Source organism: Lepisma saccharinum, chromosome 1 (genome assembly GCF_977018435.1).
Source record: "Lepisma saccharinum chromosome 1, izLepSacc3.1, whole genome shotgun sequence".
Taxonomy (NCBI): Eukaryota; Metazoa; Arthropoda; class Insecta; order Zygentoma; family Lepismatidae; genus Lepisma; species Lepisma saccharinum.
Window position 1 is genome coordinate 65,409,190 of NC_139229.1, and position 52,383 is coordinate 65,461,572.

General features: G+C 38.2%; 2 protein-coding genes across 3 annotated transcripts; one reads left to right on the forward strand and one right to left on the reverse strand.

The window, feature by feature from the left end:
• Positions 1-4,634: 4,634 nt before the first annotated feature.
• Pka-R2 (cAMP-dependent protein kinase type II regulatory subunit) lies at positions 4,635-43,614 on the forward strand. 2 transcript variants are annotated; one of them, XM_083132164.1, is made up of 8 exons: positions 4,635-4,828; positions 22,776-22,867; positions 28,829-28,912; positions 29,846-29,952; positions 33,934-34,195; positions 37,209-37,367; positions 38,151-38,253; positions 41,463-43,614. In XM_083132164.1, the coding sequence occupies exons 1-8, from the start codon at positions 4,681-4,683 to the stop codon at positions 41,591-41,593; spliced, it is 1,086 nt and encodes a 361-aa protein (XP_082988290.1). In that variant the 5' UTR covers positions 4,635-4,680; the 3' UTR covers positions 41,594-43,614. The 2 variants fall into 2 exon arrangements, with proteins under 2 accessions (XP_082988290.1, XP_082988282.1); XM_083132156.1 differs by lacking the exon at positions 4,635-4,828 and adding an exon at positions 19,418-19,964 and having other exon boundaries at positions 41,463-43,612.
• Positions 43,615-46,408: 2,794 nt separating this feature from the next.
• Positions 46,409-47,047, reverse strand: LOC145983647 (protein GVQW3-like). The gene has a single exon (XM_083116709.1). The coding sequence runs from the start codon at positions 47,045-47,047 to the stop codon at positions 46,409-46,411; it is 639 nt and encodes a 212-aa protein (XP_082972835.1).
• Between the last annotated feature and the right edge of the window lie 5,336 nt (positions 47,048-52,383).

The following is a 52,383-nucleotide window of genomic DNA, read 5'->3' on the forward strand; positions in this document are numbered from 1 at the left end:
ATTCTGCTTCTCAAACCCCTCGTACCTGATCAAATGATGAAAATCATAATTGGATGCTCCGTGGCAAAATATGGGGATAAATTTTGGTCTCTTGATCTTAATATTACAGCTACTACACAGGGCCATTAAGAATTTACCATCTGTATGAGAATGGTGTTTAACCTTGATATTTGTATCTGAAAATTCACAATCACATACCGGGCATTTTTCCGCTTTGTTGAAATCTTCAATCTGTTCCCCTGTTAAAGGCAACATAGGTTTTGATATTAATAAGATGTTAGATGCTATGTCACGGCACACATTTTCTATTCTATGTTTAAATATTTTGATGGCATTTGGTCCCTTGTATGAATATTCTTTAATAACAACACCATCCCGTATAACCATAAAACAAAAGCTGGAAGGTTCATGTAGCTGGTATGGTGTAATTGATGATTCTTCTGGATCTGGGCTACAGAATGCAAGAGATTTGAGATTCGATTCGAAATCACAGACAATATATGCTGGGTGTTCCAACAAGGCTTCATACTTTTTGAATTCTGCTTTTTCACTTGGATTGGGCATCACCATATGAACAGGTTTATGGTTGCCACAGTATTTCAGATGCTCAATTAACTTGTTTTTAGCAATTTCTGCATTCTCTTCCCGAACCCCCTTCACCATTTTTTGACCATCAAATACAGTTAAACATCTTCTGCACAACTTAAATATTGTATGAGTTTTGTCTAGTTGTGTTCTCACTAAAGCTTCAAGATTATGTATCAGAGTGTAATGGTATGTATCATCCCCTTCAATTAAGAGCAGATCAATCGGAATAGCAGATTCATCATCAATTGTACTGATTCTGAGAGGTGCTATCGGACAATTGCCAGTGGAACAAATAAATACATTAATAGATAATTGTTTGCCATTGATGTGCTTGGCTCTTTTTTCAAATTTATCAATATTCTGAACTGACATTGGATATTCCAAACCCTCCATTACATCGTCAAAAAGATGTTCATGTTGTTTGTAATAAGTTATTCTCTGAGGATCCTTTGAAACTGGATACAAAGCAGCTAATATACACCACAAAAAGCATTTCTGGTCGGCATTTTTTATATTGACCACGGCTCTTTTGTTTTTGATATTGGCAGGCAATGGTACATAAGTAGATCCTTGTAAAGGAGTGAATTCAGAAATATTAACATATAACTTGTGTGATGAACCGCATAGGCTCCATCCGGACTCTTTTGCTGCAAATTCAGAGTGTTTGATGTTCAGTTGATTTATCAAGCTGCTTATTATTGTGTCTGAATTTGCATTTGAATATACAGGTACAGTTTCTGTTATGTGGGGCTGTGTAAATTTTGTGCCATTTGGTTTCTTATATTGTACAAACAATTTGAGGGATAGCTTATAAGAGCCATTTTGTGCATTAAGAATTGCCTGCAGATCAGAATTTATACTGTTCAAGAAATTCTTAATGCCGCATCTTGGCTCTGATACAAACTGGTAATCCCTAAGTTGGGCATTAAAACTGCTATGTATGGGTGGTTCATAGCGTGGCTGCTTTGCAGGTCCAGCATTAACAGGTGTTTCATGCTTCCTTTTCAGACCAGATGTGGATGGTTGTGGGGGCAATGTTGATGACTGTACATAAGAATTACACTTATGCCATTTGTAATATGCCTTGCTTAATATTTTATGGCATCTTGGACATATTTTCATGGCCTTTCTGCATTTCTTAGAGTTACAAATACGGCAATGTCTAGCCCAATGAGAACTAGATATATTTTTATTACACCGATTGCAATATTTTTGTTTTGGCATTTTTTCTTGTAGTTTATTATATAAGATTTTCTGGGATTCAATTCCAAACTTTATACTTAATAAAAATATCAGTTGGGTTCAGCAGTTAATGGCTGAGCTGGTGCTTTTATACCCAAACAACAGCAGTAACTAGGTTTTGGTGATAGTTTTGCTGTTATACAACACACAAACCTCAACTGTTTATCAGCTAGCAGTGAATATCTTATGTGTGGGCAGTTGCATATATTTCAATCTTATATCAGGACTCGAACCCAAAGCCTCTGATTACAATGCCACAATATTAATACGTCTCCAAATAGAATATGCCCATATTTTACTGGGTTCTGAGACCCTTATGCAGACAAAATTGGATTTTGAACTGCCATAATATTTTCTAAGTCTTTGCCTAGGCTCATATTATCTGAACAGAATTGCTTTTAGCATGAGGGGGGTACAGTTCATTGCCACTGTGTGAAAATATGTATCTTTATCTCAATAATCTTTGTTACACTTTTACATGTTGTCTTGCATGACTAGGAATTTGTTACACTTTTTCCCCTGTCGTGCTGAAAGATTAATGACCCCTTCAGTGAATCATACAGAAAAATCATTAATGCCCCCTTCTAGCGTGTCTCTTGCGTGCCGGCAAAGCACGCAAACAATTAACTATGCTTACTCGCTCTTCTCCTATTGTATTGAGGAGGTGGTTATAAAACATGAAAAAATAAGAAAATTCAGTTTTTTGTACAATATATTATTGTAAAACACTTTTTACCAGGTTTTCAGATCTGGGAGTTGTATATCAACTATTCTCAAAATCCCACTTGTGGACATATTATTTTGCCACATGTTTTCAATCTTAAATATTATATGAGGACTCGAACCCGGAGCCCCTTGTTTACAAGACAACAATATTAACATTTTGCCATCAGGAGAGGCTTTACATTTTATCAGGACTCAAACCCGAGCCTTTTGCTTACAAAGCAACAATATTAACATTTTGCCATCAGGAGAGGCTTCACATTTTATCAGGACTCAAACCCAGAGGCCTCCTGATTGCAAGGCAATAAAAACCATGGGGCTATGCACCACACTCCACTGGGCCTCAGAACCCAGTAACTATAAGCTTTATATTAATATACATGGCAGAATCAATCTGAGCTACACTAAAATTCAATTCCTGGGATTTTGACAGAAAAAACACACTATAAGCAATAAGATCATATGGGAACTTGGCATAATTTTAAGTATAAGCAAATCTGTCTGAGAGGCTTTCACCCTTTCTACACTAGAATTCAAAATTCTTAAAATTAAGAGCATATCACACTGGAAGAATTGGGGTATAGGCCCCTCTTGGCATTGTCTTAAGTATGGGTAAATCTATCTGTTGAGCCCTCGCCTTTTCTACACTAGAAACTCAGAATTTCTTAAAAATCAGAGCATATCACACCTGAAGAATTGGGGTATAGGCCTCTCTTGGCTTTGTTTTAAGTGTAAGCAAATCTGATTGTTCAATCAAATAGCCTCGCCTTTTCTACACTTAAAAGTTGCGCTGTCCGTACCGTAAACCCCACTACTAGAGAAACATGTTGATTGCTGTAACATAATATAACAATGCATCAGTTGAGAAGATAAGACACGACCATTTCAAGAAAACCAGTTGATGCATCAAAACTGCATTTTTGATTGTATTTTTAAAATATAATGGGGATCTATTATTGAAAATTACTGTTATATTGTTTTAAAGGAGAAAGGGGTAAAAATTAACCCTGGCAGGGATGAGAATTTACCTTTGTTGCTTCGGTCTACTGTGGATTGATGTGTCCCTTGACATCCTCCCCCTTAATTGACATCGTGCTGAAACTTACAGAACAATAGCTTTTAATTTCGTTACCTATAAAAAGGTGACAGTTTACAGTTACCGTCACGCGAAGAAAATAACAATTAGACGTTACACGTTTAAAATCAAATCATCTTTTAATTTCAGAGTTAAATAACCATGAACCGTAACTTTTATAACACATAGCATTAACAACTTTTGATTTTTTTTAAAGCATAACAAATCAAAAGGTAGAGGATGATTCTGTAACAAATCGATCGTTTTGGTTGTGTATTCACAAACTCATCGGTACGAACCACTGCAGGGCAACTTTCGATAATAGATACTCACTTCTCAGTCTCGTAACCTTCCAATGTTTCCTTTTATTTTTTAGATTTTGAAGATGGGTAATAGCCTACTGCGAACCTCAGATTACGGCAGAATCAGCTCATGTGAAGCTTGCGACATTTTCTTAAAAATTGGTAAGAATTTTAAATATGAAGCATGTTAGGCATGTGCATGATTATGATTGTATGATTTAGTACTATTTTTTTAGTAGCATCTTCGTAATTGTTTTGACGATTTAGTGAGAATTTAAATATATTTATTATGTACTGATAGATGTTATTTTATTTCACATAGCAATGCCAAAGTTAACCGTTCCGAGAAAGTTGGACACAGACACACACACGCACTCACATAGACTACATACGCACATACTGAGATGAATTTAATGAACGGAATTACGAAGAATGGCCCGTATTTTCGCTAAATGTATCTTAACTTATCCAAGTAGATAAAGGAGAAACTGAAAACTTTGTTCTAACCTGCAAAAACGCTACTTTTTCTGTAACAATTTCATTTTGGAGCAGTAAAATTTTGCAAAATTTCTATAGGGGCTGGTTTCCGGCAAGCTCATGCTTGGCTACGCCAACAGAGTAAGTAGCAGTACGGCTAAACAAAGGCGCCCGTACATTATTTCCATTTGCACCAACTGTTGCCTAACAACAATGCTTCCTGATGCCGTTACCTGAACCCATACAAGTCCACTTGTGGATCGTTTTTTAGACATGACAGGAGTACAGAAAGGAAACCCAACTCGAGGTAGGGTAAAGAACCCACCTGTTGGACAGACTAGGAAGTCCTCTGCGTCATCTGATAGCCGTACGTCAAGCGAGTCCACTCGTCCACCATCAAAATCGCCCTCGCGTAGAAAAGGTAATCTGTAATTAAAGAATTAAGAAATTATATTATGATGGCATTACAAATGATAATTTTACATAATTTTGTGTGGGCGCTCGTTCCAATTAATTATAAAAACATGTGAACAAATGTAAAGGATGAACATGGAAAAGTTTTGAGGAATAAGGGCTTAAATTCACGGTATGAATTAACCGGGGGGGGGGGTAAATAATTAATAGTGACATTTGTAACAAATATTTCCATTAGATTTTAAAACGTAAGCTTCTTCTTGAAGCGAGTATTGCTTTGTTCTTTCAAATGCCTGCACCAACCTATTTGTTATCGTCGGTTAAAAAAAAAAGAGATTTATTAATAACTTTTATGCAAAATGTTTACAAGACAAGAAATACTATTATTGTAAAGCTTCTCAATTCGAAAATTCGAAATTATAACATTATATTCTTACACATAAACACGGAATTGGAGAACTGTTCTCAGCAATTCGCATATGTAAAGGTGCATCAACTGTAATTTAAATGTTTGTTCTATAAAAAACAGTTGGAAAGTTTCAGATGGGACAAGACGTGTAACTCTACTAATAACATCGTGTGGTCAATACTGAGTGGCATAGAATGTGTACACAAGTTTAGAAGTTAGTGGCCACTTGGCGGCCATTACGAAAGTTCGTCTTCTTAGAGTCCACTTCGATTTTCTTGAACGGAAAGGTCCAGCTAGGCTATCTGTAACTTTTGAAACACAGGGACTAAAATTAGGTTGACCAGACGTACTGATTTTCGCAGGACAGTCCTTTTCTTTCAGGGTTATGTCCTGCAGTCTGCGATGCTACTCCAAAAAAACAAATAAGTCCTACTTTTCAACAGCGTCCTGCAAAATGTTCTGCAAAATATCCAGACAAATTGTTTACCTCTGTGAAACTGTTAGTGCCTTTTAAATAAATAGAATTGTTAGTTTGCAAAGAAATACTTGTAGATCTAAAAACATTTACGATCGTTTTGCTCGCGAATTTAGTCTTACTGTAAGGCTTATATTTATGGCTTACAAGCAGATATTCCATGAAGTCTGTTCATAATATGTAAGGTGCCGAGTGGTGACTAAAAGTATATGCAGGGGCGTTTTGAAAATTGAAAATAGACCAATTCTGGGGATTTGCGTGTTTGATGCGTTGATGAGATGATTACTATAGCTGCGGCAAGAGACAAATATATTCTCAGTATTGATTAATATTTTAATATTATTTCACAGTGTATATGGATGTTTTATGGTAAGAAAGTAAGGAAACAGAAAAAAAACAGTAAGAACTAGAGAGATAGGAAGGTTAATCTGTAAAATCAAAAAGATAAACAAAAGGAGGAACGAAAAGAGAGAAATGCAAAAGGAAATACAAAGGGAACACCTCCGTGGCGGAGTGGTTGAACGCTAGGACGGCAGGTTTCCTAGAATCGAATCCCAGCCCAGGCATGGATGTTCCTTGTGAGTGTCCATTCATGAATTTAATCATATCATCACTCACATTCATTGTTACAATTAGCCAAAAGTGACAGAAAAGCGAAGTTAAATAACAAAAAAAACAATCAAATCAAGAAGAAAACAGATGAAAGAGTCAAAGAGAATTGTGTAATATATCAGGAGACATGTAAGCAGCATGATCTTTCCTTTGCCAAAGAAGGGGGCGGGGTTTACTTGACACTGTGCTCTTTTAGTCATAGTTGCACCCCCCCCCCCTCGTACGCATCCATGGATGTCCTGCTTTTCTGTTCAGAAAATCTGGTCATCCTACTAAAATACATAAGAAAAACCAATTAAAAATTGTGAATAAAATTGTTGATTTCAATAAGAATGTGATAGTAATTCTGGAGTTAGCAATTTAATTGCTTAGGGGTTTGCAACCTGGCTGCCTTTGGCATGGCAACGTGGCTTCCTTGAAGACGCCAAGACGAAGCAAACTCGGCATGTCTAATCACTTATACACAAGGACCTAGTATTCTCCCTTCGTCCGTAACCTAGGACCATGTGTCATAGTGAGTTCGTCCAGGTCTTGGACCTAGCATATCCCTACTGGCAAAGGTGATCATGGAACATATAAAAAGAACTAGAATTTCACGAGGAAATGATTGATCGAATCAGCGAATTTTACGTCACTTTTCTGCCTCTTTGGGCAAATCGCGACGATGAGGATGATTGCCACGGAGGTCGGCACGAGGGAATAACTTTCACGACTTGAAGAGTTCGGATGCTCATACATACATGGAAATCGAATAAATCCCATACAGAATACACGAGAGAGTTTTATTTACGTAACGTATAATGTGTCCTCCTCCGTAGTCGAGCGGGTTAAGGCGTTCACTCGTCTTGAGATCGTTCGCTGCGGGACGGCGTAGGTTCGAATCCGGCTCTGGTCGGAATTTATTCGGCCTACGTATAGGACCGGTGGCAACCCACCATCGTGAGGAAATTGGGAAGCTCCGAGTGAGTGAGCGTAACCCGATCGAGAAGACCTGCAACGGCTGGGGGCTCGTCGGGCTGATCCCCCGACACTCCAATACTGGTCTAAGATCTCCACGCTATAACAGGTGACGTGTGGGAGGGAGACCAGCAGTCGGTAGGTAAGCCAAGGACCTCATCGGGCTGTAGAGCTATGGGTTATTATTATTATAACGTATAATGTAACGTAACCAGTGACGGCGATTAGGTGCCCCCACTTTTCTCCACTTTTGCCCCAGCACTATGATAAATCTTACCTACAAATAGAAATAAACTGTATACCCCCCCCCCCCAGTTTTGGAACCAAATCGCCGCCACTGAACATAACTTAGACATTGCGTGCTGTCTGCAAAATGCAAGGTACTGAAACATTTCATAAAAGCACTCACTCTTTGTACAATGAGAACTCCAGACTAGTAAGTTTTTTCAAAATGTAAGTACTGCTGGATGAAAAATACCTATAATTCAGAAAAACAAGCAGTGGGTCAGTGAATGCTGGGAAAAAATAAAAGTAAAGTGCTCCCCTGTGCATTGCACCACGCCACGAGGACGTATAGCGGGTGAGGAGTTATGGTCCCACACTTCCTTGATCACGGCCGATGGTGGGGGTCAATGTGATCAGCACAGCGCCCCTGGCCGCTTTCCCCACAGAGTTTACTCCAGGTACCCACTTTATACGACTCTGGGCGAGAGGTGGGGGGTCGGAGCCGCTTGATGGTAACACTACTACTACAGATGAAAAAAATACCGATTTTCCGCCGCCAGGGATCGAACCCGGGTCTCTCGCATTGTAGTCAGACGCCCTAACGACTGAGCTCCCGCTGGGAAAATATAATGTGAGAAATTGAATGATCTTAATATTTGAATGAAAAATCTTAATATTTTCCTCTAGTTATCGTTTCTATCACTACTACGTCTTTGAATAACCTAACTCTCTAGTCTTCTTAAAACCGAAGGTTCATGGCTGCAGCAACACAGGCCTTCCATCTGTCTCTATCCTGAGCAAGATCTATATATTCTTTTCCATCCCTCCCGATTTCCTTTAGGTCCATATCAACGTTATCCCTCCATCTTCGTCTTGGTCTTCCTACTGGTCTCTTACCATCAGGTTTCCCAACAACAATCCTGTGAACTCTTGTTTCCTTTCCCATTCGTGCCACATGGCCTGCCCACCTAAGTCTTCTTAATTTAATTATTCTAATAATATCTGGACATGAATACAAATTATGTAGTTCTAAATTATGGAACCTTATCCACTCACCTGTCTCCTCGTCCCTTTTAGGTCCAAATATTTTCCTAACGATCTTATTTTCAAATACTCTCAATTTATGTTTCTCTTTCAATGTGAGGGACCAAGTTTCGCATCCATATAAGACTACAGGCAAAATTACTGTTTTGTATATTTTAACTTTTAGTTTCTTAGGTGACAATAGTTTGTGAAGAGAAAAGTAACATGCATTTCCTGAATTAAGCCTGCTTTTTATTTTCTCTTTAATATCATTTTCATTTGTTAGTAGTACTCCTAAGTACTTGAATTTGGAAACTGGTTCAAACGAGTTGTTATCAATAATTAGATTTTGATTATTACCTAACACTTGGTTTCGACCTATAAGCATATATTTAGTTTTCTCTTTGCTTTCTTCCAAACCTATCTCTTTAGTTGCTTTGAAAAATATTTTAGCATTATTTTTAAATAATGATAATAATAATGTACATTCATCTGCCACCAAAAGAGAGCTGGTTTCCTCCCCCCCCCCTCAAAGCAAAAAATTTAATTCGCACACTGATCATACACTCAAAAAAACAACTTTCGTTCCTAACTGTACGACAAATGCACCTATTCTGAGGTACAAACATGTTCAATTCAATTTTGTCAGTTCTCTGCCCGGTCTGGCGTAGGACCTCAAGCGAGAATTCTGGGAAGCGATTGTAAATAAACATGAGACGAGGCCACGGAGGAGCTCTCGGGTGGAAAAGGAAGGAGATGAGTTCTTGCGAGGATATTAACGGGAAAAGTTTTTGCAGTGAACAGAAAGATACAACATTGAAAAGGTTCCTGGAAAATGATGGGAGAAAGGAAAGATGGAAGGTTGATTGAATATGTGCCTTGCAGGCTCGGATCTCAAGGTCACCGAGAGAAAATCATCTCAAAGACCAAGAACACCTGAAAACTGGATAATAAAGTAAAGTGTAAGAGAATGGAGGTTTCGAAATAGGTTGAGAAAGAGATGAAAGAATGAGAATAGGTGAAAAGTCTCTATTCGTTTTACAGCCGGCTCGATGGCTGGGAGCGTTAAGTGATCGATTTGGTTTATTTTCTTCGATTTTCTACCACTTTTGGCTAATCGAAAAGATGAGGATGAGTGATGATATGATGAAGGGACGCTCACAAAGAACACCGATGCCGAGCCCGGGATTCGAATCCGGGACACCAGCCGTCGTAGCCACTGTGCTAACCACTTCGGTCGGCTGAACCGATCGACCACTGATACAACACGCAAATGTCCAAAAGACATCCATTGGATACATCTTGGATATGCATGTCGGAGCTTCTGGATATCCATGAATATCCAATAGGCATCCATAGGATGACCCTTGGATATTAATTTATCCGCATACATGATATCCAGGGGATATCCAGAAAATGATATGTTATGCACGTTTCTGGCTAATTTTTGGACATTAATGCATATTTCGAATGCAAGTGTGACATTATCTGGACGTTATGCTTTAATTTAGACTTTTTATACGCACCTACCTACTTCTGATATTGTATGCTTAAAAAAACACATTTTATAACCACATTTGCATCTTATCTGCACAACTGAAATAACTTTTTGTTAGTTTGTAATATTTTTCTAATGTTATTGGGATGTAAAAAGGATGTTTCCTGGGTGTTCTGTGCATGTGAAAAGAATGTTTTCTTGACTAGATTGGAACTTATTCTGGATATTCTAGCATAATACGGATATAACATGCAAGTTTTTTGATTACATAAAAACATTATCAGGGCACTTTAGACGTGGATTGAATGGTTTGTACTTTTTGATGTTTTCTAGACTATATTGTTATTTCCTAATGATATTTTTAGACATAAAACTGTATATTTTGTGTAAATTCTTGTAACATGCACTCCTCTCTCTCTGTATCTCACTCACTCACACACACACACACACACACACACACACACACACAAAACATTAGGCGAAACTGCAAGGACCTGTTGTTAGACAAGGCTTATAACGCAGGGACAAAGAGTGGAGAAAGTGGGGTTTGGACAACAGTCTTCTTAATCGCCGCCACTGCACCACGGTATTAGTGTAACATAGAATTGAGAATTTTCCAATTTCAATACGCAAGTCTCTTCCTCGATGTTTTACCGAAATACCAGTATTTATAAAACTCACCCTCAACGAAATTTTCTTCCCATTAAATTTGTTGTGTTACAACAACAATCAACATTTTACAACAAGAAACCAGTCTATTTTTAGCAGTGAAGTGCAAAGGGTAAACAAGGGAAGAAGGTTTATTATTGTTCTCCTTGCAGTAAAGAGGTGGTCATCGGCAAAGTGAACATTAAAAAGACATTAAAAATGGAGAAAGGAAAGTGTTACTCTATTTAAACCTAAAATTATTTTGTATGCTGAGGAATTTTGAAACTGTGAAACTGGTTCACCTCTTCCCTACATCATATATTCCTAGTGATGGCGAAAGTACCGGTAATGACATTCAAAAAGCGACTGCTTAAAATTGCATGTGCTGTTATTGTTCAATAGTAAATGCTAATGGCAATTTGTTAACGGTAAATGTAACGCCAATGTAAATGCAATACTACGGCCAGGCATGGAGGCAGGGAAAGGGTTCGTGGGGTTGAAGCCCGCCAGAAATCCTACAAATATCCAATTTAAATTGTGTTTAGTAGTAATTAATTTTACTTCATTGGCAGGATTAAACATCTTGTATATTAAGCTGCAATATACTGAAAAAAATCATCTTCAGGGTTTCTACTCCCCATTTTTTTCGCCTTTAGATGACGACTGCTGATAAAGGATGAGCCCCTTCCTGAAATAAATTTCTGGCTACGTGCCCGATTACGGCAGTGTTCTAATAAAATAAAGGTATTATGTACTACACTTGCGCTTTTAAATTCGATGGCGTCATCGATTTTAAGAAATACGGTATTGTAATTGCAAAGAATCAACGTGTATTGTAATCATCATTGCCAGTGTTTTAAATACATTTTAGAAAGTAGCTAATATCCACGATGATGGTATGATGGAGGGACATTCACAATGAACACCAATGCCCAGGGCGGATTCGAACGTGGGACCTCTAGCGTCGTAGTCAGGGCCGGATATACCTCTATGCCGCCCCTAGGCCAAACAAGCTCTGCCGCCCCCATACCGTTTATCAAGAATGAAAAAATCATTATTTTCTGTATTACTATTTTTACTATTAACGGCATGCAGTATTAATTAAATGATAGTTACATACAAAAAATGTAACAAAGCGATATGACATAAATTATATAAATTACATTTTAACATTTACCTTGTTTTTCAGAGAAGACTCTTATTTTTACTTTATTGGAACGAAGACAAGCCGATGTTGTCTTTCAAAAGCAAGTGGCAGGCTCCACGTTCTTGCCGCAATTGCCGACCCGGCTCAGCACAAATACTGTACATTCGAAACAACAACGTCGGTAATTAAAACAACAAATTAGTAAACTAGTTCCGAGCCCTGCTAACCTATCTCTCTTAAGAAATATTCTTCGATAACTTATATTTACAATACAACTACATTGTCATTCCATTCGTATGTCCGGAGAAAAAAAGAGGCAATCTGAGAATTAGATATTCCTTATAAATTTAAAACAATCGTGCCGTCCCTACCAAAGTGCCGCTCTAGACCCAGGCCTATGAGGCCTATTGGGAAATCCGGGCCTGGTCATAGTGTGTACTAACCACTCCGTCACGACTCTGGCTGAATTAGGTGGCGAAACTTGCAACAAGTATTTCAGTAAAAGTTAAGTCAATGGGCCCAGGTTAATGGTTACATGAAAATTCTCCAAATGCTTTTCACATGGTTAAATATTTGTTCAAAAGAAAAGCTCAGAACACAGACAATTTTTGCAGTGTGTGGGAGACATGAAGAATGAACAATATTTCGTAGTGACGGTTGGCTCACCGAGGCATCGTTTCGATGGTACCAATTTTAAAAAATGACTACTTTTAAAGCAACAAAACGGAACATTAAAATTTTTCCGAAGGTTAAACGGGACAAGATGGGATGGCAAAATGTACACATTTTAATAATAATGACCGTTATAAAAACGATTTCGTCATAAATACTTAAGCTTGAAAACTAATTAAATAAATAAAAAATATTATTTCATATGGAACAATGTAAATTCGCTGCAGCATCAAAATTCAATGAAAAGTAAACAAAAGATAATTATGATGGGGAATGCTTTTGGATATGATAAAAAATTGCTAATTTGGCAGATAAAATAATAGTTTTGTAATTAAATATAATGGACGTCCCACCAGTGGCACATCGGAAATGAACGAAACAATTATCTAGAAACTATTATTATCCACCCTAGTTCTTGTTTTATCCCATCAACATTTCTCCTTATTGCTCTTAGGCAGTGGCGGCGATTAGAGGACGAGGGGCAGTTGCTCCTCACTATATGTGATCTTAATGCTAAGCCTTTTGTTTACCAAGAGGAAGCAAACTGTCCTTGTCCCCTTCCCCAAGTTTTGGCATCCAAATAGAAATAGGAGAAACAAAACAAGGTAAAATCGCCGCCACTGTTCTTACGTAATAACCAGAGCTAGGAATTTTAGGTGCAAAAAAGGTGCCATTTTTTGTACAAAAAAGGTGCTAAAATAGGTGCAAATTTTCAGATTTGTGAGCAGTGCATACATATATGATTCAACTTGTCTGGATAAACACAGAATATTCTCTGGTTTTAAATCGTTTATATAACTAAGCAAAGAAAATTCTCTGATACATTAAAAAGCGACATAAAGGAAAACATGCTTCTTCTTACTTGCTTAGAATTAGTCATCTAGAAAACTGTTAAAATAGACAACATTCAAAATTTCTATGTTCTTCTGAGTGAGGCTACATCTGCAGTCACTAAGCAGATACTTGTAAGTTGAAAAAGAACGTTCAACGTCAACAGACACAAGTGGTGCGTATTTTGTTTTCAACCAGTAATCCACATCCTTGTTGGTTGCGACTTCTTGAACATCAGAGTTTTTGGCTAAACTTTGTTCTAACTTCTCTTTCCCGACCCCTTGCAGCTCTCGTTGCACATCCATCAAAACAGCCCATTGTGCTTCCTTTTCAGGACACTGCTCCTCCAGTTTTGTGATTGCAGTAGTAAGGAAAGAGAAGCCATGTACAATATAGAGTTCATCTTGCAATTCCTGTTTAAGTTCAAGTTTTTTGGCTTTTTCTACAGCTGAGGAATCACCAGGCAAAGCATCTAAAAATTTCGATATTGTATGGAAATTATTGCAAATAAACACTGCAGCTTTTAACCATGTACCCCATCTAGTGAGGATGGGAGAGGGTGGTAGTGGAAGTTCCGTAATTTCTACGTACTTCTGTATTCTAGAAGGAGCCTTTTTCAGTATTTTCTTAATGCTAGAAACAAATTCGTTCACATATGTATATTCATCTTTAAGAGCTTCACAAACTCGATGCAAAGCATGAACAATGCAAGTCACATGTTTTAAGTTAGGATACATATTCTTCAGATTAGAAAATGCAGTTAACATGTAAGATGCTTGATTTGTAAGAACTAACCACACTCTATCATATTTTATGCCCTCCGGCCACAATACAAAACATGCATCATTGAAACTTTGCATTACACTTGCATTATCTGTTTTGCCGAGAAAATAAGTTTTTAAAAGCATGGGTTTCACTCGATGTCCATTGAGAGGTGATACTAAAATGTTCAAAACGTACCTGTTTTGCCTATCTGTGGTTTCATCTAGTATGAAATACACTGGATGGTCAGCTACTACTTGCCTGATCTGCGAGATTTTAGCTTTATAAAGAGGTTGAAGGTAAGATTTCCTTAAGGTGCTCTCATCTGGAACTGACTTCCCAGTATATTTTTGGAAATATGATTTCATGACAGGATTGTTAAGTTTCGAAAGAGGTATTCCACACGCTATAAATGTTCTTGCTGTCTCACTGAAAAATTCATTTGTATTTCTGGAACTCTTAAGATGCAAGCACCTCACCAATGAATTGCTGTCGCTTCCCACCTTAACCATCTCGTAGTTCTTTATTCCTGACGTGCTTTCCACTTTGTAGATGCTGCACAACCCGACTGCGTTGGTGTTTGTCATCAACAGCAATAGAAATATCACACACATCACACCTCAGAACAGATCCATCACTATGAATGTCATCACCGCTTAACTGTTTAACAATGTCCTGCAGTTTTCCAACATTTACTTTATGTTTTGGCATGGTGAACAAGCAAATCCGATGCATCGATCAGTCGATCACAGACTGCAGTTACCTTGCTCGCTGAGACGGGAGAAGGGAATGAAAACAAAACAGCTTTCTACAACAATTCGTAAACAATACAGCATAGGACAAAAAGAGCACAACTTCTAGCAATTGTAACGCGTCATTGTTGGCACTGTTTAAAGTCCGCGCGCTTATACTACATTAACGTCCAAGAACTGAAGAAAGCCGATTCATTGTTTTGCGGTAAACAAGAATCACGTGCCAAGAAGCAGTGCCTTGAATGTGGGTGGGGTTAAATAGCGTGCAAGTTGTATTTAAAAAAATGATAAAGATGCAAAAAGGGCGAAAAGGTGCAAAAGGTTCTGAGATTGTGAAAAAGGTGCAAAAAGGTGCAACCGAAACACCATACGTGCTTATTTTGGGGATGAGTCACTTTTTTGCCCATTTTCACACAAAAAAATTTAAGGTGCAGCACCTAAAATTCCTAGCTCTGGTAATAACTAATAATACGATCGATTGATTTATTTGGTTTACTTTACTTCGCTTTTCTACCACTTTTGGCTAATCGTGAAGATGAGGATGAGTGATGATATGATGAAGAGACACTCACAAAGAATAACCATGCCCAGGCCGGGATTCGAACCCGGAAGGACAATAATACGATACAATAATTGTTGAATAGCTATAAACATGTTGAAATCGTAATTGTACAGAACACCAGCCTACTTCAGACTACGGAACAAAAATCTCTGAACTTTTCAGATCTCTGAAAAACTTGGGTTATGTGCGCCGAGTATATTGTAAGCGCCACGACTCGCTCCCATCTACAGTCAGCCCTGCATTTGCGAACATATTAAATTATGAAATGTGACTGTCTCTATCAATGAAATATTCCTGCATGTGACTGTAACATGGAAATATTCCCGCCCTCTCACTAATTTCTCTAGAATTGTTACTGGTGCACATACAACAAATATCAAATTATCCACAAATATTATCATGGCAGCTTCCTGTCGTGCCTCTAATAGTAGTGTTTCATTATTTTCCTTTGACCACGGATAATATTTGTTATATAAATTACGATAGTGTTGTTCGACAAGTATATGTAACCCATTCAACAGTACAGTGGCAACTTATTCGGCGACGAAAATGCTTTGCTTACCAGACGCAGAACAAACGCTTTTCCAGAAAATCAGATTTTTCCCCCTATGAAAACACCAATCAATTCTTTTAATTGTAAATGGTGGGTTACTTTTCTACTAAATAATTAAATGAAGATGCATGGAAGCAGGAGTGCGCATTCCCCCAAATCATATCATTCGCGCCCTCAAACCATATCGTAATTCCCACACAGTATTAAATTACATCATGTCTACCGAAAGTAACTTTTTTCTTAGCTTTACTGAACACTATACTTGATCTGCCCCTCCTCCCTAAACAGGGTACCCATCACTCAAAACCACCCCATAAATCGTTGATCATAATCGAGAATATCGCTTGTCTTGTAATGCATCTATAGTGTAAAAACTTCACATTCACCTAATTAAAGCGCCAAACACGCATCCTATACGGCATACGCTTTTAGAAGGAACATGAGTTCAGCCAATACGCAGCCAGTGCTGTCGCGCTGTTGCCAAACCAACTGCTAGCGGAAGGAAAACACAGATAATTCGCTGTGTCCAATATTCAGCTTTTTATGGGTATAATGCATGCACGTGATATTTGAGTACAATGAAATATATAGTGAAGAATTCTACACAGCATATAAGAGAAACTCATACCTGAAAGAAGTTCGAAGGTATTTATTATAGAGGAACTGCAAGGTTATCATCATCGCTCTCGTTTCTGTTTTCTGGCACAGGAGATTTGAATAGGGGTTCGCCGATTTCTGTGGTAGATACTTTACCCTGTTTTATAATGCGCAACACAGTATGCACACATACACCACACGCTTTAGCCGTAAGTTCTCGACTCTGAGAAGACACTGTTTTAGCACACACGTCTTGCGAACGCCAATTCCTTGAAGTAAGAATAAGCTTTAAAACTAAGATTTCTGTCTTGTGAACGTAATACGAGTATTTACCCTTGGTGCCTGTACTACTGGTACGTACTAGGTTTCGAGAGCGACATTATTAATTTGATTTGATTTGCTTTATTTTACTTTGCTTTTCTGTCACTTTTGGCAAATTGCGAACATGGGAATGAGTGATGATATAATGAAATGGATGAAGGGACGTTCATAAACAACCATGTTCAGGCCAGGATTCGAACCCGGGACTCCTGGCGTCGTAGAGCGATATGCTAACCACTCCACAATGGCTCTGGCGCAACATTATAAAATAACACTCACGCAACACACACACTATTGCACAACTATCGAGCATAAGGTCTGTATTGCACATCGCGCTACTACGCCAGGGGTCCCGGGTTCGAATCCAGACCCGGGCATGGATATTTGTGAGTGTCCATTCATCAATTTCATCATATCATCACTCATCCCTATCTTCGTAAATTAGCCAAAAGTGTCAGAAAAAGCGAAGTAAAATAAATCAATCAATAAGGGCTGTATTGAATCCTCTCACAACTGTTCTTCATGCCTTACGAGTAAAATTATCTTACACCGCCCTTGTTATGAAAACGCTGAACTCAAAACTTACCCAGACTCGCAATGTTTGTGAACACACAAGACAATGAAAGGTCATTGTGCATATTCAGCCGAATTTGACACCCATAGCTTTACCAAGACACAACAACTCATAGAGGTCAACACTGTGGCAACGAAAAAACAACAGACGGAACACGGAAGGAAAACGAAACAGTCATTGTGTGTGTGTTTGTGTAGAGACGTGTTGTTTCCCGTGTTTCTTCGACGGAAATTCATGGAACTTGGACAGTCAGGTTCAAAATGTCGTGCCCATCTTATGATGAACCTTAAAGTGGCGAGTTTTATGAAAACTTGCGCGTAAGAAAAATACAGAACACGGCGTATAACTCGCGCGCCGCAGTTTCCTAACTGTACAACGTTGCACTCCTACCATTGGCTGGTCGCCACACACACCCTCTGCGTGGCTCCGCCCGATATCGCTTCTAAAACCGTGCGTCGTATAGCAACATATGATTGCGAGCGAAACGAGCAAGAAATTTTTTACATGCATTTCTTTGCAGGCTTTCAAGAATATTAATTTAACAGGATGTCAATACTTTCTTAGTCTTTTCCAGCTTCTCCTTTGGCACGTTCGGGGTCGAAAACGTGTGGATACCATATCGCTAAATACAGTCTCCAAAATTTAATGTTCGAACTCTCTCCACTACAGAAATCCCTTGTCAATCTAAGATTTAGCACTTTATCAAGAGCTTTCTATCTCCCCCTTTAAATTTAAAACTCAATCAATTTTAGACTTACTGTTGATATTGAAGTGTGGATATTGCCTCCTCCAAAAAAATTAATTCTCAGTCTCGACACCAGAATTTCCGCAACAGTCTAAGACAATACCAATACACAAGAATTGGATATCCCGTCAATTTAATGCTCAATCCCACTCTAACTAAAATACCCGCCATAATCTAAGACCTAGAGTTGGATACTGTCCCCCAAAAAATTTAATTCAGAATTCCCCCCAGAGCCCACATGTCAATTAAGGCCTAATATGTAAAAGTTGGATATCTCCCCCTCTTCCCACCACCACCTCCGATAATACCCTTAAACACTTTATTTTCTTACACCTTAAAAACATCCTTATATTTTTGGAAGAAGATATGTATAAATGTTGAATTTTATAAAATTTCAAGGGAAAAAATCCCCCCAAAAAAGTCTCCATGGCGCAGCGCCATAATCCCCCCCCCCCTGTGGGCACCCCTGCATGGAAGACTAGTCCTATTAACCAACGGCGTTTAACTGAAATAGTGCTTTTGCCACTTTGTGCTTGTTATAACATTTAAGTGACTGTTACATTTCTATTTCTTGAGTAAAGTCCGTGCTTTAATACATGATTGCGGGTATCAGACAGTTGCCTGTAAACCACTCAGGCATTTTAGACCTAAAAAATGAAATTATTATAATTTAAAAATCAACTTATCGAACTTGACGTGATATGTCTAAAAAAATCTTTATTTTGTTGGGGAACATTTGAACCTTTTAAATGCGAGTTCAAAACGCCACAGGGAGACCAGCTGCTTATTGATCAGGACATGTTAAGTTGCACTGTCTATTCGCAGTTTTGAATCTCCTGCTTGATCAGTTCTAACTATTGAGTTTTAGCATAATCTACGTTTTTCTCATTTTACCTTCTGTATTCTCATGGGAGGGTATACACTGTTAAATTACATTGGCCAGGACAAATCCTATCCATTTCGTCTGCCACATGCAGACCGCTGTGTTCACTTCTCAGGCCCAACAGGTGCGACCAATCATTGAACCATTGAACCGCTTCCTTGAACCCAATGATGCGAATAATTAAAAGCTAAATGTTAATTATATGTCACAAAATAAAGATAGTTGGGCAATTTTCTGTAATTAAGGAGTTCAACTTTGATTCAGAAACAGCAAGGAAGCACGAGGAGCAAGAAATTAAACTGCAAGCTGGGAACTATATTGTGTCGTGGTTGCTTTTTGTGATTAGGACGAGCTCCGACGCCATCTTTACAAGCAGACGGTTTTCGCCTAGAGTATTTGGTATGCTGGTGAATGGCGTTGGAGTGAAGTTGAAGTGCACGGTGTTTGAGTGAGTGATGTGAAGTGCTGCAAATCGAAATATTAATTGTGCGAAAGTGATTGTAATGTTATTGGAACAAATATTGCAGTATTGCATGTAAATTGGAATATTTTGCTTGCTTCTGCCCAGTACAGAACAAAATACTTTGCGAGTTCGGCTTCGAGTGTCGGACTTCATGCATAAGTGAATGTTCAGTGGTTTGAAGATATATTCTGCCGAAGGTGCAGTGAATGCACATTAAAATATGAGTCAAAGTAATTTGTCACGATATACGGTTCCTGATGAGTTACGGGATATGCTGTTGGAATTTACCATAAGTTATTTACTAGAACAGCCACCTGATGTAGTAGACTATGCTGTTGAATTTTTCACGAAGCTACGTGAAAATAGACAAGCCATAAAATATAATAGTACAACTGCAGTGTCACCTACCGAATCTGTAATCTCTGTAGAAGAAGGTGAGATTGATGTAATTTTTGTGAAAGTGCTGTTGGCCCTTTTCCCCCTGCTACTTTCAGGGTAGTGTATTTTGGTTTTGCATGACTCGATTGTTCTGGTTCACACTCATCACAGGTAAAAATAAATAGCGTTTTATATGTATTTTCATGTACCGGATTGAAGGTATTGAATAAGTAGGAGCCTAAGTGGTTCCCATAAAGTAAGTACGATAACTACCCTGTGCAGGCGGCCTTTTAAGCATTTTACCGTCAGAACTATCGTGTTCTGCATTATTCTGAATGTTCACAATGAAGTACCTTGAGCGGGTTTTCTTCCCAGTATGTTGTATTGTGCTCACCCCCTCCCCCATATAACTAGGCCCAACATGCTGGTTAGGTGAGAGATTACTGTCACACATATTTAAGCAGGGAAAGGGGGTCTCAGACCCTCCACCTATATTAGAACCAAGCACTGCTTTAATCCTAACTGAACATTTCCCTGTTAATGACACTTAGATGGGGTTGAAAGGTCTGGTTGTAAAGTTATAAGGTGAGAATTGGCAATATAGAGAAAGTCTGTAATTTTGTTAATTTTCGGTATACTAACTAATTTTGGCCTCCTAATCACGAATCTGTTGTAAAAAACCGGGGGTCACGTCTGGAAATTGTACATTTTGATGAAACATTGTTCGTTAGCCTCAAAAACCATCCACGGGTAGCCCCACAAATCATTGACGTTAGCCCCAAAAACCATCCACGGGTAGCCCCATGAACCATTCACACGAGGTTAGGTTAGGTTCCATTAGCATTCATTTCACCCCTAAATTGATCGAAAAAATTGGGTTCATACTAAAATTGAATATCATAAATCATTTTCTTGTAAAACAAAGGCGGTGTTGGAAACCATGACCAGAGATTACATATATATATATATAAATTCAATCGGCTTTTATTCAAATTTCCAGACGTGACCCCCGGTTATTTACAACAGATACATGATTAGGAGGCCAAAATTAGTTAGTATACTGAAAATTAACAAAATTGGAGACTCCAGTTATAATTTTGTTTATGCTGTGCTTATTTTATCTACTTCAGGGTAAATTAAGTAGATACATTATGTCCGGTATGACTTAAGATGACTGGACCCCTCTCCAATTTTTTTCATATTTGACATACATACTAATTGAGTCCTGCTAATGACTAATCTGAAGTTAAAATTTGTCTGAAACGTCTAGAAATTGCAAAATAATGGCGAACCATTGATGATAGCCCCACAAACCATTGACATGTGGTTAGGGTAATTTCGGTTAGTTTAGGCAAACATAGTTAAAATTTGGTGTCATGGTAGTATCAGGAATATATCTATTTCCTTGTGAAACAAAAAAGGCCCAAGTTCCTTTTGTTTTATTGTGATTTCATCATGCAACGAATGCAATTTTTACATGGTTAGGCAGGTTAGGTTTGGTTCCCTTAGCATTAAAATAAAGTCCCTAAATGCATTCTACTAAGGGTCCGATTTACTTCTACATTCATTCCCATGCTTCTACGATATTTACTGTCTGTTGTAGACTGAGAATATCTTGTCCATGAGAAGTGCGTAAGGTAATTTTCAAGTTGTTTTTTTTTTTCAACGTAAATTACTTTTTTCGAGTCCAAACAGCGCTCATTACTTTAGGAAAGGTTCAAGTTTCGTGTGACAGTGATTTTCAAAATTTTACGATAATTAGTCTTTGTGTTAGGAGAAATCATAAAACAATCGGAACCGTTACCGATTAATGCAAAATTGAATAAGCTAAAATGTAATGTAACTTGTTTCTTTGTAAGTACTGGTTAATTTTTAATTGCAGTCTTAAACTCGAGTATCTATAATTTTTAATCTGATAGTACTCCGGCAGTTTGTTTCTTTATACAGCATATTTGCAGAATTTACAATTAAACCTACAAGTGTATCAATATATGCTGTATAAAACACACCTTATTCCTAACTTCGTTGTCCATACATGTTTCAGGATATCTGAACTAATGTTTAAAAAAAATCCTGAATCGGCCATTTTTTTGCTCATGTGGCAATTTACGTAAATTTTAATATTTGAAGAAAAAAAACAACATTAGAGGCGCCTAAGACGTTGATGATCCAGAGATGGATGTGAAACCTCTGGTTTAAAATTTTTAATTTTGTTCATGGGGTGCTTTTTGTTATACCTTTTTAAGTGAGAGTTTTTTAAAATTGACATTTTTAAAGTTTGTACATTTTATAAATAGCAAAATTTATTTTTGTTCTTAACATGTATATATATATTAAATATAAATAAGCATTTAAATGTTCTTGGGCAATGCATGCAATGATGAATGGAAGCCAGAAAGTATTAAATTAAGGAGGAAAAAAATACTACTTTTGATATAAGTTCACTTGCCTGTGTTTTTCAATTTCAGCTGTACATTTAATACAGACAGAAGCATTACTTTTTTTAGATGGTAATTAGTGCTACAAGGGATGTGACAAGGTGGTATCTCCCAGTTAGGAAAATTTATCCAAAGTATGCCACCCCACTCCCACATTGCAGTTTTCACATCAAGAATGTCCCTTGAAGTATTTAATTTAATAGGGAATTACAGACAAGATTTAAGGTGGTTGATATATAATGTTTAGTTTTTAATCTGTCATGAGCACTTCTCATAACATAGCTTTTTAGAGCTTGATATTACAGGTCATGGACCCAATCCTAAAAATTGTTGTAAAAGTCATGTCATTCTGTTTTAACTTTGAATGTTTTTGACGTATCCATCTACATCCGCACTGTGTTTAATTTTTGTTCCCATTTTTCATCCTAGAACCACCAGTTGCTCGGTTTTCGAGTAGGAGAAAGTCTGTTTTTGCAGAAACTTATGATCCAGAGGAAGATGAAGAAGAGGAAGGGACAAAGGTAGGCTAGTATTGTGGTAGAAATATATCTAGGGTAGATGAGCAAATGGTGTGAAGTCAAAATCATAAAAATTTGGGCTGTTCTTACGGCAAGAAAAAAGATTGTCATATTGTGTTTCTGGACAGTGTTGTGGCATTGTGCAAGGAGGTTTAAGTCAGAGAACTGATTTTGATGTACTCTGACTTAACACACTTTGTGTACCCACCCGTGATATTATAATCACTAATTTAACAAAAACATTTCTAACATTTTTTCATAGTATGTAATGCATTGAACTGCAGATCAAAATCTGAAGATATTTAAGTAAAATTATGGATATTGCTGAATCTTTTAAGTCATTGTGGAATTCCATTCAGGTCTCTCGTCTTTAAGGCAAGATAGATTTATTTTACTCGTTGATTCTGGAGGATTGACAATATGACATCCTTTTTTTTTCTGAGCTGAGAGCTCATCTCAATCTGTGGGTTCCGGGGTTTCAATGGAGAAACCTGTTACCAGTTGAATCTGATGAAGATACTGAACAAGATAGATTTGCTTTAGGTACACTTTCCGAACAGAAAAATGAATTTAATTTGCATAGGCCTACTTTCTTTAGAATTTCCGAAGGATGCGTTTCTTTTTTCACTTTACGTTTATAAATGTCACTTGCACTATGCATTTCGCCACACAACACTAATACCGTGCACAGACCAAAGGAAAAGAGACTGGCACTACCCTACAGCAGTGATCTACAAAACCGGGATTTTGATTTCAACTTTCAGTTGTGGGCATTCAAAATGTTTACATCCCATTTCTTCGAGGAACAATTGTTCATATCCGAGCACTGTTATGTGACCTCATGCAACTTCCATAGCAGTCTGCCATACAGACTTGCACTCTGGTTACAATACTGTAGTGAACAGTTTGTGCCAACTATTCAAAATCATTGGGTGGGCTCAAACACTGGAAATATAAGTCCACAAAAATCTCACAAATCCTCCCTTCCATGTATTATGATATTAATGTCCACCAACAGTGGCAGTGATTTGGGGGGCAGTTGACCCTGCACTATGCTAAACCTTATCTACAAAGGGAAATCTACCATCTTTGTCTCCCCAGTTTCGGCACCTTGCCCCCTTGGAATTGCGATTTTCTTCTTTTATATTATTGTTAACATACATACTGCACCGTAAAGACGCTTTCCCCATAAAGGGGGGGGGGGGGGTTGCTGGGAAAATGGCGGCTTCCTTTGAAACTGAATCAGTGGCGCATAGACATGTCTTTTGGGGGTTACAAGTTGTGTTCTATTACTCGTATGATAATAATACAATTATTTTCTTGTTCCAAATATGCCTGCGATCATTTCCATGTATATTTTGACAATGTCATGTGCTTTGTTGTCCAGGGGCAGAGGGGAGAGGAGCATTTTTCTTCAGAAATATTTGAATTTTCCGGTTCCTCCCCTCCCCCTGCATCCATGTGTACACTCAATGTGCATAAATTGTATGTAGTCCGAATTATAGTGCTGCATAGTCTGCCTTTTACCTACCCACTGCCCGCTTGCTCGCGAGGACAGGTATACCTGCTCGCCTGCCCACGGCAACGAGTTGACTTGCATCTTTACCCGGGTTCTTGGTCTTCAAGGTGCTCTGCGCTTACAAGGTAACTGGGCATTTAACAAGACCCGGGCACCTGCAAAACCTGCTGGAAGGAAACAGCCCTCCGGCAGCGTGTCGCTCCAGGTGTTTCACCACCACGTGGACGGCTGCAGCCAGTGTTGCCTACTTACGTAGCTCCTAAATCCTACGAAGTCCTAGGTGGAGCTCTCTGCTTTAAGGTGAATTTACAGTATATACTTAGTGATTTCAGTTCATTGTAAGCAGTTTTTATCTTATTGCCAGGAAATGCACGCAATATTACAGCTTCATTTATCTAAATGAATGATCGAGCAAACAAACCAGGCACGCAGTGGCGCAACCAGAGGGGGGCAGGGGACATTGCTCACAACCTTGGACGGAAATTAAGTCTAGCGGAGGGGTCAGGGTGGGGGTCAAACAAGCAGAATTTAAGAGTAGCAGGGCTAAAGGGTACTCAAGATGGAATTAATTTTCATATTTTTCTTGCATTTTCATTCCAGACGGCCAAGGGCACCTGCAGAGGGGGAATGGAGGGGTAATTGCAACCCCTTGATTTCAAATTTTATGAAAGTAGAAATATATTATAAAATATTATACAGTCTCATCAAGTTCAATGCCGTAGCAAAGGGGTAGCGGGAGATGTTCCTGAGCGCCGAATGATCTAAGTGAGAAAAGTTTTAAAACAGAGAATGCTATGGCGGCCCGTGATATTATTTGTTGGTTTGTTACGAGTTGGATGAATTGATTATGTAATGCGTCGCTCCATGTGAAAAGAAAATATTGTAGATGGAAATTTTACATGCCATATGTATGTACATTCGGAATGCATTTATCATGCACTTTCTTTCTTTCAAAAACAGTTTGTGTGCTTGTTTTCCATTATTAACTAATGTGAAATTGACGTGTTGAAAAAAATATTTCCAATCCTCTGTTTCAACACAAATGCGTGAGAACCGACTTCTACCCCCTTTTTGCATGATTTATGAGGATAATAATGCCTTTCATGCTACTTTATTACTATTATTGTGATTGTTGTTGTTGGCCATTTATCCAAGTACTTGCCCCCCCCACCCCAAACGAGGGTAACGGCAATGCCCCTGGCTGGCTACGGCCCTGGTGTTCGCAGTAGAACAGTGTGTTGTTCGACTCGCGACCTCAGCGTCGAACGTGACATGTTTCAGTCCTGCCCTATATCACTATATACAGGGTGTTTCTAAAGGTCGTTTACAACGCTTGGGAGGTGATTCCTCACACGAAAACAAGCAAAAAGTCTAAGTTCCATTTTTACGACTGAGGCTTCGTTTCCGAGATAGGAGCCTCGCAAAAGGTGACAAAATGATCGTCACACCTAACTGGGACGAATAATATAACAGATAGAGAGGCGGTTCCAAGGGAATCATAAAGGAATCGTATGTGCTCAGTCCGGAAGTCACTATGAAAAGTTCACTGCACGCATGCGCAATGGAGTTCTCAAAGGAATTGGGGATTTCCAGCAAGAACACTGCATGGAAAAGGTATGTAACGCAGCAAGAAGGACCGTGACAATCAGAAATGCGTTAAGACAACACATCCCAACCTCAAACATCAAAATATGAGCACGGAACACAAAATCCGAAAAGTTGAGCACGGTTGGATACCCCAGTTACACGCAAGGAATGAACGAATCATGTCATGTGGCATACGAGAGACACATTACTCCACCAGGAGGAGGGAAAGAAAAACACAATATCAGATGATTGCGACAATGTGTATTTTTACACGCGACAACTACGTAATTCCCCCCCCCCCACACACAACAAACAACAAATGCTACAATGTCTTACGCACAGACCGTGCGTGTCACTGTACACCAACTGAAGATGTCACTTTCACCATACAAAGGGGGTGGGGAGCAATACCAAGAGTGTTCGCAAGCGATCACTGTGACGTAAAAGAGACCAGTTTTGAAAGCGTTGCGCAGGCAAGTCTGGCTCTCGTAGTCTACATTTGACCTTCATGACTGCTGTTCCCGCGAGAGGAGCTCGAAGGGTTGGTTCTCTCCGGCAGTCGTCCCAGTCGTGTTGCAGGTGCTGGGATATGATCAGCAGTTCGCTCTAGGTTGCCATATGCATTGAAGAGTACTAGTATGTTGTATTGGAAGAAGTTGACGTGATGGAGTGGGCAAGTCAAATATCGCAACAATTGGTCTGTGGTGTTCGTACGGTGATACGGTCAATTTGTGCAGTGTGCCAGAGTTAAACAAAAACGATACTTTGCAGTTCTAGCTCCCTATTACACAGATGGCTGCGTATACGACCCAGCAGCTAGCAGACATGCATCTCATGTATGGGGAGACACATGGCAATAGCCATGAGGCAAGGTGTCTTTATGGAGAACTCTTTCCACATAGACGTTTACCGTCTTACGCCTTCTTTCAGGTAGTGGACAGTCGACTGCGTGAAACAGGGTCAGTGTTTCCACCGTGGCAAGAAGTTGGAAGACCCCGAAGTGTACAGTGACATCTTCAATTGTTGTACAGTGACACACACTGTCTGTGCGTAAGACATTGTAGCATTTGTTGTTTGTTGTGTGTTTGTGTGGGGGGTATTATGTAGTTGTCGCGTGTAAAAATACATGTTGTCGTAATCATCTGATATTGTGTTTTTCTTTCCCTCCTCCTGGTGTAGTAATGTGTCTCTTGTATGCCACATGACATGATTCGTTCATTCCTCGCGTGTAACTGGGGTATGCAACCGTGCTCACCTTTTCGGATTTTGTGTTGCGTGCTCATGTTTTGATGTTTGAGTTCGGGGTGTGTTGTCTTTAACGCATTTCTGATTGTCACGGTCCTTCTTGCTGCGTTACATACCTTTTCCATGCATTGTTCTTGCTGGAAATCCCCAATTCCTTTGAGGACTCCATTGCGCATGCGTGCAGTGAACTTTTCATAGTGACTTCCGGACTGAGCACATACGATTCCTTTATGATTCCCTTGGAACCGCCTCTCTATCTGTTATAGTATTCGTCCCAGTCAGGTGTGACGTTCACTTTGTCACCTTTTGCGAGGCTCCTATCTCGGAAACGAAGCCTCAGTCATAAAAATGGAACTTAGACTTTTTGCTTGTTTTCGTGTGAGGAATCACCTCCCAAGCGTTGTAAACGACCTTTAGAAACACCCTGTATACGTATATTGGTTGTTTAGGACATATACTTATGGATCCTGTGCCACGGAAAACCTATTTCAATGTGTGTGTGTGGGGGGGGGGGGGTAGCAACAGTCGTAAATCTAATTTCATTGGTGATGTCGCTTACGAAGCTTTGAGTTCCCTTTTTTAAGTAGTGAAAATCTATTGCAGTTGGCAACACTGCAGAACGGTGTGGGCCAGGTGCAGTTTCTACTCGAAGCAACTATGTCATGCAGAGGGAGGGGTCTGCAGTTGATGGAAAGAACGAACTGAGACCTACTAGGTATCGTAAGACTTCGGGTACCCGGCGGGTCTACAATGCCTGCCAGGAACGATCTGAGCAGGTGGGCATACAAGCTGCTCAAGCGAGGGTGTTGCGCAGGTTGCATGGTATTTTAGGAGCGATGTCTCGCGAACGGGTCTGCTCCAGGTCTTGTGCAGGCCTCTGGTCCGAATCTATGGTTCATTCCGCATATAACGGTACTTGATTCATCCGTCTAGGGTAATTAGCCTCCAATATACAGGCGTTTCAAGGTAACTCTGCAACCTGATGCTTGAGTCAGTGGCGCACAGACATGTCGTTGGGGGCGGGGGGGGGGGGGAGGGCTACAAGTCGTGTTCTATTGCTCATATGATAATAGTGCAATTTTTTCTTGTTCCAAACATGCCTGCGATCATTTCCATGTGTATTTTGACAATGTCCTGTACTTTGTTGTCCAGGGGCAGAGGGGAAGGGGCAATTTCTTCAGAAATTTTGGAATTTCCTGGTTCCTCCCCTCCCCCACATCCATATATAGACTCAATGTGCATACATTTTATATAGTCCGATTTTATGGTTTATTTCGCATATAATGGTACTTGATTCGTCCGTCTAGGGCAATTAGCTTCGGACCTACAGTCGTTTCAAGGTAACTGCGCATTTTGCTGAATGGCTCAGTGACGTACAGACATATCGTTTTGGGGGTACAGGTATATATATATATATATATATATATATATATATATATAATTATTTTCAGCAACTTTTGAGCCTGTAATCAAGATTCTCTAAAATGAGAAACATTGAACCTCTATTAAAAATAGGCCTATACACATTTTTAGAAACTGAGATAGCTTTAATTTCTTGATCCTCTTAAAAAAGTTTATATTGACATGTTCTTGCCCATTTCCTTATTTTAAAGGTTTGCTTCCCCAAGACTGATGAGCAAAGAAAGAGGCTAGCTGAAAGTGTGAAGAATATTCTGCTGTTCAGGGCATTGGATCCAGTAAGTAATTCAGAATATAACATTAATAAAGTAACTTTTTGGTAGCATGTGCAAAATTAAAATTATGTTTTAAAAAGTAATTTTATTTAATTATTTCTCTTGTAGTCTACGGTTATTACAAGCATAAAACACAGATTTTTTATATATATGAACACAGCTATATTAGTATAACAATATAACATTGACAACATCCATTGTATAACTGGTTCTTTTTTGTTTAAAAAAATTAACCATTGTTATGACTGTATATTTAATCAAACTAAAAATAAATTTTTGATGAAGGGAGTGTGTGTTCTCCTGAAACATCACAACGAAAAACTCTGTTTTTATGCTTGTAATAGCAGGGCCCCTGTGGCAGAGTGGTTAGCACATCGTGCTACGATGCCAGGGGTCCCGGGTTCAAATCCTGGCCTGGCTATGGATATTTGCGAGTATCAATTTCATCATATCATCACTCATCCTCATCTTCGCAAATTAGCCAAAAGTGGCACAAGAAGTGAAGTAAAATAAAGCAATTCAATTATGCTTGTAATAATCGTAGACCACAAGAGAAATAATTCTACAATGCAAGTAATGTGTTCATACAAAAAAAAAAGATGTATTTAAGTTTCAAATTTGGTATACTGTGTATATATATATATTTCTATTTCTTGTCACCAGTATAATTTTTTTTTTGGAGGGGCCATAGTGGTTGCCATGACATTGTAATCAAGGGTTTCCAGGTTTGATAGTTGTTCAGATCCCACTTTAAACTGTTGGTCCAGTTTCGATTAACCTATCTGTTCATAAAGTGGACTTGAAAACAAACTTCAATATGAATTCTTGAACTACCTTCAGTTCTGTTTTGTCAACTTTCAGGAATGTTTTGGACAGGCATCTGAAAGTGTTGTGTTATGCGAGAAATTTTAATTTCATTAATTCTCTCTTTTACAGGAACAAATGCAAGATGTTCTTGATGCCATGTTTGAGAGAAAAGTTTCAGCAGGAGACTATGTTATCAAACAGGGTGATGATGGAGACAATTTTTATGTTGTCGAGAGGTGAGTCTGTCCCTAGAGTTATAGCAGTGATCAGAAAGCTACATTTTAAAAGTAGCTTCGCTACAGCTACTCTTCCAAAATGTAGCTTCGCTACAGCTACAACTACATTTACCAAAAAGTAGCTCACTACGCTACTCGCTACTTTTTGCGCTACTTCTGCATAAAAAAAACAACTTAAAAACAACCATGTGGATATTAAAAAAATTCCCTACTACTAGTAAATAGATTCTGTTATTTATTCTCATGATTCCAGTCATTCGATAATTTTGATAGCAGTGTTACTTCAGTTACTTATTTTTACTATAGTTCTTGAGAATAACATACCTATGCAAGTGGCAATTCAATTCAAATTTGATATATAAATATTGCAATTAGGGTGTTACCCAAATTAATGATTACAACTATACACAAATGAAATTTGGTAGGATTACATATTTATCTTCACATCAACATATTTTTCTTGAGAATAAATTTCATTTTTAATAGACTGATGTGAAGGCAGCATTTTGAATGAAAAGTACCTGGGGCCCTTTGTTTACAAAAGGGTTCCAGGTTACCCAGCGGAGGCACATAGTGGCTCGGATCCAGTCTCGATCAGCTTATCTATGCATAAAATGGACTCAAAACAAAAACTAGGGAAGATGCCAAGTTAGGAGGATTGGATCCTCCTCCATTCTCCACACTGCTCATCATTCTTCCTCGTTCTCACTATTAGCCGAAAGTAGCAGAAAGCGACTATAGATAAGAGAATAATTAAATAAACCATTCATTCTCATTGTCATGATTGTGAAAAGTTGAAAAATATATGAGGAGGTAAATAGAAAAGGACAAATGGGTGGTATACTATATATAAGCGTTCAAAGATTAATATGGAACAGGGATGTACCTATGAAATGCAAGAAGGTAATATATAACACGTACTATGTGCTAATAATTACGTGACATAGAGAGACAAAAAAAAAAAAAAAGGATGCAGGCAGTGGAGATGAAATTTTTAAGGAGTCTATGGGAGAAGACTAGAAGGGATAAAATAAGGAATGAGGAGATCCGACAGACAGTGGGTGTGTTGAAGCTGCAGGACACGATAGATCAGGCACAGAGGAGATGGTTCGGGCACATGAAGAGGATGGATGCAGAAAGACTACCAGTAAGATATTATAATGCACAAGGAGTGGGAATAAGGTCAAGGGGGAGACTAAGATGTCGGAGGAAAGAGCAGATAGTGGAGAGTGTTAGAAAAAGAGGACAAGATTGGAACACCGTGGAAGGAGAGGAGTGGTGGAAGACCAGGAAATAATGGAGAGGCTTGCCTTCTATGCCGACCCAGTCAGAGGCAGGAAATGGCGAAGGATAATGATGATGATGTCATGATTAGCAAAAGTTACAGAAAAGTGACACAAAAGTAGGAAAATACATAAATTTCAAAACTATGTATATTAACTAAAGAAAATTGTCATTTCTGCAGGAAAGTCAATAACTCGTACATACTTTTTACAATATGATACAATATATTGAGGAAACTGCCGTGTACCCGAGTGTTCTAAACGTATTGTAATTTTAAAATTTGTGAACAAATATTATCGCGAAAATAATTGTAATTCCAGAAACTATATCATTCTTGTAACAATAATTTCTTGCTGGTGAGATCTTATATACTGACAATGATCAATGCTGTTAACGTACTGAGCCATTTATTGCTGGCACTATTCCTTTGTCAGTGCAGTGGAAAATCCATCGCTCGTTTTTGCACTGCAAGTTGTGTTTTACACAGCAATTAATGACATTTTGGTGTGTCTTACACCATGGATATCCACAGGATTTGTTCCGGGGGTGATGCAATTGAGGCACTTTTTTCCAGCGGTGCAGCAAACGAGGCATGTTTCTCCCCAAAATAGCGATGCAGCTAAAAAAAACCTAGCTGTTAGCTGGAATATATTCATATATCAGTTAGTTATCTGGATATCTGAATTATTCAGATACTAATTAAATAACATGCAAATATCTATAATCTACAATCTTTGATAATCTGTATTTCCATGTTATAGACTTTGTCTTATGAACCTCCTGCAAAATTAAGGGTTATTGTCGATTTTTTCTGACGCTGTTGCCACATTCAAAATTCACCTCAAAATGCTGAGGAAAAAATGTAGCTGTAGCGAAATTTTCGCTACAACTACAGGCATTGTGTAGCTTCGCTACTACTACAGCTACAATTTTCAAAATGTAGCGTCGCTACAGCTACAGCTACAAATTTTTTAGCCAGCTACTGTAGCAACGCTACTTCTGACCACTGAGTTATAGTAAGGTGTAATTACATGTTCATGGTGGCTTTCATGGCAGAGTGGTTGGCATAACATGCTACAAAGCTAAAGGTCCCAGTCCTGGGTAAGGCATAGGTGTATTAATGTGATTGTCTTATCATTCATCGTCACAGTTAACCCAAGAGGTAGCAAAGTGATGTCAAAGTTACTGAAATATAATCAAAAGATGGTGATTACACATTAGTGTGTTGGTGGCAAGTGTGATCCTAGTATGTTTTGATCTTTCAAGAATTTCATCCTTGCAATGAATTTGAAACTAAAATGGGAGGACATTAAGGGCTATCAAATTAAATTATGTTTTACTGCATGTAGGAGTTGTTCCATCATAGAATAGAGCAAACATTTCAAGCTTCATCATAACCTTACGCTGAGTCTCTGGCATACCATACCATTGTTGAGTCACTAAGCTACTGAGCCAACTTCATTGTATTCTTCCATTATTACCTGTGTGTAGACAAATGTCTTAACTGACAATTAACATTTCACTGTAGCTGCACAGGCCTTCCATCTGTTCTTATCCTCCACAGGATCAATCCAGTCTTGACTGTCCTTGTGAATTTCCTTCATCTTAACATTGCCCTCCCAACCTCCCATAAGTCTGTTTGTCTGTTTACAATCTGATTTCCCAACGAGAGCTGTATAAATATAGTTTATTTTCATAAGTATTATCATTTCATAAGTATGAACAATTTCCGAAGACAGAGTTCGTGCCAGCAGGAGACCCCAAGATTTGTTTTGGAGAGATGCATCCATAGATCTTGTAGATGTGTCCAACACTTTCTCTTTGGGATAGTTTTTCTTTCTTTCTTCCTTTCTTCAGTTTGTTGTAACTAGGCATAAGATTTTTTTTCTCTTGTACCATTTTGAGCTTAAACTCTGCAGTAAGGATTGACAGATATGGAAGTTTCGCAGATGCAAATAAAGTACAAGTATGAACTCTATGTATCTGGTATCAAATTGCTAAATGTTCCAAGAAAGAACCTTAACTATTCGTTAACCACATTAATTATTGTATGTAACCAGGCTATTGGAATGAGTTTTGCTTTTGAAAATGACCACATATTTAGATATTTACCTTATAGTATTGATTTCAATAAAAATAGCAACAAAATGTCAGTTTTGTTCTAAATTACAGGCAGTTTATAGATAAATTGCCTTCCTAAAATTATCTGTAATTTTACCAATAAGCTGCTATGCATATCTATGGTGTTTGGAAAATGGCACCTAAGTCACAAAGTGCAATTTTCTGGTGCTTTCATGCAAGTCATGCTGAATCAGTTAAATAATTTTATATTGGGCATGCGTAAAGATTCTAAACAGTGATAATCCAACATGTACATCATGCCTGTAATGTTTGCTATTAAAGGAATAAACATAAATAAATGTCTGATATATAATTTCATTTATATATACACACACACACACACACACACACACTTAAGTGCTTTACGGCCTAGATATATTGGCCGATACGACAGTGTACCAATTAATATGTTCCACCTCTAATCTGTAATAAGAAAGTTTGTTTAGAGTAATACATTTCGTCCATTGATTGTATGAGCAAAATTCTTATCATGCATTTAGATCAGCTTGACAGTGTTGTATGCAAAATTTGTGTAGCTGGATGTCACTCGACATAATTATTATTTTATCTTTGCAGTGGTATATATCACACTTTCGTAACAACAGAGCCTGGTGCACCACCGAAACAGGTGCACAAGTATGAGAACAGTGGCAGCTTTGGAGAACTGGCTTTGATGTACAACATGCCTCGTGCTGCTACAATTCAAGCTGTTTCAGATGGCTCACTGTGGGCTATGGATAGGCAGACATTCCGCCGTATCCTGTTGAAAAGTGCTTTTAGGAAGAGGAAGATGTATGAGACATTAATAGAAAGTGTGCCAATGTTAAAGACTTTAGAGGTAAGTTTTATTTTTTTTTAGCTGCTGTTGTGTTTTGTAATTGAACACTGGATGACTATATACGCTATTTAATTTACACTAACACTGGATACATTGGAATAGAGTCGACCACTCTGTAGCAATTTCTCTTGCTGTTCTCTCGTCCAGTACGGGTATTTCCCGATACGTACCATGCCCTGAACAGTCTCCGAAGAAGAGAGTCTGCACGATCCTGCCACCTGGTGGTGACAAGTTAAAAGAACACTTGAAATATACAAATTTCCACTCATTCATAACACAATGATAATTCATACACTAATCAATCCCAAACGGCTGCTTTATTCTGTTTTGAGGTATTGGTGGTAACTCATTGCACACTACCATCTTAGTGATAGGACAGTGAGTTTTTCAACTGTTTATGAAATTTAAAATGAGATATTATGAACGATGATTAGTTTTTACAATTAATTCATTGATTTATTGTTTTCTTTGCAACCTCCAGCCATTTTGCTCCTTATGCTTCATGTCAGCATAGGATCCACTTACTTTTGTATTATCTATCACTATCAGCTATCGAACTAGCCAGTTTCTTTTCGTTCACTTCACTGCTCCTTTCAATACCATTTTATTTCTTATTTTTATCCTTTCATGTTCTCCACTCTTCACTATAGTGTGAAACCACATCCCTAAAGCTTGTAGCTGGTTTTCCTCACTACTACATAGTTCTCATCATACATCATACAATGCTACACTGGACAAAACATTCAAATTACTGTTTTCATTGTCATTTTCTCTTTATTTTGATGCCAGTTTTATTATTTCTTTCATTATATTACTGATAAAATAGGTTGCCAAATTTTTTGAACTCATTTACTTCATGTGCTAATGTTGAGTGTCGGCTACATATTGAAGAAACTGAGTAATGTAAAATTATGTATTATTCCCTTAGAGCTAGTTTATTCTAAAATGGTGGAAATGATTGCTTATGCTTGCAATTTTATTATTTAACAAGGGTGAGTAAAATGAAAGCCTTAATAAGTTAAAAATATATCTAGAAAAGTAAAGCACTCCCGTGTGCATTGCACTGTGCCATGTTCACACACATTGTAGGGTGTCTATTTTCTTTCAAATAATTATTGCTGAAAAATATTCATATATGTGAGAAAATGTATATAAAATAAAAGATCTAATACAGAGGTTTCCAAACTCACCGAGCCATTGAGCTACTTCCCACATTTGCAAATACATGACGACCTACCAAGTGTAGATTGATTTGTTTACAATCCTTTTTGGTTTATAAAAACTTTGACATGTAATCATGTTTTACAACACTAAGATGCCAGGAGCCTTGGGTTTGAATTCCTGCACGAGCATGTGTTTCCATTTTGAGTGTCCCTTCATCAATTTCATCACTCATCCTCATTGTCGCCATTAGCCAAAAGTGGCAGAAAAGCGACATTAAATAACAAAAGTCAAATCAAATCACATCAAATTATTATTTTTGATTTGATTTGATTTTAAAATTTTGGGTGCGTCAGTACTTAGGCTATTTTGCACCCGTCACATTATACGGGGTCCAGCCCCTTATCTTTACAAAGAACAACTCTAACGTTGCATAAGTAAAATCTTAAAAGCTTAAAATGTTCTGACTTTCGTTAAAAGCTGAGGCTGTAAAGGGGCACTCAGCACACACAAGGACAAAAAACAGTAAAACACACACAAAATTATACTGGCCAGAGTGCCAGTCGCCAGAGCCTCGTTCGTCTGCAAAACGAAGTCCAGGGTGTACTAACGTGGAAGTGAGGTTGACAGTTGGGTGTACTACATGGAAAATCACCCCTTACACCCCTATTTTTAATTTCTATGCAACATTCAGAAGTTGTCATTTCTTAAAGAAAGTTCAAAATATGTAATATTTTACTTACAAACAGTAAAATTTAAAAAAAGGTTGCCCCTAATCATTCTAGTCTTGCTTTTTACCATGTTTATAAGGATGACACTCATTTTCATGCACAATATATGTTAGGTTGGGTGAACAGGTTGTCACAGAGGTGTCCGTCCATCTGTCCGCAAAAGCAGATCTTTCTGCCGCTCTTATCTAGTCTATTCTAGCCAAACCCCCCACGAGCTACCGGTAGCTCGTGATCAAATGTTTGGCGATCTCTGATCTAATATATGTATATATATATATGTATGTGGTAAGGGACATCTTGTAGATTTCAGAAAGGTTTGATAAGTAATAATAAACCTAGAAACATATTTTAAACAGCAAAAATCCCCAGTCTTTGTGGAAAACCATGACATTTGCATGTTGGTCCACCCAGTATTAAAAAAATAAAAATAAAGTAATGCTTCCTTATCCCATGTAAAATTCCAGCTTCTGCTTGACTCCAGACTTTATAGCCTCTACTTCAGCTTCTTGTGCTGGGTGAAGTAAACTGTACTTCTCACACTTGAATGAAGAGTCACATGGGAGACCTAAGTTTGATTTTTAGGGTGTGTGATTGGAAGAAAGAACTTTTCCATTGATTGCTGTGGGACTCACTAGTTGATGGTGGTATGTGTGGTTCGAATATATGAGATTGAGCATGTTGGGAGTTCTATGACTCACTTTATGTATCTTCAAGGAAAGGTTCAAATCATCATGTGAGGACCAGAGAGATGTAACTGGAATTTAACAAGTTAACACGAGAGAGGAAATAATGTATTCTTAGGAATATGTCTGACTTAAAAAAGTCAGTAAATTTGAGATACACGATTCCACCTTACTGTACTGCTAAGGCTTCGTAGTAGAGATAAGTCAATCTGACTCCAAATAAATCTCTTCAGATGAGTTTATTTAAACAGAACTAAAATCTGCATTTGTGGTTCTCAATATACCACATGTAGATAATATGTGCTTAAGACTAGGTGTATGAGTATATAACTCCATCATATTGATACTAAATAAAAGTTGAGCATTAAACAAGATTATGTGAAGACTAAATTTGTACTTTTATTCCATCACTTTAAAATATTTTCTCTTTTTTCACAGCCATATGAGAGAATGAACTTAGCAGATGCTTTAGTACCTAAAACTTTCGATGCTGGTGAACTAATAATTAAACAGGGAGATGCTGCTGACGGCATGTATTTTATGGAACAAGGAACTGTTCTTATCACGATTACAGATGAAGATGGCAAAGAAGTTGAAGTAAGTTGATGCATTTATAAGTGATTCTAATTTTAACATCTCCCTTTTTTTCCTTCGTGAATGTTTGTAGCAAAAATATACTGTTTTTAAAATTCCCACTTCAGTGGTTGAGTGGAAAGTACTACTCTCACCGAAGGTTAAGGGTTCAAATCCTGGCATGGGCAAGGATGATTCTGTTTTGAATTTGTTTTTAAGTCCACTTTATGCATAGAAAGGCTAATAAGGACTGGATCTACAGTTTAAAGTGGAATCCGAACTACTATGTGCATCCACCGGGTGTCGAACCTGGGTCCTTTTGATTACAAGGTGATGGTGTTACCATTATGCCATCAGGGAGGCATGGGTATTTTTTCTTTTAGTGTTTGTTCCTTCGGCCTGGTCCTGTCATCATCCATCTTCATGACAGTTATTGACATAAAGGGATAAAAAATGAAGGTAAAGCAATCACAATAACAAATAAAAAGACAACTTGTAGGTCATGATTATTATTTTTCATTCCTATTTCAGTTGTGTAGAAGACTTGAAGCCACTTGGTAAGGGAAAGGAACTGAATAAATCTTAATGATAGATGATTGTCATCCACATCATGGTATGTGTGGGTGTGTATTTTGCTAGTATAAGCTTAAAAGCATGGGGTCAGGAAGAAATGTTGCCACAAGAATAAAATAACATATCCATTAATGTTTTAAGATATAGGGTAGTACATTATGTAATTCTCAGAATTTATTTGCCATCTTTATGCAATTTAGGTGTGTAACACTTTATTTTTCCTTGGATTTTTAGATCAGTCGTATCACTAAAGGAGGGTATTTTGGAGAGCTTGCTCTTGTCACTCACAGGCCTAGGGCAGCATCTGCATATGCTGTGGACTTGGTCAAACTAGCATGTAAGTATGCATTGTTATAAAGTTAGTAGGTATGTTGTATGGTTCTCTGTCCATAGTGTTTTTTTTTCCTTCAGTATTTCATTGTGCTACATATTTCCATTCCTTAGTATATTGAAGGAATAAAGCCCATTGGAAGTACATAATTATCTATCATGGGGGTAAGTGACCAATACTTATTTTAAGCTTATTTTTATTTATTTGACAGATTCACAAATTACCAGATATTTAGGCCAGTGTGTGTCCAATTCCTTATACAGAGGTTGATCGAGTTATATCTGACCGATATGTAAAGTGTACTTACCCTATGAAAAGTCATGGGGCCACCACCGGTTATGTTCTATGGGACCACCAGCATTATGGACTATTGCCCGACATCGCAATTTCCATTGCAACAAACTATGTTGGAGCACATGCATAGGAATTCCATCCCATTCCTCCTTACAGGCTTTCCATAGGCCAGTGAGGGTGCAGGGGCGGCGGTGTTGTAGATGTCGTTTTAACAGTCCAAATGCGCAGAAATCCATTGGACTGGCATCAGGGCTTTTGACAGGAATGTCAGTAAAGGGAATAACATGGATTCCTGTTTCCTGCTCCATGTCCTGATAAAACCGGAGGGATGACCTAGTGGCGTGGCTGGATGCTTTGTCCATGTGGATCCGCACCTGGTTCTTGTTGGCTCTGTCCGATAGATTGGGACCATAATGGATTCCTGGAAGTAGGCAACATTCACCTCACCCTATGTATCTCCAACTTCCCCTTGTAACCGTATCCGGCGACAATCATGATTACCAACGGGAAACTTTCTCTGCTCTGGCAGTAATACTCTGTACATCCCTTGCCAGAGGTGTCACGGTACGTAATTGACCTAATGTTAGCAATACTTGTGAGATAAATGTAGGCCTCATCCAATGTGACAACTGTCTTCCATTTTGACCCTGCCAAGTGTCTTTCGTACAGTTTGCGGCAGTTGGTCTTGCATTGTGCAATGTGGTGCTGGAGGAGGTCGTGAACCAAGCCCTTACATACACACCGCAGGCCAAGACTGCGATGAATGAAATCGCTGACAGTGGACTGTACCACACTGAACCTCTGGGCCATGTCACGTTGGGGTAGTGGATTCTCCTGGACTGCAATATGCCGAATTCCACAAAGCACCTCGGGTGACACTTTCACGGGCAACCTCGAACCGGCCCCTTTTGTTGGTGAATATTTCTGCATGAACACCATTTGTGTTTGCCTGGCCACAATATCTTTAGCTGCGGTCACTCTGATGGTTAAGCCATTTTCGGTTGTATGAGAAATGTGCTTGGAAATGAGCCATCATTGTACTCTTCCCAATATCGGTTAATTTTTGGTGGCATTTCACCATTTTTTAAAAATGAAATATAAATGATGTATGCACGTACACAAATAACAAAAAGGCACGTGGAAATTCTAATAGTATTAAACCTACAATGTAAAATTTCTATATCATTAAATCTAACCAACGTACCTGAAAGTAAACCCATACTGAAGAAAAGTACACACGGATACCTTGAAAATGTGCATTTCCAGCTAGGTAGTTTTACATGGCGAAAATTATATTCATGAAAACATCAGTATTTGTGTGACCAGCTTTTATCTAATTAATCGTGTCCAGGGGCAGCTTAAAGTGTTTAAGCAAAATATCATTATGTGGACATTATCCCCTCCAAAAAAAAAGAAAAACACATTGAAATTCTAACAGCTCTAAAATTACTATCAGGATTTACAACATGATGCAGCTAGTTTTACCACATAATAAGATTCATTTATTCACTCTAACATACTTCCATGAGTTAAAAATAATCTTCACAAAAATCCATTCTCATGGGTGTACAGAAAGTCACCATACAATTGTTAGTGTATTTTCCTATGAATGTACACTGACTCATGAACTTTGTTTTATGCATCTCGAAGTGTACAACACGAATAAACATGCCAGGCAAAAGGTTCTTTAAATGTCAACTACCATCATGAAGATATTATATAAATTGTTCTTAATTTGCTTTCATTTCAGTTTTATGTTTACACACTACATTTTTTCTATGTATTGTATCCAGGTGAAGTAATTAGACATTAATAAAGATAAGTAAGTTGAATTGAAATTTTGTTTCTATTGTTTCACAAACTTCTTGTTTGTAAGAGATTGAAGGAATCGTATAAAAGGTGAACCAGCCATCTTAAATTAACAGGAGATAGGAATTTTGAAGAAAGTAGAATTGTTGCCAGGCTATTCATTTTTGAATGTTGTAATTTTTAGATGAAAACATAAAGAGTAGTGATGTGAGTCTGTTGGTAGACAATATAGAACATGTGATTTATGTAAACAACATGGTAGCAGGTATTGTAGAAGTAAAATATAGCATCACAGTTTTTCACCGAGGAAGGAATGCAATATGAAAGAGAGAGATTTTTTTGTGTAAATAGGATTCTTTTCATCTTGATACAAGCCTACATAATCGAAAAATATCACAGCCTTCAAAAAAAGTGTTGAAAATTAATTTTTAGTGTAGTAGCTTGTAATTCAATGTTATCTATGCATAGATTACATGTAAATGTACATTTATACTCCATAGCACATCACTGGCTGTGAGTACCCATGAGTAATATAGATTTCCAAATGTATTTCTTTTTTAGTTTGTATTATGTGCATTCTGTTTATCTAATGTTACTGGTTTCGAAGGAATGAATCTGATCCTCTGAATGCTTGTAACAATGGTTCTATATTAGCATGCAATTTTTATTATTTTTCTAGTGCTTTTAACTATATTTATTCTAAAGCTGTGTGTGTAGAGAGTAATTCTTCTCTCGTCTCATGAAAAACAAATTTATTTTTACTGGTGTTGGGAGTAGCTGTGTAGTAAAATCAGACGTCTGTTGTAGATATGATACCCACCACTGGTAAAAGATTTGTTCAACAGTATATGTGAGAAGAGGTGCTCTCTTGAAATGCAGTGTTAAAATACATATAGTTAAAAGCACTAAAGAATAGTCAGTAAAAAAACATTCCATAATTATGAATTTCATAGGATTCCACTAGCCCTGTATTGTTAACAAGAAATTTGGAAACTTTGTTTCTATGCTGGGTATGTAATGCTTATATGCATGTAAGTAGGTCATTTACATCATATGATGTAGTACATTTTCAATAAAGTTGAGTGATGTTAATACGTAGTTCTTTCTTTCAGTTTTGGATGTAGAAGCATTTGAAAGACTGCTTGGCCCATGCATGGAAGTTATGAAGAGGAACATAGATGATTATGAAAATCAGTTAGTGCAGATTTTCGGTTCCAAAACCAACATAACAGACATTCGATGAAAGCCTAGGTCAAGTTATAGTTTGCAATGTATCTAAATGTATCTATTTTCATACCATGTAAAACATTCTTGATAATTTATTGTTCCATACAATTGATTACTTTTGCCAAATTTGAAATGTTTGGCCTTTGTCGCAGCATGATTAAGTAGCTACAAAATTTGTTTCAAATGAATTTCCAGATCTTGAATTAAAGCAAAGGTAGGCAAAGGAAAGCAATATTGTCCAAGTCTACATTCCAGTCTGCACTTCTGCTTTGAAATCAGTGTTGCACCATGCAATAGCAGTATTAAAACCCACTTAATCTTGACAATCAGTGGTTTTTGTTTGAAATTTTAGATGTAATTGCAAGATGGAGGGGGTGGGGTTTGGCAGATGCATTTCTTATGAAAAAGTTACTTCATAATCTGTATAGAGAAATGTGGCGATGGAAATTTAAAGTAGCATTATAATAGATTGAGATTCCTTTGAAGCTATGTAATTTATCTGAAGAAAATTGTCTATGCATCTTGCAGAGAAGCATTCATTATAAAAATAACCTAAATATGATATTTTGTTTAAAAAGTGATAATTAGTGGAAACAAATTCTAATAAAAACATAATACTCAATTTTTCTATACTCTCTCTTGAAAAATGCATATATACTCCCAACTAAAATAAAATGCTCTCTGACGACTCAACCCCCAAAATATACTTTTTTCAATACAAACAAAAGACAAGAATTCTTTATTTATTTATTTGTCTTCCATTGTGTTGAGCCAGATTGTAAAGAAGGCAAAATGTGCAATGCTCTCAACCTATGTAGTCAATCGTAACATAAAAATAATCAAAATGCAACTGTGCTACACAGGTCAGTGCGAGAAATCTGCTTCTTGATATACAAGTGTGTTACGTCAGATGTTATTTTTGTGACCTAGCATGTTCTACTTTAGAAGTAGAACTTTTGGTGGTAATGATTAAGTATTGGGGTGTCGTGTATGTTGTGTAGTACGATGATGTCCAGTGGATCTGCAGAGAAAAATATAGTTGTTGCTTTTGCCACACTTTTAGTTTTATGTACGACCTACATATATTTGAAGTAATTGAATTAAGCTGATATACCTTCTTCACATTTGATGGCGATATTTTTTCTGGTCCAAATTCAACCGCGATAAAAAAAAATATTTCACTTACCCTTTGTTGCTATGGAAAATGTTATCGTTCGCTATAAATATTACTGTTAGGTTTGGTGTGTGTGTAACATGGATGTGTCTGTCCTTTGGATGAGTGTGCGTGAGTTGTATTACTGGTCAGTAGAGTTGACATATCACTACTAATACTTTCTATTGAAGCAGACTGCAGAAAAATTATCATCTTTGTGTTAGATCTTGCATACAATATACCTACAGGACATGTTAACAGCCCTATTAATGTTAGTCTTTTTTTTTTCCGTAAAGAAAAACCAGCAAACTTGTATATTTCTGTTGTGGTTACGGTTCTACAGTTTTAGCTGCTGTTGTGCATATCAAAATCAAATTATAAATACTTTGATGTTCAGGAAAAATTGGTGTGCTTTTTCAGTGGAAATCGGTAATAATGTAAAAAAAATAAATGTCATGCAAAATATCCCATACATTTGTAGTGAGAAATGTGCAATGCCTTCCTAGGTTTTTTCCTTTGAGGCCAATATCTTGAGTAGAAAATAATTTTCAATGTATATAAACATGGAAGACCTTAGAACAAGACTTGTGAACTTTACTCAAGTAGTTTGCAATACACATGCACTTAATAACAACAGTATTGCTATGTCAGTGTTATAACACACGTAACAAGGGTCTTGCTTGTTAATGCAATTTTTTTCCCTTATTTTTTCTGTATAAAGAAAGTGAACACTGTGTAAATCAAAAGTATTAGCAGAGTGTAATTATTGTAGTTTAAATGCTGTTCACCTATTAGGCATTATCTTACTATATACTTGTTCAGATGTTTTTATTGTTGAAACACTTATAATAAAACCCATTTTAATAAATATTCGTAGCTTAATTGCACAAATGAAATTTTGTGATCCAAAGCAGAAGTTTCATAAAAATGCAATCGTAAACAGGTAAGTTGGAACTACTTTTAATCCTCAAATGCAGAGGTTGATTTTCCCGTGATGTGGGACAACTCTGAGAATGCTTTTCACAGGAAATTTAAAACTTCACAAGGTCTTTAACAAAACTTTATATCTCCGAAACTAGGAATGCTAGTTACAAATTATAACTAATTTTGTTCAGTGCATATCCAATTTTCATTTTGTATGATGAAATTTGAACTTTGTCAGGCCCCTATGTGTGCAATGCCAGGACGTGAGGGTTCAAAACACTACCAGGCTATTGCTTGATATATAGGTGGTGGACAAAAAAAATATGAACACCTATACAACACAAAATTTTTGTTTGGTGATTGGAGTACCCGTGGGTCCGAATTTCAGCCTGTATCCTATGTGGGATGGACAAATGCTCGTCATATACAATCCTTATGGAAATACTCATCCATTCCTCGTGCAAAGTGGTCTCTAGTCCAGAAAGTGTAGCTGGAAATTTAGCATACACTTTCAACTCCAAAATACTCAACAAATATTCAATTAAGTTAAAATTAGGCGACAGGCAGCCAGATGTGATGTTCCACTTCATCCTCATCGAACCATGCTTTGATGCATCTGTCACTGAATGGGGGCATTGTTGGCTTTGAACAGTCTGGATCACAGGATATAGATGATTGCCCAGAATGCTGTGATATTAGTCTGCTGTGGCCCTCCCATGGAGTATTGCAAGTAGTCCAGACCACACCAATATACCGCACCCCACATCATCACAGTTCCCTCCATGCTTAACAGTAGGAAGGAGGCAGTCAATATGAAAGGCTTCTGCAGACATCCACACCCAAACACATCTGGTGGTCGGGAATAATGTTTGACACCAGTTGACCCATCTCCACTGCTGTTGTGTCCAGCCTCTGTGCTCAGTACCATTTTCTATGCTACATGGTGTCACCAATGGTTTTATAATAGCCACTCTGCCTTGGATGTTCCTGTTGGATAGTTTCTCTGAGATTATCTGGGACATCTTTGTCTTGTGCTTTCGGACCACAATCCAATTCAACAACTGTCTGTTCTGTCGCTGAGCTTTGACACAGTTTTCTTTCAAAGATGGCATCTTTTTTTCTTTACTGGAGTGCTTTTTCGTAGCTACAGCCTCCCAACACACACACACACATATACAGGGTGTTCCAGGAGGAAGTGGCAATACTTTGGGAACTGGTAGTATGGGTGATTCTAAGCAAAAATAGTTCATATGAACATGGGTCCGATTTTGAACGATAACTGAGATATGAACAGAAACAAAAACAGTATCAAGTAAAACATGGCAATGTAATGGTAACTGTGTAAGTAAATACGAGAAGGGACATGCTGATACTAATCTTTGTTGCATGAATTTGTGGTGTAGCAGTAATTAGTACACAATAATTAAGTACAGTAGAGCGTCGGTCAACCGAACGACCGCTTAACCGAACTGTGTACTCGCTCACTTTCAGATATCTGTAATGAAAAAAGTACGTGACTTACCTGCTCGTAAGCGTGTAGGCTTGCTTAGACAGACCAAAATAAAGGATTTTTTTAAACGTTAATTTTGTGTACTGTGTGTATTGTTCATGCAAAATGCGTATGTAATATGTACATATTTTTGTTTAATAAACTGTACCACATACTATATATTCCTACTAAAGTTGCCTTTGTACGTTACTTTGTAATACATACTTAAAGAGATGCCTGTTTTTATGAATAAATTTACTGTACAGTACTTCTTTTTGGCAAATAAACATGTACAGTTCGATTATCCGAACAAACCAGTTTTCCGAACACCCATGTCCCCCAATTACTTCGGATAATCGACGCTCTACTGTAATGAAGCAAGCAATAAATGTAGAAAAATGAAATGTTAACACCTGCTGGTCAGTACTCACATGAACGAATGTAAGGAGGGAAAAGGCCACAGAAATGATAGCAGGCCAGAGCAGATTCTCAAAAATATCACCACCAACATTAATGCACTTCTGAGTGCATCGGAGGACATCTTGTGTTGCACTACAAAGTTCCTGATGGTGTTCCCGGATTAACGCAGCAGCATTCATAATGCGAATGTGCAGTTCATCCCTTGTATTCACCCTTTCCCGGTAAACCTACTGCTTCATCCACCCCCATAAACGAGAACGAGGTGGCCACGGAACCAGACCACTACCAGGCAGACTACAACGACCAATCCATCGATTTGGGTAGGTGGAATTCAGATGTTGAATGATCTACCGACTGGAATGAGCAGTTCTACATTTACGAGGTGGTATCAAAAAGTTTCGAGACTAGCTCTGTTTACAAGAAAGTACTTTATTTATCTAGGTTTACACATGATCACCTTCAAAATAGTCACCTTGTACAGCAATACAACACTCCCAGCGTTTGTGCCACTGCTGGAATGAGTCCTAGAAGTCTCCTTTTTGAAGCGTGTCAAGCATCTTCTGCAATTCGCGCTGGATCTCTGCAATGGCATCAAAACTGCGACCTTTGAGCTGGATCTTCAGCTTCGGGAAGATTGCGAAGCCCGCAGGAGCCAAATCTGGCGAGTAGGGTGGGTGCGGAAGTGCGATCGTCTTGTTTCTGGTGAGAAACTCACGTGTGATGAGAGCATGGTGACAGGGTGCATTGTCGTCATGGATCAGCCAGTTTTTGCGCACCACAGATCTGGTCGCTTTCGCTGAATGTCCTCCCTCGGATGCCTTAAAACCTGGCAGTAGAACTTGCTATTAAAGGTCTGGCCGCTGGGGATGAATTCGTGATGCACAATGCCACGAATGTCGAAAAAGACTATGAGCATGCACTTGGTCGAGCTGTGGACCTGCCTCGCCTTTTTTCGGTTGTGGAGATGATGGGCTCTTCCACAGTGAAGACTGTTGCTTTGTCTCAGGGTCGTACCTGTACACCAAAGTTTCGTCACCAGTAATGATCCTAGACATGAAGGATGGGTCATCCACGGCACGCTGACTGAGTTCTTGGCAGACTTGGACGTGGTGTTCCTTCTGCTCCTGGGTCTGCAGCCTGAGGATGAACTTGGCAGCAACACGGGGCATGTTCAAATCACATGTGAGGATTGCCTGCACTGTTCCGTATGACACACCGACAATAGCAGCAATGTTGTGGATTGTTCTCCGACGATCCTCATGCACAAGTTGCCGAATGGTTTCGACATTTTCTGGTGTTGTGCTCGTTGAAGGTCGTCCTGATCTCTCGTCGTCTTCCAGTGATGTTCTTCCACTCTTGAAGCGTGCGTGCCACTCAAAACACCTCGAACGACTCATTGCAGCATCGCCGTACACTTGCCGAATCATGTCAAGCATCTCTGTGGCGGATTTGCCCAGTTTCACACAGAATATCACATCGCTCATTCTAATTTGCTGTCCATGATGAAATCGCAGACATGGTAACGCACGTGATCAGAACAGCACCAGCTGCACAGCTCACGATGTACACAGGACGATGTCTCTTGGCACACTGACTTATGAAGGTTGGTGCTCCCTGTGCCTGTGCATGCAGCCTTGCACTGCCATCTGTAGGCATGTTGCAGAACTAGTCTCGAAATTTTTTGATACCACCTCGTATTGTTTGCTTCATTACTTAATTATCGTGTACTAATTACTGCTACACCACAAATCCATGCAATAAAGATTAGTATCAGCATGTCCCTTCTCGTATTTACTTACACAATTACCATTACATTGCCATGAATTACTTGTTATTGTTTACATTTTGCTACATCATTTTTATTTCTGTTCATATTTCAGTTATCGTTTAAAATCGGACCAATGTTCATATGAACTTTTTTGCTTAGAATCAGCTATACTACCAGTTCCCAAAGTATTGCCTCTTCCTCCCAGAACACCCTGTATTAACAATATAGTCTGATTGATTTCAATGTACCCCAAAAATTCTAATTTAATTTTAGAATATTAATGAACTATTTCAAATATTTTAATTTAAAGTGCAGAGTTTACATTTGCCAAATCACAAGACCTGAAATACATCTTCGAACACAAGTCACAAGTGTTATGGGATATACTAATTTTCAATAAATGGTTAACATAAGAATTTCAAACTCAAATTTACGTAATCAACTTCAAGATATCTTATCTTGCAATAATCTTCAGTGTATCAGATTGATTGTTCTGCAAACGAAACTAACAAAGTTAATGGACAGAGAATTGTTTTATTTTCCACACAGCTTTCTTTTCCTTCGTTCATAAAAATAAAAGCTAAACTGAAAAACTTGCCTCGGTGCATTTATAAATATGCATAAATTATGTGGATCTGGATTAATAAAAGTTGCAAATTTTCACGTGTACGGAAAGAGATTCCTGGAGCCAATAATTCTTGCATAAACCCTGGAATTCAAGGAATTCCCAGTGAGTAGCCACCCTGCAGCTGAAACTGCGCTCCTTGCAAAACACCCAAGGTTTGCGGCTTTCATCACAGAGGCTCTAACTAGACATGCTCCAATGATCATGACTGTTTGGAAGTCTCAAGAGCTTGGATATGACATTTGACTAGTAGCAGAATGGTCATACAATCCATACAAATGTTGCCGATAAACTGATATGGGCACTAGGTAGCATTGCAAGGATGAATTAATAATCCGGTTTCGTATGAGTCTTCACATTATTTTGTCCACCACCTGTATCTTCCATTCTCTTGGCAGAAATTGCACTTGTTGCTGGTACTTTCAGGGAAAAGTTTTTCTTTTTTTTACAATTTAAAGCAAAAATATCAAAGCTACACAAAAATACACTGCCTTCCAAAAGTTAAGCACGCAATGCAAATTTTTGAAAGCGTATTTGAATTTGAGTTGCTGAAAATCGCTGCAGATGTAGATGTTAGTTTTTATGTGTAGCTTCCTTTTTTTTAATTAGAGAGAGAATTATCTGTACCTCGGTGCTCTTGAAAAATCATAAAAGCAAGGATTTTGTGCAAGAATCATCACACTTTTGTTGAAGACAAAAGACTCATTCTGAAGCTGATACGAAGTGTTTATAACTTTTGTAGGATTATTTTTGACAATATTCGTGTTTCTATGGCTGAAAGAAGACGAATGACAGATAGTGAGCGCTGGCGTGCTGTCGGATGCATTGAAGCAGGACAGTCATCAAAGATGTCGCTATTTTCTTTGGCGTTGATCATTCGGCAATTTCTCTATTATGGAAACAATTCCAAACAAGTCAAACAGTTATCTGGAGACCTGTGTGCGGTCGTCCAAGTGTTACCGCCCCCTCTGACGATCGATATATTGCTATAGTAGCCAAGCGGAATCGACGAGCGACCTCCACAATTGTTACATCCATGGTTGCAGTGGCACTTGGTAAGACAATATCTGCCAGTACTGTGCGCCGAAGGCTCCATGTGAAGGGATTGTATGCCTTAGTACCACTTGTTTGTGTTGCATTAACCGTCCAAGCCAGAGAGGCAAAATTAAAGTGGTGTCGTCAATAGGACTGTCTCAGATTGGCGCATGGACAAGTCCAGATTTGCCCCGGAATCAGATGATAAGCGTGTAAGGGTCTGGAGAGAACGAGGCACATGCAATCAGGCCAAGAACATCACACATTCAGAGGTGGCAGCGTCATGGTGTGGGTTGGAATTTTAATGGGATATTGCACCGAGCTGCACATCATTAAAGGTGGTTCTGTGACGGCTGCATGGTATCGGGATGAAGTCCTAGACCCTTATTGTGAGACTATGCTGCAGCAGTTGGTACCGATTTCCTCCTTATGGACGATAATGCCTGTCCCATCGAGCCAACATCTTTGACAAGTACCTGGAAAGTGTGGGCATTTCTCATATGGAGTAGCCAGCGTATTCGCCCCGACCTTAATCCCATTGAAAACCTTTTGGGATGCCCTCAGGTGTGCTGTCTCTGCACTTTTACCTCCTCCAGCCAGTCTCTGAGAGTTGGAAACTGCCCTGATGGAGGAATGGCAATTGCTTGCATCTGTGATGGTTGATCACTTCATTGAAAGCATGGAAAATTGTTGTAAAGTTTGTGTGAAGGTCTGGGGTGGTCACATACCATATTAATGTAAGTTTTGTTTGCCTTTAAACATCATTATGTTAATGACCCAAATGTGACGTCATGTAACTTACTAGAAGTTTTTTTTTTCTTCTTTGTACACAATTCTTATTTTCTTTAATGCATAAACACATTTGCTACCTTCATGTGCAATTTTGTGCTAATCAAAGCTTTACTTTTCCATTTTTGTTGATTTTACCATCGCGTTCTTAACTTTTGGAAGCATGTTTATATTTGTTACCTTAACACCATCTTGCACCATCTTCTGAATCCATACCTAAGGGAGCTTTCAGACTGAAGCAATAGGCAACAAGTGTCCCTTCAGTCTAAAGAAAACCTTCACTGCACACGAGTGAATACCAGACAGAAGCAAGCCAATGCACTGTATTGAGAAAATGGCCAAGTCGAATCAACAAGAACAGGTTGTGTTGCATTTACTTCAGAAGGTTGACATTGTGTCTGAAGATATACGTTTGGCTGTTACGCAGAGGTAAATTCACTAATAAGCTTACAGATCATTTTTCAACAGCCGCGACTGAGGAAAAATGATCCGTAAGTTTTTTAGTGTGAATTCTGAAGGTTGGTTTCCAAGAGACTTGTTACCTTTCACTTTGGTCTGAATCTGGCAGCATGTTTCTCGAAGTGAGTTAACTAATCTGGGTTGTTGAGGGAATCTACAGGAAATAACTCTTCTACCCGATCTTCCCATGCCTATTCCATTAGCACTCTTATGTGAAAAGGAACCTCAGAACACCCTTACAGGACATTTTCAATTTAAGCAGCAGGATTGAATGTCAAATTCTTGAAAAAAAATTGCACATTCATGATATGCTCCCCCCAAATATAGCCAGAATCAAAGTAAACTTTACTAATTAAATACCTCAAGCAGGGTTTGAAAAGTTTTTTTTTTTAAAAAAACAACCCACCTGGTAATTGGGTTGTCAAGCTTTTATAAATAAAATGTGAATACATGTAATATAATTCAAATTTGTAATTGCTGCCTAACCTACCCACCGCCCAGCACACCAACTAGCAGACCCAAACAAACTGCTAAACCATGGTAATGTTTATTTTTATCCTTTGTTCTCTTACGATTTCCTGGTTACCCCTGTGGATAGCAAGTTTGTATGTTTGAATTGATATTTGTCTAAAAGTACCTGCAGAATCTACAGCTTAATATAGGCCTATGTAATTTCTTAATAAAGATTAAACAATTGTATTGGTGTACTGATCTCTGATATTTCGTTCTACTTCATTTCAATATTACAAGAGTTGTGCATTTTAGATAGCAAAGTTAATCTCTAGTTATGATAACAGTCGTGATCGCATCTAAGAATCTAAAATGCAATCATTAGTATACACCTCTATGATGTCCCTCTAATTTAGAAATCATTGAAATACCATTTTTTCAGGTTGTGCCCACCTTGGCAAACCCTCACCTCAAGGCTCATGTAGCACTCAAAATATGAATCTCCAAACATTACCACAGTCAGTGTGTTCCAAAAGCCTCACACTACTGTGACACACACCTCAAAGCCTGCATTAGCAACTTCACCTCAGAGAGATAGAGAGAGAGTGTGTGTGTGTAATATATATATACCGTGCGTCCATTTCGATCTGCAGCCGAGAGATCGGGAGAAGCGTGGCGGGCGGCGCTGACGGAGAAGCCGACATTTGCGGCCTGTAATACCCGCTTATTTTTATAGACATATGCAGACATTTATATAAATATTGCAAAACGATCACTAACCTGTGTTATAACACGCAAAGGTTCTTCTGTAATTCATCCAAGTTCTGCTCTTATATACACAAATAAATACGCTATAGAAACGATGTTAAGAGCTACAGATAAAAAAGCATTTTAATCATGGTTTTGATCAGTAACGTCCTGCTTAAGTTTATATCCATGAAAGAGTTTTGTGGCGATGGGAATCGTTTGGAGGTTTCGAATGTGCAACACTGTATCGGGATTACACTGCAGACGAAACCGATAAAAGTGAATGGTTTTCGTGACCTTCCTCGCAATCCGAAATATCCGAGCTAGAGTTTTTTGTTCCTTCGCGACTAGATGAAGACAGAGTTGTAAATATAGTGGCGAGCAATGTAAACCAATCGTACTGTGCGCAAGAGTGTTATTCTTGGTTACTTGCAGTTACTTGTTTGTGTTATTGTAGTGTGTATGTGTGACGTGTCAGTGAGACGATTGGAATGCCAGCCGCAAGATTCACGTTAGAACAAAGATTTTTTATGTATGACACGTACCTACGTGAAAACAAACTCGTGTAGAGACGTGTGTAGGTAATTTGTACAGAAATTCCCATGCATTTCAACTCCACACAGAGATACGGTTAGATATCTTGTCCTTAAATTACGAGAAACTGTATCGTTAAATTTTAAAACACCTAAGCAAAAACGACGGATTCTAACCGAAGCAAAAACTCGATGATATTGGTACAGCGTTAGAACGTTCTCCAAACAAACCTCTACGCCGTGTTTCACAAGAGGTGGGCGTGTCAAAATCATCGGCACATACAGTCACTAAGCTACTAAAATTAAAACCATACTCTTATAACACAGGTTAGTGCTCGTTTTGCAATATTTATATAAATGTCTGCATATGTCCATAAAAATAAGCAGGCATTTCAGGCCGCAAATGTCGGCATC

Excerpts from the sequence above, each read along its gene's own strand:
- Pka-R2 (XM_083132156.1), top strand. The coding sequence starts at position 19,751 with ATGAGTCAAAGTAATTTGTCACGATATACGGTTCCTGATGAGTTACGG. Across the intron at positions 19,965-22,775 it reads TGTAATCTCTGTAGAAGAAG|AACCACCAGTTGCTCGGTTT; the intron begins GTGAGATTGATG and ends TTTTCATCCTAG. Across the intron at positions 28,913-29,845 it reads TGTTCAGGGCATTGGATCCA|GAACAAATGCAAGATGTTCT; the intron begins GTAAGTAATTCA and ends TCTCTTTTACAG.
- LOC145983647 (XM_083116709.1), bottom strand. The coding sequence starts at position 47,047 with ATGAGCGATGTGATATTCTGTGTGAAACTGGGCAAATCCGCCACAGAG.